Source organism: Somniosus microcephalus, chromosome 1, assembly GCF_052327205.1.
Source record: "Somniosus microcephalus isolate GS21.2 chromosome 1, FLI_Smic_1.0, whole genome shotgun sequence".
Taxonomy (NCBI): domain Eukaryota; kingdom Metazoa; phylum Chordata; class Chondrichthyes; order Squaliformes; family Somniosidae; genus Somniosus; species Somniosus microcephalus.
In genome coordinates, this window is record NC_140987.1 from 371,789,496 (window position 1) to 371,861,584 (window position 72,089).

Genomic DNA, 72,089 nt, shown 5'->3' on the forward strand with positions numbered 1-72,089 from the left:
CCTCACACTCACCCTCATCCTGATGCAATCATACCAACTAACACCACACAAAGAGGCCATTTGGCATTGGCACTTTGACATTGGCATCACACTCCCTCATAGTCACCCTCTACAGATGTAATCCACACATTCTTTACACTCATGCCATCACTCTCACTCAAACTTCTCTTCTTTCCCTCCTTGCAGGAGAAATGGGCGCACAACAACAGGGAGAGGGAGAAAACTGAAGGTGGCCCGCCATCCTTCACCACTTTGACAGCAACCGAGGAGGTCACCCTGGATGTGTCAGGAGTTGCAGAGCTGCTGGCATGGGAGACAGAGAGAGGGGGACATCTCAGCAACCTGGTGACAGAGTTACATCTCATACAGCCACATGGCATGCAGCAGTCACTCATATGGTGACTGATGTCAGCAGCCAGTAAAATGTCATCATGCGCATAATGGTATTGTTACACATTCTTAATATAACATTCCTAAATCATCTCTTTACTCTCCCACAGGTCCAGCAAGAGCCCACCCCACTGTCCAGCCGGAGGAGGAAGACGACTCCTCAGAGGAGCCTCCAGCCTCTGAGGGTGTACCATCACCAGACATAAGTGCACCCAGCACCAGCGCAGATACGCACACCTCGGTGGATGCCACATGAGATAGAGTAGTGTTGTCCCCTGGTGTCTCACAAGTCACAAGTTAGCGAGAGCAGACAGTGGAGGCAGGGACAGCAGTGGAGACTTTCTTGCCAGAGGGTGCAGGACGCTCCCAGCTCTGCTCAGCTGCATGCAGATGCTGAGCCTCGGGGATGATCCAGAAAGAGGGTGATCCTGGAGGTACAGGAAGAAGTGCAGGGGGCTCTGACAGGTTTTGCGACTGCGATATCTGCAAATGTGCAGAGAATGGAGGAGTCCATCTTCAACATGAACACCACCATGTCACAGGCGATGGCAGACACTAATAGGACGTCCTCTCTAGGAGGGATGTCAACATCGACATAGGTTCTCATGGCCCGACTGCTGTGCAGCAAGGTGCTCTCCAGTTCCTTGCTGGCAGGGAAGTGCAGGTGGCCCATGAGAGGGATGGTGGTGAGAGGGGACATGGAAGTGGGGGCTCCTCTGAAAGCACTCACACTTCTTCCCCATTGCCCCCCATTATCTTCAGAAGACCCAGTTTAACCAGTCAGAACCCCAGATGCCTCCTCGGATCGTGAAGGCCAAGTTTGCCCCTGCATAGTCGCAGGAGCAGTAGACTTTGACGGGACCATCAGAGGCTCCAAAACGCAGAGGACGTCCGCCAAAAGTGCCTACACAGTCTCAGCAGGTAAGTGAGCAGCCTGCCTCTACCTCTGCTGAAGCCACAGGAGTTGCACCTTGTAGAAGTACGCGTAAACAATAATGACACAGAAGTAGATGCACAAGAGTAAGCACATGGGTGTTTAAAGAAGGTTCCTTTAATGTTATAACACATATAAAACTATTTATTTTCACCACTTTCTGGTCATGCCCAATTTTGTATGGCACTTTGGAAGTGGCTAGTGAGTTGAAGTGAATGGTGATAAATAATATTACCTCCAACAATGGGGGTCAGTGTGACAGGAATGGCTTGGTTATTATAGGGATGCTTTATGGTGTTGTTGGGGGGTGGGGGAACCTGGCACAGCATGTGGCAGCCATATGGATGTAAATCTGGTCATGATGAGGCCATTCCTGGCCTCCTGGGCAGCAATGTGTTCCGCTGCTGCTGGCATCTGGACCTCAGGTTTCTCCTGCTCCTCCACATCTTCTAGTTGATGCTCCTCCTCCTCTGAAGAGGCTGTGCGCTCTGCGCCTTGCTCCTCATGCAGCGCTAATCCTCGCTGTGCTATTTTGTGCAGTGCGCAGCAGACACGGGTGATTCTGGAGACCCACAGGTGCGTACTGAAGGGCTCCTCCAGACCTGACAAGGCATCTGAAGCGCATTTTCAGCATGCCTATTGTTTGCTCTATGACACATCTGGTGGAAATGTGGCTTTCATTATATCTCTCCTGGGCCTCAGTACTTGGCCTCCTCAAGGGTGTCATGAGCCACGTCTTCAGTGGACAGCCCTTGCCTCCAAGCAGCCAGCTGGTAAGCCTGTTTGACAGTGTGAAGAGCTGTGGGAGTGTGAACTGGCCCAGCAAGAAAGAGTCATGACAGCTGCCAGGGATCTGGCGCACACATGCATGATGATCTTCCTATGGTTACAGATGTGCTGCACACTGAGGGAATGGAAGCCCTTGTGGTTCGCAAACACTACTGGGTGATGTGGAGGTGTCCTGATGGCCACATGTATGCAGCCAATGATGCCCTGTACCCATGGGAAGCCAGCCAGAGTGGCAAAGCTAAGCGCCTGCTCAGTAACACTGGCATCATCAGTGGCAAATTTCACATAATTGGCTGCCTTGTTAAACATGGCATAGGTGACCTGTGTGATGCATCTGTGGACGGCTGACTGCGAGATGCCACAAATGTCTGCTGCAGATCCCCAGAAGGAGCCTGAGGCGAAGAATTTGAGCATACTGGTGACTTTGACAGCCACTAGTAAGGACTGTCCTCTGGGCTGCAGGTTTTGTCCCAGCAATCTGCAAATGTGTTAAGTCTGTGTGTTATAGTGAGAATTACTACACAGACCACAAGAGTAAATTTTAACAGGTCTTTACTAGTCGAAGGTCAGGGCGGAACTGCCCAATAAATCATTACACAGCACTTATATACCGGTGTGGTCACCACCGGTATTACAGTATACAGCAGCCAAGATAAAGTAGTGCATCTCTTAAAATAGTTCTCTTAAAGGTGGAACGGTTACATACACTACAATTCCTCCCCTTTTAGATAATTAGCACATAACTTTTTAAGTAATCATTAATTAACATGTTTACAAGAACAATAATCTACACATTTGCTGCAGTTAATCAATTATAAGTCAGTCTCTCTGGAGGCTTCCTGACTCGGTCCGGATAACGCCTCGGTGGTGTAGTAGTTTCCGGTGGTGTAGTAGGTTCTTTTGGCAAGGTCGATTCGGCTTGAATGTCAGTGTCAGGTTCATCTGGTTCCCGTTGCTGGGGTGACTCATCTAATAGTCCTTCACTGGACTTAACAGCTTGAACTTTCGTAACTTCAGAACCAGCATTGTTGACTTCTAAAGGCTCGAGTACCTTGGAAAGTTTTTCTACTTCCAGACTGATTTGGCTCAGTTCGGAGAGACCACGTGCGTGACCTGGTAGGGGTGATAATGGTTCAGATGAGTCATCATCTTCTGCCTCCTCTCTATTGTCTTCTATTTCCTCCATCACTTCAGCTTTTGCCTCTGCCACCAATTCCCTGAGTGGCTTATTACTGCTGACACTGCTCACAAAAGGGTGCTCTTTCTTCTTAGCTTTCAACTGATCGATGAATTTGACATATTCCCTTTCTTGCTCAGCTTTGATTCATTTGGCCTCATCGCGCAGACGGTTTGTGTGTTCCTGTTCCATTTTCTCAATCAGCTGCTTCTGCTGTCTTCCCAGATTCTCCAACTCTGTGTCAAAGAACTTTTTCTTTGCATTCATCTCTTGCTCAAAACGGCGAATCATTTGTTCTAATTGCTGTTGTAGTTTGAAATTGAGTTGAGTTCGAGCCCGGTGTTCCTCAGAAATGTGCATGTCTGTAGACTGGACAGACTCAGAATTCTCTGTCAAACTATGTTGTTGTTGTTCAGTGGAATTCTGTTCTGATACTTTGTTCTCTTCTGAAGCATTTATGCACTCCTTCGTTTTTCCATCATTAGTCTGCAAGTCCATTTTAGACTTGTCTTTTGCACATGGGCTGGTCTTACCATCATCAGTTCCAGAGTCTGAGCTGATTGTCTTCACCGATTTCTCACTCTCTGCTTTGTCACTGTCACTGCTGCATATGCCCTCATCCAATATTCTGGACAATCGTTCAGGTTTAACATCTTTTTTTTCCGGAATCTACCGTTATTGCTTTTAGGGAGTGCCAGTCCATATTTATTTTCCTGATCCACTCCCGTCCCAGAAGTGGTGGACCTCCCTCAGGTAGTACATATATGTCCATTCCTTGGTGTTCTTTGCCCTGGTGTACCACCTTGACTTTTATCTTTCCGATGGGGTATACTCTTTGCCCCGTGTATGTCTGCAATATTATCTCCGTATCCCGTAGGGGAATATGTGTGAATAACCTTTTGTAATCTTGCTTATTCATGACCGTCAACGCCGATCCGGTGTCCAATTCCATCTTCACTTGGACTCCTGCTATCTGAAGTGTGACCCAGATAGTTTGTAGGTCAGCTTCCTTACTCACATTGTGAATTCTCAGACTACCCAGTTCCTTGCTGTTGGAGTCTGAATCCAAATTCTGTTCATCCGAACTCTTCTCAGCCACCTTATGTACCTTTCTGCACTTTTCCTGCGGTGACTTTTTGTTGCTGGTCTTCTTTCCTGACCGGCATACTTTAGCTATGTGACCAAGCTTGCCACATTTTCTACATTCCTGGTTTTTAAACCAGCATTGGTTCTGATCGTGTGTTGTCTTCCCACAACGATAACATTTTGTTGTACCCAAAGCCATTTGATCTACGCTGAGTACCGCTGCCTTCAGCTGCATTTCCGCAGTGCCTCTCGCTGCGGCTTCGTGCGATGCTGCAATAGTGACAGCCTTATCAAGTGTAAGATCATTCTCTTCAAGTAGCCGCTTTTGTGTTCCTTCTTTCGACAATCCACACACGAATTTGTCTCTCAGTGCCTCTGTCAGTCTTTCCCCAAACTGACAGTATTTCGCTAGCTTACGCAGTTCAATTAAATACTCCGCGTTGCTTTCCTCTTTCCGTTGCGTTCTCGCATAAAATTTAAATCGTTCCGCTAACATCAGCGGTGTGGGGTTCAAATGATTTCTCAGGACAGCCACAATATTAGCGAAAGTCTGATCCGCCGGTTTAGCTGGTGATAGAAGATGCTTCAATAGCCCGTATGTCTTCGCACCCATTGAGTTTAGTAAGGTTAGTGCTTTATCTTTATTTGATATTTTATTTGCCTTACGATAAATCTCTATGCGTTCTACATACGTGGCCCAATCTTCAACATCGGAATCGAAATCGTTGATGTTACCACGCTTAGGCATCCTCGCAATCTTCTTGAGAAACAAAAAGAAATTTTTCTTTTATTTTTTTTTTCAAAATGGCGGTTTCCCGCGCTTGTCTTCTTCCCCCGCCTACGAAAATGGCGGCTTCCCGCGTTTGCCTTTCTCCCCCGCTGGCTGTAATGGCGATTGCCGTATTGCTGCGTTCGCCCTCCCCAGCGGTTCTCAAATCGTGCCTCCCAGCCCCTCTTGCAGTCCGGTCCTTTCCCCCGACTGTGGCTGAGTTCTCCGCGTTTTTTTAAATTTTCTCCGCGCCTTACGCTGTCCCGGTCGCTGCGCCTCGCGGCCTCAGTAGCTACCCGGCCTTTTTCACCGGTCGCGGTCGAGCTCTCTCTCGACGCTGTTGCGTCTCCCAGCCCGCTTGCAGCCCGGTCTTTTACACCGGCTGCGTTTGCATTCACCGCGGCTCCCGTGCCTTACGCTTCCCCAGTCTCAGCGCCTCTGGCCCCGACTTCTGTCCGGCTCTTTTCCCCGGCCGTGGTCGAGTTCTCCGCCTTTATATCCTCCGTTTTTCCCTCCCCTACTTCACAGCCAACGTGGCCGACTTGCTGCTCGTCGCTGATCGGCTTACCCACCACCGTGATAGAAGGGATGATCACTGCCTGTTGCTGATGGAAGGCTTCGTGTCAGAATTCTTCCTTTGCTCTTCAGACCCGAGTCTTTTCTCAGCAGGATGATAAGGGCGGATGCCTCTTCTCGACGCCCGTTAAACTGCCTTGGATGTATCTCTGCCGCAGGGTAAGATCGTACTCGTCGCCACTGTTAAGTCTGTGTGTTATAATGAGAATTACTACACAGACCACAAAAGAGTAAATTCAACAGGTCTTTACTAGTCGAAGGTCAGGGCTGAACTGCCCAATAAATCATTACACAGCACTTATATACCGGTGTGGTCACCACCGGTATTACAGTATACAGCAGCCAAGATAAAGTAGTGCATCTCTTAAAATAGTTCTCTTAAAGGTGGAACGGTTACATACACTACAAAATGTCTGCGATGACCTAGCGTGATAGCCTGAGCCTTCTTTGGCACTACTGTTCAGTCATGTTGAAGAAGCTCATCCTCTGTCTGAACACCATGTATTGGGGGTATCGCCTCTGGCGCGGGGCAGCCCTGCGCTGATGCCCTCTGTACTGTGCAGCGACAGGTAATTGAAGAGAAGGTTGTTGGTGTTGCTGCTGCGGCTACTGGTGTTGGGACTCAGCTTGGTCCTATTCTGAGAACCAAGGTGAGACAGTATAAACAGCACCCAAGCTCATGTAATAGATGGCAGGTCAAGTAGAAATCAGAGAAGCAATCTGTCAATGGTGTGATAGTTAGTAGCAATGAGGTGAGAGTGGCTTTCAAAGTTGCAGAAAATACTTGCAAACTGTAGACACCTAAATCTGTGCTCAAAATGCACTCAGCAAGAGTCTTACCCTTCGGCAAGTAATGAGGTGTCATGTGGGAGTATTTATTGTGCTTTCAATGCTCTGCAGTAATGATCTCGATCAATGGCCACTGAGCTTCCACCTCAGTTTGATAGATGTGGTTCCCGAACTGCGTGATTCCTGTGGTCATTCAGTGAAATTCAAAAAGCCTGGTTAAATACCCTGTTAATGGTCTGACAACAAGGTTTTACCTCTGCTGTTTGGGTCTGTGCCACGCTGGCAAACGCGCCCGAGTTAAAGGCGCGAGGAGGCGGGATGATGGAGTGTTCCCACCGTGCTCCCTTTTTCTCCAACTTTCACTGCCAACCCGGCTCCAATCTCGCATGCAGGGCAGCAGGAAAATTCCGGCCAGAATATTTTAGTGGGTCACCCTCTATTAAATTTTCTTGTATTATACTCATTTATATATGGGATGTAAGTGCTGGGGAATTAAATACTTCACTTTTTTCACCTAGTGATAACATCCAGAACCCCTAAAGCAGGCACAAATGTTTCACTGAGTTTAACTGCTAATTTAACACCAGTTGGTGTGGAATGTTTCATTATCTTCAGAAGACCCAGCTTAACCAGAACTTTGTGATAGACTTAGACATATCAAGCTCAAACTTTCCTTGGGTGTCAGATCCTTAGCTCCTAGATGCTTCTCTAATTGTTGTGCTTTCTTTTAAGCTGAAGCCTAGTGTGAGGGCCAATCACAATAATTAAACTGAGCAAAGAGGATTAATCGAAATAACAACAGAAAATGCTGGAAAAACTCAGCAGGCCAGGCAACATCTGTGGAGAGAAAATAGAGTCAACATTTCAGAGCAAACCCTTTGTCAAGACTTGGTTTACAAATACTAGTTGTTTGTAAATGTTTATCTGATCCCTATTGGGAATCTGATGGGGGAAATAGCTACCCTAGGAAAGTAGTCATACCATGAACCACCTAAAGTCAAAAATCTTTAAATCTAATTGCTGAGGATATCCATAGTAACCGCAAGGATCAGGGATGTCTAACTGATTTTGGTTTTAAAGAATAAGCTATGATATACATGTTACCATCCTCGTGGTTGTTTGTTATAAATGTTATTGGAGGAGCGGTATATGCTTTCAAATCTGGATTATTAAATTACTGACTTTTTGGGCAACGAAAGAACTTTTGTTGCATATTATGGAAGATGAGAGCATCTAGGGAATATACTTCCAATGTGACTTTTAAAGATTTTTGTTTAAAGTCTAGGCCACAGATGTCTTCAAGTTCACTATTGATTCTACTCCACTAATGGGCATCAGGAGATGCTGCTCAAGCAGATAGAGCTCCAGGATGTTTGGGTTTCTTTCCTTCCAGAAATGGAACATCTTGGTTCAACAAAATGCATCACCTGGGATCCTGAATAAAAATTGATGCAACTCAGCCGATCAAGCCAAATGAAGACCGTCCTGGGAAGTCAGTCACAGCCTTCCACTTAGGGCTCAAGAAATAAATTATTTCAATTACCTGGACCCATGATTAACTGATCATTATTTTGTCATTTTTAAAAGTTGAATTTTATGTTAATCTCCAAGCTACTTTTCATTCTTTTGTCCTTGAAACAAAATGTTTCTTGGTCATTAGTGTTATAAAAAGAAAATTACCCCTCCCATTAATCTCCTTTAAGCACTGACACAGTGTTTTGTACTGTACTGCTGAACAATACCAAGTAAGGCAAAATTGTAACGTGTGTAAAAAAAACACTACAATCAACATAAAAATGAATGGCATCTGTTTGTGTGTGACACAGATGTCAGCAAATCTTTCTGAAATTGTGTTAATACTTAAATACATAATAAGCAATGTTCACAGATGTGAAGAGACACTCTTGCCTCTTGGCACCACTAATTTGTACATGTATTTGTGCTTTTTTATTTAAATAATGTTCATGTTTATCAATGTGAGGATTGTCAACACTGGCAAATTACACCATGGGCGAGATTCAGGATAAATCAGTTTGTGTGTCACATCAGCAATGTCCCCTAACCCCAACCTCAAAAATGCATTCCTTATTGCACAAGTGAAATATATTAATCCTCCGCAGGAGCCAAATATGTGGCTTTCTTTTAGTAACATCTGGCAAATCATGGACAGTATTATATTGTATATATACACTAACAAGGGACTAGGTTGACACTCGCAGATCAACTGTTGCATAAGCCAACTGCCCTATGTACCTTGGCAATGTTCTTAGCTATGAATTTCAGAGGACTGCCTACTATTTGCACACTGTTGTGTTTTCCATCTACCAGGTGTTCTAGCCTTAGGCTTATCTCATTGAAATTCCCGAATTACCGCCAATTGTAGAGAGGACTTTGGACTTCAGCTAGCTGAAATTGAGACATTTTAAATTTGGACTACTGAGGTTCCTATTCACTTCATCATAGCTTTAAGACTAAATTTGAACTTCAGTCTCTAGGTGAGAGGGTTTGGAACCATTGCACTAACGTTATTTTCTTCTTCGACTTGTACGGTTCATCATCAGTTTAATCTTGTTCACCTGGTTCCATACATTTCTTACATAGCACGACGAGTAAGGTGCAGTGAACAAGTCAGATATTATAGTAACATCAATTTTTGCTCAGTAACAAAAGTAATTACATTTCCATGGTGATCTGTTGGTCACAGTGAGTGCTTCCCTGGTACCAGCATGTATGCTATACCATCTTAGTAAATTTCTGACTGCTAATTCAGCTACATGTTTGTTTAATTTTTTACTTTCATTTTAATTAATTATTTGAAGGACTGAGTTAGTAATTCAAACAATAACATCTGGCCACCAGTGTTCTAAAAGAACAAAAATAAGTCACCATAATTCTTTTTGAAAGCTCAAAATATCCTATTATGGGTAATAGCTAGAATGGACATTTATTAAGTTTGACATTTTGGAGTTTCCGCTATGGGTGCAATCAACAATTTGGGTGCAAATTATGTTTGAAATTGTACTGGTTTTCTGAAATGAAGTTATGGTTACAGTTTCCGCTCAAACTCACTTGCATAATTAAAACCGGAAAATCTTCCATGAACCAGTGCAATCAGGCAGTGTTTTAGAATGTAAATGTTTATTTTTTTCCCCTTGCATTAAAAAAATTAATTGATGTATTTAACAACAACAACTTGCCTTTATATAGCACATTTAACGTAGTAAGATGTCCCAAGGTGCTTCACAGGAGCGATTATCAAACAAAATTTGACACCGAGCTGCATAAGGCGATATTAGGGCAGATGACCAAAAGCTTGGTTTTAAAGAGAGGAGGAAAGAGAGGTAGAAAGGCAGAGAGTTTTAGGGAGGGAATTCCAGAGCTTAGGTTCTCGGCAGCTGAAGGCACGGGCACCAACGGTGGAGTGACTAAAATCGGGGATGCGCAAGAAGCCAAAATTGAAGGAGAGCAGATATTTCAGAAGGTTGTAAGGCTGAAGGAGGTTACAGAGATAGGGAGGGACGAGGCCATGGAGGGATTTGAAAACAAGGATGAGAATCCTTGCACAGGGGTGATGGGTGAACGGGACTTGGTGCGAGTTTTGGATGAGCTTATGTTTATGCAGGGTGAAAGATGGGTGTCCGACCATGATTGCATTGGAATAATAAAGCGTGGATGAGGGTTTCAGCAGCAGATGAGCTGAAGCAGAGGCGGAGTTGAGCGATCTTACCGAGGTAGAAGTAGGCGGTCTTAGTGATGGCGTGGATACGTGGTCGAAAACCCATCTCCAGGTCAAGTACAAGACCGAGGTTGCAAACAGTCTGGTTCAGCCTCAGACAGTTGCCAGGGAGAAGTTAAAGTCGGTGGCTAGGGAATGGAGGGTTAACCTGGCGCAGTTTTATTAATATAGCTGAAAATGGGTTTATCACAAAAAATAAGCATTTTTAATAAGAGTGTCCAGTCGACCACCTGTGAGTAACCTGATTTGAAATCATGAAAACAACTTTAACAAAATATACTGAACCAATTACTAGTTTCATTGGTGTACACTAGTCAGCTTCCTCATAAATTAAATAGTTTTTAATGTTTTAAAACTTGCCTACTAGTGCCTTTGCGCCAAAAAAAACTCAACATAACTTGTGCTGAAAATTCCTCAATCCTTAACGCTTTAGCTGATTTCTGCTGAATTGCGCAAACTAGCGGAAACTTTAGGCCATTATTTTTAGGGGTATGGTGGCACTGTTGCGATCCAGGTAAGCGTGGTAGCCAATTTGTGCACAACAAGATCCCATAAACATCAAATGAGATGAATGACCAGGTAATCAGTTTTCAGCAGTGTTGTTTCAGAGATGAATTTTGGCCAGGAGACCAGGGTAACTCCCTGCTCCATCTTCAAACACAAAGTGCCATGAGTTCTTTCATATGCACCCTAACATCTCATTCAAAAGATCGCACCTCTGACAATGCAGCCTCCCTCAGTACTACATTAACATCTCACCTTAGTTTAATGTGCTCAGAAAGATAAGAGCAGATTGCCAGGAATTTGCTAAAACTCTATGAGGAATCTATTTTGTGGGTTTACCTGTGCTTTGCTTTTCACTCATGCTGTACACAAAGAAGGATTTCAGTTAAACAAAATTGAGATAATGGAGTCAACATTAACGCAGAGGTAGGATCTGAGTGGAAGAGCGGTGATGGCGGGCGTGAAACACGGAAGAATGTGGAACGCTCAGGAATGTCCGATTTCAACAGGAATGCCTCATTATCATTTTACTTTCAGCTTTTGCTTCTCCATGTGTATGAGCGGGCGTGATGCGCACCCGCATGATGCGATTGCACCTCGATTATTTAAAGGGGCAATGCAAAAAATTGAATTTGTCGGAGTTGGAGCATTGTAGAAAGAAAGAGAAAAAATTACAGATGGAGTCAGGATGGGCAAAGACTGCGCCCCAGTTCAATGAGGCATCACTTGGTGTACTACTGGGTGTAATGAGGGCTAGGAAGGAGATCTTATTCCCCAGCAAAGGCAAGACGAAACCTGCTGCTGTGACAAAGAAGGCGTGGCTAGAGGTGGCTGAAGAGGTCAGCAGCAGGAATGCAGTGCTCTGTACCTGAATCCAGTGCAGGAAGCGATTTAATGACCTAATCAGATTAGGACGATGAGCACAGTTGCAGATTCACCTGCATCCTGTAGTGCACCCTCCACCCCCCCTCACTCTGTCCTGACAAGTGTACTCCATCACACCATGTGTCACAGCCATTATAATTTCAGCAGAACCCATCATTCCCTTTCTATGCACTTCCTCACCTCCCCCTTCCTCCACCCACCACTGTAACTCACCCCAATCCTTATGCACTGTGATCCCACCTCAGTCAGCTCACTCGATTCTCTGCACACATCCTCAAATGCATGCCAGTGACACGCATGATGCATCTGCCTGATAGTCACCCTCACTGAATGCACTGCATCTATCAGATGCACACATGCCTTACAGACACTCATAGGTCTGTCGTGCCCCTTTGCAGGAGAAGAAAGCACAAAATACAAGGAAGAGTCAGAGGACTGGAGGTGGGACAACACAGATCGCCCAGTTGACATCTGCAGTGGATGAGGCCATGGAGATAAGGAGCATATCAAAGTCCCTGAGCATCGGAGATGGTGAGACTCAGACTTCACTGCTGCATGGTGACAGAATTAAATATCTTCGATCCACATCTCATACAAGACCAAGTCATGTTGACTTAATTTCAGCACCAAAGGAAATATGATCACCTTAATCATGCTGAAATTCAACATTTTTACATTCCCATGAATAAATCATATCCATCTCTTCCATCCTGCAGGGCCATCACGCGAAGAACAGCAGCTCGTGCCTTTTGCGAAAACGCTTCCTCAGAGGAGCTGATTCCTTCTGAGGGTGCACTGTCACAGGACACATACTTACCAGGCACCAGCGCAGATACGAGTACTTTGGTAGGTCCTTTTGGAGAGTTAGGTGGTATCTCACCAGCTGATCCTCCTCCTCTCCATTGGAATCCTCACCAACCCAGAGGGAACTGAGGAAGCAGCTGTGATCACTGAGCCTTTAATCACATCGGGACTCCTGACCTTTAACCATCCTGATGAAGTGTCGCTCAATCTCACCTCCATTTTACTGTCGAGTTTCCCGATGCAGGAGGCGTTAATTTCAAATTGCTGCCAAAATCTCCAGAAAGGACCTGCCTCTCCAGACCAGGTTAATTGAATGCCCCCATATCCGCCGCGGTTAAAACGGAAACAGGCACGTTCACGTCGGGGTTGGGGCCGGCTTTCATAAATTTGATGATTGTATCCCCCCCAACCCGTTCCCACCCCTCCGAGGGGGTGTTAAAATTTCCCCCAAATTCCTGTTCTTTCAAAATTGATAAGACATGGAAGCAAATGAGTTTTTCCAACCATCATTTTCTGTGCCATTGCATTAGTAAGCAATGAATACCTTGAGACACACATATTTTATATAGTGTAATAGTAATAAGACACCAGTCAATCTGATATCATGTGGTATTAGAATGATAGCTACAGAACAGAAATGGAAAGTGTAGGAGCTGGGTCTTTGAGTGGCTAAATGTGTTCATACCAGCTTCTCTGTGGTGACTGATAGCCTCTCAGAAGAATATTTCAATTATAGCAACTAAATAGTCTTCATAGATAAAGTTTTCCCAATGATACAAAGCCTAAATTATAAGACTTTATGCCTCTAAATCCATGACAATTATAGAAATAAGAATTTTGTACCAAATTATATTAAATCAATCTCTTTAATGAGGCCACTGAAAATGAGCAAACTTTCTAGAAATACCCATGTAATAAATAAGCCACATCAACTAAACTCTGCGCAATATTAATAAGTATATTGTGGTTCTAAAATGTATCAATGATAACTGTCTTCTGCGTAACATACAATTGGGTTGTATTTTGTGTAAGGAACATAATTATTTATCTGAGATCTTGTGGGAATTTTAACCCAATCTGCTGGAGGTAACAGGTGGGGGGGGGACCTTCAAAATGTTGCGTTCTGCCTTACCACCTGTTCCTGCTGGAATCCTGCTGGCCTCCATTTTAACTACTCATTGCAGTTTGGTGGCTAAGGCACCCACTGGAAGCAGGTGGGAGCCTCATAAATGTATGTTAATTGGAGCCCTATAACGTCAATGGGAACCCGATTGGATTTAAACTCGGGCCTGAGCAGGGACTTTCCCACCAGGCTGTAGCAGGTCAGCAGCTGTGAGGAGGAAATCCTCCAAGGAAAGTGTGGTATCTTGAGGTGGCCATAGATGGGGACGGACACAGGTTAACTCCGTAACATGGTTTAATCAACACTTGCACATAAAAGCTTCTGCCATGAGGCAGCAAAAACAAAGAGTACAACCAGTACAGACCAGACTTAACTCAGGGGACCAATTGCCACAGCACCACCTGGTGGATCAGGTTACTCATAACCTCCCAGGTTACTACACTCCTCCCCCCTTAAGATTGCCGTATGCAATTCTTAAACAATAACCCTTACTAGGTACTACGTTTTAATTAACCAGTATGCTCTAACCATGGTTAACCCCTGACTAATTTAACAGGTTTGTATAAGTCTTTCTGGTTGCTTGCGAATCCTTTGTGAACGTCTTAATTCCACTTGTGGTGGATTCTCAGATTCACTCGCACTTGAGATTGGAGTAGTCTCTGATGTTGGTTTTACTCTGTCCCGCTGTGGCCTGGCAGTACCATTGTCCACTGGCATCTTATAAGCCATGCTGGGTCCTGGAACAGCCTCCTCTACTGCCCTTTGTTCCATCTGAGGCAGTTCCCCCTGCTGCCGGCTGAAAAGCTGATCCACATGCCGACAAACCCCTCGACCATCCCCTAGTAACACGGAGTATGACACAGGTCCTATAATGACCTGGATTAGTCCTAGTGTATCCATTTAGGTCCATAGCCGAAGTTCCGGGTGTACACAGAGTACCCTATGGCGAAATGGTGAGCTTTAGTATGTTTGTCATGGTATGCTTTTTGGTTTGTTTGTTTTGTCTCAACCTTGCTTTTGAGATCTGGGTGTATCAGGTCTAACGTGCACCGCAACTTTCTCCCCATCATCAACTCAGCTGGAGAAAGCCCCGTGGTAGTTATACGATAACTAAACAAGGCTCTATTGAGCTTGGTCTCCAGGGTGTCACCCGAGCTCTTCCTCATGAGCTCCTTAAAAGTCTGCATGACTCGCTCGGCTAACCCATTTGAGGCTGAGTGATATGGAGCCGAGGTGACATGTGTGATTCCATTCCTTACCATGAATTCTTTGCTCCCTTCACTAACAAAACACTGTGCATTGTCGGATACAATCATTTCTGGAATACCATGCGTGCTGAAGCTATTTCTGAGACAATCCAGTGTGGCATCAGTCGTTGCAGAGCTCACTGGATAAACATCAATCCACTTTGAGTGAGCGTCTACCAGCACCAAAAACATTTTGCCCATAAAAGGTCCCGCATAGTCTATGTGAATTCTCCTCCAGGGTTTGCTGGGCCACTCCCAGGGATGGAGTGGTGCCCCGGCAGGTGCTTTCCTCTGTTCCTGACATATAGTGCATGACTTTACCTTTGACTCAATTTCAGCATCCAAGTTAGGCCACCACAGGTAGCTCCTAGCCAGTCCTTTCATTCTAGTCATTCCTGGGTGCGATTGATGCAAGTATTCCATCAAAGTAGAGCGTCCCCGCTCTGGGACTATGATGCGTGCTCCCCATAGCACACATCCATCTTGGACACTGAGCTTGTGCTGTCTCTGTCTGTACGGCGTGAACTCCGGTCCCTCACGGTGATCTGGCCAGCCTTTCAACACATACTCACGGACCCTTGACAGAACGGGGTCCTTGGCTGTCCAGCCCTGGATTTGCGCTGAAGTCATCAGGGGACTGATCTCCTGATCCAGCATCAGGACGTGCTCCTCAGGGGAAGTACTGCGAGGAGATTTTGAGAGGGGCAGGCGGCTGAGAGCATCAGCGTTCCCGTTTTCCTTGCCGGCTCTGTACATGATCACATATTCATAGGCTCTTAGTATTACTGCCCATCTCATTATTCTCTGTGATGCCATTTGAGGCACCGCTTTCATCTCATTCAGTAAGCTAATAAGAGGCTTGTGGTCAGTACTGATTACAAACTTCCTCCCATATATGTACTTATGGAATTTCTTTACTCCAAATATAATAGCTAACCCCTCTTTATCAAGCTGTGAATAGTTCTTTGCCGCAGCTGTGAGCGTGCGTGAAACAAACCCGATGGGCCTTTCCGCTCCATCTGACATGCGGTGGGCCAACACTGCCCCCATTCCATAGGGTGATGCGTCACAGGACATTATCAGCTCCTTCTTCTCATCGTAATGCACTAACACCCTGCTGGACTGAAGTAGCTCCTTTGACTGCTGAAACGCTTTCGCTTGCTCTGGCCCCCAACGCCATGGCTCCTCCTTTCTCAGCAGTTTGTGCAGGGGTGCCAGCAGCATCGATAAGTTTGGAAGAAACTGGTTATAATAATTCAGGAGCCCTAGATAGGCTTTCAGTTCAGTCACTGAGGTGGGTGCAGGTGCATCCTGCGCTGCCCGCACTTTCCCTGGTAATGGATGGAGGCCTGTGGCATCCACCCGATGTCCCAGGAATGTAACTTCCTTCTCCATGAAACTACACTTACTCCGCTTCAGGCGTAGCCCCACCTCTTCCAGCTGCTGTAGCACTTTGTCCAATGTTTTTACGTGATCCTGATCGTCACTTCCTGTTAGCAGAATATCATCTAAGTACACGGCCACCTTTGGAATGCCCTGCAGAATGCCCTCCATAGTCCGTTGGAATATTGCTGGGCTAGAACTGACACCAAATGGTAACCTGGCATACGTGAACAGCCCCTTGTGCGTGTTCACCGTGACAAACTTTTTTGATTCTTCATCTAGCAATATCTGCTGATACGCATGACTCTTGTCCAGTTTGCTAAATCTTTCTCCCCCAGCGAGCGATGTTAACATGTCCTCCATTCTCGGAATGGGGTACTGTTCCAGTGATGATACTCTGTTCACTGTTAACTTATAGTCACCACACACCCTTACATTACCGTCGGGCTTCAATACCGGGACTATTGGTGCCGCCCAGTCTGAAAATTTCACTGGTTCTATTACTTTATCCTTTAGCAGGCGATCTATTTCCGCCTCAACCTTGGTTTTCATTGCAAAAGGTACAGACCTTGGTTTAAAGAAATGAGGCGTGGCATCACTGGCTACATGAATCTTGGCTGTGGCTCCCCTTAAGGTGCCCAGTTCATCCTTGAACACTAACTCATGCTTCATCAGCACTTCTTGCAGTGCCTCTGTACTGTCCTCCATTTTATTCATTGCCTGCCAGTCCACACTCAACTCACTGATCCACCCTTGCCCTAACAGGTTTGGCCCTGACCCTGCTACCACTACCACCGTAATCTCTTTGGTGACTCCTTTGTGTTCCACTTGTACTTCGGCCACCCCCAAAATGTCCACCTTCTGTCCTGTGTAGGTTTTGAGACTAATGGGGCATGTACCTAGCTCTGGTACTTTTGCTTCCCCCCATAGCTTGGCGTACTCAGTCTGCGACATTATGGTTACACTACATCCGGTGTCAATCTCAAACTTTACTTGACCTCCGTTCACTATCAAATACTGAGTGAGAGGGGGCACATTGGGCCTTGAAGTGTCTATACTGTATATAGTGAAAACCTCCTCACTAGACTCACTAGACTCTTCCTCCTCTTGTATGTAATTTGCCCGCTTTGTGTACGTCTCCCTCCCCCCTTTAGCATGCTTTGCGCCTTTTAGCACTGCTTCTCTCACTCACTGCCCTTTTACAGACTTTCTTTAAGTGCCCTATTTTTCCACAATTGTGGCACTTTGCCTTTGCAAACCTGCAGTCCTTTGCATAATGGCTCGTCCCGCCACATCGGTAGCAATCCCCAACCCCGACTGGTGGACTTCTCGCACCAGCTTCCATCTTGAAAACAGCTCCTCCCACTGGTTTACTCCATTTCTCCTTGCTCATACTGTTTAAGCCCTTAATGTCCTTGTTAGCCGTCTCCATGGCTTGTGCTTTTTTAAGTGCCGTCTCAAATGTTAATCCTTCTTCTGACAGCAACCTTTGCTGTATACTGTCGTCGTTAACTCCGCATACTAGTCTGTCTCTTAACATGACTGTGAGCGTATTTCCAAAATTACAGTCCTGTGCGAGCTTCCGAAGCTCCTCCACATACTCAGTAACGCTTTCTTCCGGCCTCCTAATCCTCGAATTGAATTTCCATCTCTGTACTATTTCACTAGGTTTCGGATTGAAATGATTCTTTAGTAGACTCACCAACTCATCAAAAGATTTTTCTCCTGGCCGCTCCGGGCTCAGCAGATTCCTCATCCGTGTATAGGTTTGCGCTCCCACACAACTCAGCAAAATGGCCCTTTTCTTTTCAGCACTGTCCACCTCGTTTGACATAAAGAAATGGCTCAGTATTTCACAATACTCCTCCCAAGACTGCAACTTGCTGTCAAAAGGTGCCACGGAGCCTACTGTTCCTGCCATCCTTGGAGTCTGGTCACTTCAGCCAAAAAATCAAACTCCGTTTCGACTCCCGCGGCCTAGCCTTGTGCTTTTCCGACTAGTTTGCTAACCAACCCGAGCACCTCTTCCGAATACTCCATAACTATGACTGATCCACCAAAACTTTTCCGTCCTTTATTCTCGTCGCCATATGTGGTATCTTGAGGTGGCCATAGATGGAGACAGACACAGGTTTACTCCGTAACATGGTTTAATCAACACTTGCACATAAAAGCTTCTGCCATGAGGCAGCAAAAACAAAGAGTACAACCAGTACAGACCAGACTTAACTCAGGAGACCAATTGCCACAGCACCACCTGGTGGATCAGGTTACTCATAACCTCTCAGGTTACCACAGAAAGTCAAAAAATGTCCTTTGTGGAGGCAGGAGAAGCAAGAGTGCTCTTCCAGGCCGCACAAGCAAAATCATGGCCTTGTGGCGTTTCCACCGGGTGTCCCTTACACATTTAATGTATATAATTCACTTTAACCTAACTGTATGTACATTACTTTCCTGTTTGGGCTGTTGCCCCTTTAACTTACCTTCAGGGGCCGTTGCCCCTTTAAGACGCGCCCCAGCGCGCTGACGTCACGTCACGCATGTCGTGAGATATGCGTGACGGCCGCCGGCACAGCCCGGCCTACCGCGACTTCGCGGCAGACAGGAGCGATGCGGCCCTCCGCGACAAGCGCCGGCACAGCCTCCATCTTCTGCTCCCACGATTGCGACTTCGGCCTCAACGGCCAGTGCCGGTCCAGGTGAGCGCGCCGATGTATCGGCGCGAGTCAAGTGACCGCCCAAGCACGGGCCAACGCGTTAGCGTCAGGACGCGGTCACGTGACAACCGAAGCGCGGGAAAACGCGACTGAGCGTGATGATGTCATCACGCTCTCCCGAGGACCAGGGACTCAGTCCTCATGGAGTCGCCGTCGGGGAAAGACCTACATCGCAGTGCTCCTGTATCAAGCTAGCTTACCTACTGTATTTCGTCAGTTTCCGTAAATAAACAACTTACTTATTGTTCGTCTGAAGTCGAACTCAATTATTTAGTAGGCATTCGTCCTCAGAGGTCAACATGAATACCTACAATTGGTGACCATGAAACCGTGAACTTTTTTCACGGAAGAAGAGCAGCCAACAACTCCTACAATGACGTGAGTACGGGAGCTCATCAACCCCTACACTACAATTGGTGACCCCGTATCCGTGAACGTTTTTCATGGAAGAATCGCGCAACCGGAACCTCGTCTTCACAGAAGACGACCGACGAACAACCGACTCCGTGGACGGTTTTCACGGAGGAAGCACGCAGCCTGAACCTGGCGACCCCGTCTTTGCGAACGTATTTGCAAAGGAAGCGCAGTCCGGAGGTGATCCCGTTTTCCACGAACTAAAACACAGCCGGACCTGGATTTTTGTGAACGTTTTGCACAAAAGAAGCACGCCATGGCAGCACCAGCCGTTTCATTGTCGCTGCCGCAATTCAGGGAGAAACAACCGCCCTCGTGTTTTCTAAAGGTAGAAGCCCAGTTCACCAGGAACATCGACGCGGAGCAGACCACACATTTGCTCACTGTCCCCGTAGTCGACTCTTCTACCGCCACGCGGGTCGTCCGCCTCTACGTCCAATGCAACCGCAAGTATAAATCTCTCCAAGCGCGGGGTACAGCACGTTTGGGCCCATAAGATCGAAGCGTGCCCGGCGGGGATACCACGAGGACTCACCCCCGCGAACCACGAGGACGCACTCCTCGCGAATCACGAGGACACATCCCTCGTGAAAAACGACGACTCGTTCCCCGTCGACGACGCACTAGCCCGTCGGCCTGCTGGTTGTGTTACCTACCATACTTGTCGGCGAGTAAGAGAAGCGTGCCGCCTTTTAGGCAGTAGTTCCACTAAGTCAACAACAACAACAAGCAGCGTTGCCGCTTTCCCGGCAGTTTCCTCCCCACCGACACCAGCGACGACCCGGTCCGTCCCACCCTTTCTCTGGTCCAGCAGCACAAGGGTCCAGAAGCGATCCCCCTCCATAGAGCATGTGCTAGAAACAGGTTTTATGCTACAGAAGGTCGAAAGCCTGCACTCTGATTTTAACAAGTACTGGATTCCGCGCGTATAATTTGCGAACCAGACGGCTCAAGCTCGGACAGAGGGGCGAATCCGGGATGCTGGGGCTCTAAGACTACAACCTTCAGGTCCTTTCTCTCGTTGGGCGACATGTTCCAGAATTCTCCACCCATGGAGATGGACAAACGGCTCAACCGAAGAAACCGATTCCTCTGCTAAATAACTGCTCTCCTGAAGATTGAGGGGGTTTATTGCCACGATGAAATGGAATTTTACCTGGGCACGAGATGTGCCTACATCTACAAAGCAAAGAACAACACTGTCACTCCTGGTGGTAAACCACACAAGACTCGTGCTCATTGAAACAGTGGCATGGTCCGTGCCAAGTTCAGCAGTAACCTGCCCGCCAGGGCTATTGGGCACAGGATTCATGCGAAGCTGTACCCATCAAGGATTTGCAGCACAGCTGTACATCGATTGACAATAAATAGCAAATGTTTCCCAGTCCACCTGGTTAACTTCCGGCTCCGTTAGCACTGCAAGGCACGGAGTTGAATGTAATTCGGAGATGAGACATCACCAACGACTTCCATCCGCCCTACTATATGAAATGACACTTCGTGGAAGCCTCTCAGTGATTTAATGAAACGAATGTGACCGTGTTCTTCGGAAGACTCACATGGAACAATAATGGCCCAAGCGAACAACTACGTAGCAGTCTCGCTCAGTGAAACCTTCAGGTTGGCTTGTTTGGGGAATATTGGAGTGCATCCACAGCTCAGTCTCCTTACACCAGCACTACAGCCAACGAGATTCACAAACCATCCTTTTTAGGATCTGCCTTTGACATGCGTGTGATTGATAGCCCAATCCTCAACGGACAAGTAGAGCAAGTGTCAGAACCGGAGCTCAAGATGCACACCCCCTTGCTCAATCATTTCCTCAATGCCGCTATCTCACCAGCTATTTAGCTCGAATGCTTTGGCAGGGGCAATCGAGGGGTAAAAATGTTGCGTCACCGTTTGGATTGTAGCTCTTCCAATTGCCTGCCTAATACGGACCTTGATTTGGTCACTCTCATCAGTGAAGAGGACTTAAAAAACTGAGGCTCAAAACAGGCCCAGTGAACCTTTTAGTCCTACTATCATCCTAAAAGCTCTTCACAGTTTCGCAGCATCAGAATTTCAAAACATAAGGGACAATCCTTGTTATTTACAGTCAAGCACCCAAAGAAACGGGTAAACAACAACTAGAACATTCTTTGATGAGTTACAACTCCCTGTTTCTGCACTCTCTGTTGTGTTACTGTTGTAACACTACGGCACACAGCGTTCCGTGCGTTCCAGTCTCCTGCAGATTTCGTCAGATTGGGGCCTTCGTGTTTTTCTTTTTTCGCTAACGTCGACAAGGCCATAATCCACGCCTGCCCGGCTGGCAGGCCACCACGAGTTGGCCAACATGTTTTGACATCGCCCGCATGACCATCCGCCGCCCATCGTTGTTACGGCACACCAGTGCGACCGTCTGCCTCTACGACATGGCCTGCTGTTTCGCCCAGGCGCCCGTTTGAACCACGGGCTGCAGAGGTCGCACGGCTCCACGGTCCTTCACTGGACGGATACGTTTTATTCGCCTCGACGCGCGTAAGGATCCGTTTATGACCAGCATCTTCAGGCCTCGCCCGCCAAGTCGAGACAGCACGCCCGCCGAGGCCACCAGCTCGGCAGACCATCTCATCTTTGGACTTTCGTTAAAGCGATTTCTGGGGGGGCGCATGTGGCGTTTCCACTGGGTGACCCTTACACATTTAATGTATATAATTCACTTTAACCTAACTGTATGTACATTACTTACCTGTTTGGGCTGTTGCCCCTTTAACTTACCTTCGGGGGCTGTTGCCCCTTTAAGAAGCGCCCCAGCATGCTGACGTCACGTCATGACGTGACGTATGCGTGACGGCCGCCGGCACAGCCCGGCCTACCGCGACTTCGGCCGCACCGGCCGGCAGACAGGAGTGACGCGACCCTCCGCGACAAGCGTCGGCGCGGCCTCCAGCTTCTGCTCCCGCGATCGCGACTTTGGCCTCAACGGCCAGCACTGGCCCAAGTGAGTGCGCCGATGTATCGGTGCGAGTCACGTGACCACCCAAGCGCGGGCCAAAGCGTTAGCATCAGGACGCGCAGGAAAACGCGACTGAGCGTGATGACGTCATCACGCTCTCCCGAGGACCAGGGACTCAGTCCTTGTGGAGTCCCCGTCGGGGAAAGACCGACATCGCGGTGCTCCTGTATCAAGCTAGCTTACCTACTGTATTTCGTCAGTTGCCGTAAGTAAACAACTTACTTATTGTTCGTCTGAAGTTGAACTCAATTATTTCGTAGGCATTCGTCCTCAGAGGTCAACACGAATACCTACAGCCTCCCTTTTTTTTTAATCCACACTTTCGTCTGGGCTTTTTTCTTCCCTCCCACATGGCAGCTGTCTTTCATTCTGCCAGGGCCATTCACACTTCATCTAGAGCCATCCTTTATTCCTTGAATATCTCTTAATGTCTCTCAATGTCTCTTAATCTCTCCTGCTTTCTATCCTATCACTGACCTTCCCTGTTGTTCTTTCATCCCCTCCCCCTTTTCCCAGCCCCCACTTGCTTTAAAATCTATCCCTCTTCCTGCTTTTTTTCCAGTTCTGATGAAATTTCTTCGACCTGAAACGTTAACTCCGTTTCTCTCTCCATGGATGCTGCCCTGGCCTGCTGAGCTTTTCCAGCATTTTCTGTTGCTATTTCATGGCCTCCCTTGTATGGGAATCCACCCAACCCACCACCACCACCACCACCACCCCCACCCCTCTGCTTCCCCAGCCCGCTCCTGTGAGTCCTCCTGAAAACCCTTCCCCCATAACTATTTTCTTGCTGGTGACCTCTGTTGTGTATGTACCTTTAAGAGAAGAACTGATTTTATACTGCAGTACCGGCAGTGACCACCTCTGTATAAAAGGCCCTAGCAGGCTTCTGTACTTCAGTCTGACGTTACCCTCTGTTCAGCTGCAAGCACGAGCAGAGGGAGCAGCCAGACTTTGGAGAGTGGATTAAAGTGGTGGTCCCCTGACCAGGAAGAGGAGGAGAACGTTGGACCACCACCACCAACATTACATCAACTGAGGTGCCTGGAGAGAGAGGACAGAGGAGGAGAAGGAGAAAGGAGGCCTACATCAACATCAACCAGGGGAGAGGCCTTTCTATCACTGCCTCCACAATTTGGCCTCCACTTCAGGAGAGGGAGAGAGGGGAGAGAAACCAACTGCTTGAAAGGAGGGAAGAAAACTTCATCCGGAACATCTACAGGTGGGTGTTATTTGGGGCACTCTCCCAAGACTTTGTATTTTAGGTGGGGGGAGAAAAGAAGAAGCAAGGCCGGATCATCAAGGGGTGTAGTGTGTGTGTGTGTGTGCTCTTGTTAAAAGCTAGGCCACACACACCACTAATTAGCATCCCTTCTATTGCCTGCCCTGGGAGAGCTTGGAGCTGCCCAAGGTGAAGTCCTTAATTTAATTTAATTGCATCGTTAAGACCTGTTGCAGGACTAAGCCTGGGCTTCTCCAGCTTTTCCAGGTGAAGACGTCTTCTCCCCCTGCCAGAAGACCACCATCACCAAAGACTTTTTCCATCGGAGAGTGCAACCCTGCCTACACCCACCCACCATCCTGAGTGGCAACACTGCCCTTTGCGGCCTCCCTCCTTCCCACCCCCCCCACCTCTCTCTCTCTCTCTCTCTCTTTGTCTCTCTCTGCCTGTCTTTCTAAGGCACCTTAGTTTCATCTATTTTATTAATTGCCAATTGAGCAGAGGGGCGAGGGCTCCTCTCCCAATTTAAATCAATAAGGAGAGAGGTGTGTCCTCATTTTAATCAGTTCCCTCTGCTCAATAGAGGACAAAAAAATATATATATACACCGAGGCCATTAACACCTTCAGGCCTGTGACTTGGGGTGAGTGTAGCCCTTAAAAAAAGCACCCCAGAATGGCGACTGCATCTTCGCCGGTGGCGGGGCCAGCCGGGACCTATGCGAGAGTGGTAGCCACAGCCACAGCTGCTCCCGCTGTTCCTGCTGCCCCGTCACCTTTTCGATTAATAACAAAAAAGCTTGGGGTGAAGAGCTACACTCACCCCACTATGACCATCGAGGCCTGCGTCAAGGCCATGGCTGGGGTTGTCGGCCCCTCAGCCATCGTCGCGGCCTTGAAAATGTATGGGAAGGCTGTGTTCTTCCTGGGGTCGGAGCGGGCGGTGTCCCTGGCTGTCGCCAAGGGGCTCACCGTGGGCGGGACCTTCCTGCCGGTGGATCCTCTCGAGGCCACCGCGCAGAGGATCATTATTTCCAACGTCCCGCCCTATGTTCCTGGTGAGCTCCTCCTTCCCCACTTGCGACAACTTGGGGAGGTGAGGTCGGGGATCACGCCCATCCCGCTCGGCTTCCGGGAGGCCAGCCTTCGCCACGTCTTCTCCTTCCGGCGCCAGCTGTTTATCCAGCTGGCGCGGGAGGAGGACACTGAAGGGGCATTCGTCGTCCTCCACGAGGGGACCGCCTACCGCGCCTTTTGGACGTCGGACAGTGTGAGGTGCCATGCCTGCAGGGAGGTGGGGCACATCAGGAGGAACTGCCCTGCCTCCAAGGCCGCCGGATCATCTCGTGCGGCCGAGGCTGGCGCCGCCGCCGCCGCCCTTCCCCCCGGATCTGCCCGCGCGTCAAGTACGTCTGATGCGCGGTTGACGTCGGGGGCCGATGCCACCAAGGCCTCCGGCGGGGGGGAGGGAGCGTGTCCGGCCGGAAAGAAGGCGCGGGGAAAAAAGAAGCACCTTAGGGCAGGTCCCCCCGTGGATGGTGAGCCCTTGCCCCTTGAGCCCCTTACACCCGCGCTCCTCGCGGAGTTGATCAGGGCAGATGTGAGCGGGAGGGGCCCCGTGCCTGAGCCTGTGGCCGCAACCGCTGCAGCGGTAATGCCAATACCTGCGGCCGGGCTCGGGCCCGAGGAACCCGACAAACCTGCTCCGCCGGAGGGAGTCGAGGAGGAGGCCTTTGCAGACATGGAGGTCTCCCTTGCTCCCTCCGTGCTAAAAAGAAGGCGCGACCCCCTGGATGAGGAGGAGGACCGGGAGGAGGAAGGTCCCTCCGAGCAGGGGGAGTCGTCGCCCGCCGCGGGTACTGCGCCCCCCCGCTCCCCCCCAGCGCTGTCGTCATCACCAGCGATCGGCAGGGGTCGCCTGTCCCTCGGGAGGCTGAGGCAGATGTGTCTGTCCAGCACGTGCCTCCCGGGGATGGGGATGAGACCCTGCCCGTGGGGGGGGTTGCGGAACAACCCGCGGCAGTAATTGAAGTTGACCTTTAATCGGTGTCGTTACCCCTCGCCGGGTCGGGCAGCCTGGGGGCTGGGTCGGGCGAGCTCGAGGATAATGAGCTCGCCCAATGCGACCCGGACGTCTCCCAGGGGATGCTCATCCTGGTAGAGCTTTTAATTCAAAACCCCCCGTCCGCTGGGTCGGAGGTTGGTGGCGGGGAGGAGGATGGCCCCCTGGCTGCGTCTCTGGTGCTGGACGTACTGGAGGAGCTGGAAATTGTTCTCTCCCCGGTTTCTCCGGTCGTTCCGGCGTCTGAGGCGGAGGGGAGCTCTGAACCGCCGCCGTCGTCTGGCCCGGCACCCCTAGAGGAGCCCAGGGAGAAATCCTCTGCCGCCGATCCTGGGGGTGGGATCCGGGCGGAGGCGGGGCTGGCTGGCGCGGCCGAGTCGTTCGCTTCGCACTGCGCGGCGGACGGGTCGGCCGCTGGTGACGACCCCCTGGAGGAGGATGGGGACTCGGTGATGGGCACAGAGGACGATTCGGACTCCAGCGCCGACGTGGCGATGGATGACCTCGTGCCCCTTGCCGAGTCTCCCCTCATTTCCGTAAGGGAACTCCGGGATTTTATGGCCACGTGCCTGGGTCAGCGCAATAAGGTCCGGCTGGCCCTCGACAGGTGGTCGGAGCTGGCGCTGCTCATCGATTCCGTCCGCGCCGCCGTTAAGATCTTGGGCGCGGACGAGGGTGTGAACCCGCTCGAGCTGCGTCGGCTCACAACGTTTCTCACTGGGCTGCTGAGGAAGTGGCGGCGGACCAGCGGCTGCGCTTCCTTGCCGCGTTAGGTGTAGGTAGAGGTTGCACTATGCTTCTGACGTGAAGATAACCATAGCCAGCCTCAACATCAACGGCAGCAGGGAGGCGCGCCGCAGATTCAATAACTTCTCGGTCCTTCGGGACGGGAAGTATGCGGTGTGCTTCCTGCAAGAAACCCACACCGTTCCGGGAGACGAAGCCACGTGGCTCCTGGAGTGGCAAGGAGGGGTCAGCATGAGTCACCTCTCCAACAATTCCAGCGGGGTGGCTATCTTGCTGGCCCCGCATTTTCAGCCGGAGATCTTGGGGGTCAAGGAGCACATGCCGGGCCGCTTGCTCCATGTCACTGTTCGCCTGGGGGGCGTGCCGCTCCATCTAGTAAACGTGTACGCCCCTCAGACCAGTGCGCAGCAAGTGCGCTTCTTCGAAGAAGTGTCCGCTCTCTTGGGCTCCATCGACGTGGGCGAGTGCGTCATCCTCGGGGGGGATTTTAACTGCACCCTCGAGGCGAGGGACCGTTCGGGTCCCCCGCGAAGCCCGGCGGCGATGGAGAAGTTGAGGGACCTGGTTGGGTCCTTCGACTTGGTGGACGTCTGGCGAAATCTCCACCCCGACTCCAGCGCCTTCACTAGCGTGAGGTCTGGGGGAGGAAGGTCCAGAATCGACCGCCTCTACATTTCCCGGGCGTTCGTCTCCTGCGTTCCGGCAGCTTCCATGCGGCCGGTGCCGTGCACGGACCACCACCTGGTGTGGGCGGAGCTCGCTCCGCTGCGCGCGCGGAGGGGGTCCGTGTACTGGCATTTTAAAACCGGCTGCTGGAGGACGCGCGGTTCCGGGATTCGTTTTGTCGATTCTGGGCCGACTGGAGAAGGAAGCAGGGGGGCTTCCCCTCCTTGAGGCTATGGTGGGATGTGGGCAAGGCTCACATCCGTCTCTTCTGTCAGGAGTACGCGAAGGGGTCGACCAAGAGGCGGGAGGCCCGGGTCGGGCGGTTGGAGAAGGAGGTGCTCGACCTGGAGTCCCGTCTCGGTCAGGTCGTCGAGGACCCGGCCCTGCGGAAGGTGTACGAAGAGAAGAAGGGCGCGCTGAAGGACCTGCAGCTCGTCGGGTCCCGAGGCGCGTACGTGAGGTCGCGGATCCAGCTCCTGCGGGACCTGGACCGCGGCTCCCCCTTCTACTCGCTGGAAAAAAGACGGGGGGTCCGTAAGCAGCTCTTGGGGCTGCTGGCCGACGACGGATCTCTGGTCTCGGATCCGGAGGGAATCAGCGCGGAGACCCGCGCCTATTACGGGGCTCTGTTCTCTCCGGATCCGTCCAGCGAGGATGCGCGCAGAGTTTTGTGGGAGGACCTGACGAAGGTTGGCCCGGAGGGCGCCGAAAAATTGGACGCTCCGCTAAGTCTGGCGGAGCTGACCGGCGCCCTCCACCAGCTCTCTAGGGGAAAGTCCCCGGGGCTGGACGGGCTGACCGTGGAGTTCCACAGGGCGTTCTGGGACGTCTTGGGGGGCGACTACGCGCGGGTCCTGGGGGAAAGTTTGGCGACCGGGGAGATGCCCCTCTCTTGGCGCAGGGCGGTCATTGTCCTGCTGCCTAAGAAGGGCGATCTCCGCCTCCTTAAGAACTGGCGCCCGGTCTCCCTCCTCAGCACGGACTATAAAATCTTTGCCAGGGCCATGTCTGCTCGCCTTGGCACCGTGCTGGCCCACATGATCCACCCCGACCAGTCCTACACGGTCCCGGGCCGGACCATCCACGATAACATCCATCTGGTCCGGGACCTGGTCCACCACTCCCAGAGGGCTGGTCTGTCGGTCGCCTTCCTTTCCCTGGATCAGGAGAAGGCGTTCGACAGGGTGGATCACGAGTATCTCTTCGGGACTCTGCGCGCATTCGGGTTCGGGACGCATTTCGTCGCCCGGATCCGACTTCTGTACGCCGCCGCGGAGTGTCTGATTAAAGTTAACGGGTCCTTGACGGCACCCCTTCGCTTCGGGAGGGGGGTGCGTCAGGGATGCCCCATGTCCGGTCAGTTATATGCCATTTGCGTGGAGCCTTTCCTGCGCCTCTTGCGGAAGAGGTTGACGGGACTGGCTCTGCAAGGGCCGGGCGTGGAGGTGGTCCTCTCGGCTTACGCCGATGACGTGCTCCTCACGGTCACGGATCCCGCTGACTTGCGGAGGATGCGGGAATGCCAGCAGATTTACTCGGACGCATCCTCCGCCAAGATCAACTGGGAGAAATGTTCCGGACTCCTGGTGGGTCAGTGGCGGGTGGACTCCCTGCCGGAGGAGTTCAGGCCTTTCGCCTGGAGCACCACGCACCTCCTCTATTTGGGAGTCTACCTTAGCCCTGCCGAGGACGCTTGGCCGGCGAACTGGCAAGAGCTGGAGGCCAAAGTCACCGCTCGCCTAGGACGCTGGACAGGACTGCTCCGAGTGTTGTCCTACAGGGGTCGAGCGCTGGTCATAAACCAGCTGGTGGCCGCCATGTTGTGGTACCAGTTGGTCACTTTGATCCCTCCCCCTGCGTTTGTCGCCAAGATTCAGAAGAAGCTCATCGACTTCTTCTGGGGCAAAAGGAAGCACTGGGTCTCTGCCGCGGTTCTGTGTCTCCCGCTTAGGGAGGGCGGTCAGGCGCTGGTGTGCCTTCGCACCCAGGCTGCGACTTTCCGTCTTCAGACGCTGCAGAGATACCTGTACGTCGAGAATCCTCCGAGATGGTGTGCGCTGGCGACGTTTTTCTTCCGCCAGCTGCATGGCCTCAATTACGACACGCAGCTCCTGTTTGCGAAACTGGGCAGCAGGCGTGCCGGCCTGCGGGAGCTGCCTGTCTTCTACCAGGAATGACTATGGGTTTGGAACTACGTCGCTTCCAGGCGGAGCTCTCCCCCGTCAGGAGCGGCGGCTCTCCATCGGGAGCCGCTGCTCAGGAATCCGCACCTCCACGAACACGGGTTCGGGCGGCTGGCGGAGGGTAGGGCTGTGGCTGGCAAGGTGACCAGAGTCGGGGACCTGCTCGATGGCGGAGGAGCGGGCTGGATGGCGCCAGAGGAGCTGGCGCGGCGCCTGTCCTGGGCCAACGTCCAGCTCGCGGTCGAAACCATCGAATCGGTAAAAGCGGCACTGGGCCCCGACTCCACTAGGTGTATCGAGGCGGCTCAAGCACGTGGGGCGATCCCGTCCGAGCTTACCCCCGTTCGGACGGAATTCCTCATCGGCGCCCGGCCCCGAAACTCCCCTCGGGAACCGGCGCCTCACAACTTGAGCCATCTCGAGGAAATACCCTCCGTGCCTTTTCATTCCGCGTGGAGGGGTTTCCTGTACGGGCTGCTCCTGCACACTCTCCACTTTGCCATCTTCGTCTACCGTCCGGACACGCCTTGGCGTGGCGTTTTGCCGACCGGCGGTAGCGGAGGTCCCCAATGGAGGGCTCTCTATGCGGGAGTCCTCCCTTGTTCCATCGGGGACTTGGCCTGGAGGGTGTTGCATGGAGCGGTCCCGTGCAAAAAGGTTTTAAGTAGATTCACGGACTCCCAGGCCGCCTGCATTTTTTGCGGCCTGGAGGAGTCCGTGTTTCACGTTTATATGGATTGTGAGAGGTTGCAGCCCCTCTTTCACTACTTGAAGGGGCTGCTCCTCGATTTTTGGTTGCACTTCAGTCCCACGCTCTTGATCTACGGTCACCCGGTGCGGAGGGGAGCGGACAGGTTGGAGGACCTCCTTGTGGGCCTACTCCTGGGCCTGGCTAAAAGAGCCATCAATTGGTCCAGGCAGCGGGCGGTCGAGGGGGTCGTCCAGCCGGATTGCCTGCATCTCTTCCGCGGCCATGTTCGCGCCCGGGTGGCCCTGGAGATGGAGCACGCGGTGTCCGCCGGTGCGCTTGAGTATTTCCGCGACCGGTGGGCGCCGCGGGGACTGGAGTGCATCATCAACACGGAAAACCAAATTTTAATTTGATTTGTTAAGCTTTAGTTGAACTTTTGTTTATTTACTGTCGAATTGGGTTTTCTTTGGGTCCAAATAAAAGAGTACCCTCTGTTCAGTAAAATACCTGTTTAATTGTTCTCCCGAAGTCCGTGTATTATTGAGGCGCGGACTTTACAGTGGCGACGAGCAAGTTCGAACTCACCTGCAGTACTGCATCACCTCACGGGGACCGTTCCCTGCGAAGATGTTTCTTGGAGGTCGAAGTCAGAGCCACGGGCGTCGACCGCGGGCAACCGCCCAAGGATCCATCGGTGTTCGGAGAATTGTGGGAGAGGCTGTGGAGAGCTGAGCTTGGCTCCCCAGTCAAGGTGTTCCAGCAAATCGTGCTGGTAGCAGGTAGTGTGCTGACTCTTCCGGACTACGGTGGGCTCGAGCTCGATAGAGCGGTTCTGCAAAAGGGGCGAGAGGGTGGAGCGCACAGGGTGCGGTCGGTGCTCAAGAACCGGGCAGCGGAGAGAAAATAAACGAGGGGAAGGAAAAGTGAGATGCGCCAAAGCCGCGGGTCACCGCCATTACCCTGTAGAACGCTGGGAGCAGCGTGGCAGCAAGGGGAAGAAGGAAAAGCGCGGGAGGCACCATTTTATTCCATTGGGGAAGAAGAAAAAGCAAAAGCGCGGGAGGCGCCATTTTAAATCACCCAAGATGCCGAAAAGTGGCAGTATCACTGCTTTCGACAACGAGGTAGAAGACTGGACCACGTATGTGGAAAGAATTGAAGTGTACTGCAAGGCAAATGAGGTGGCCGATGGAAAGAAGGCGTCGGTATTATTAAATTTGATGGGCGCGAGAACGTACGGCCTATTGCGGAATTTAATTACCCCAGCTGAACCAATGGAGAAAAGTTTTGAGGAGATTGTTAATATCTTACAGGAACACCTAAACCCTACACCGCTGCTGATAGCAGAAAGATTCAAGTTCCATAAAAGAAACCAGCACAAAGATGAGAGCAATGCTGACTATCTTACGGAACTACGCAAGTTATCGAAGCACTGCCAGTTCGGAGCAGGACTGGCAGACACTTTACGGGATAAGTTTGTCTGCGGGCTCCAGAGTGAAGGAACCCAGAAACGACTTCTTTCGGAAAAGGACCTGACGCTAGAACAGGCTTTCAGCGTGGCAGTATCCTACGAAGCAGCAGCACGGGGAGCTGCGGAAATACAACAGAAACCACAAGAATACAGCGCTAACGAAATGGCGTATGGAGCAGAAAAGTGCTATCGCTGCGGCAGAACAACCCATGATCAGAAGGACTGCTGGTTTAAGGACAAAGTATGCAGGCAATGCGGGAAAATGGGACATATAGCAAGAGTCTGCAGGTCGGGAAAGAAAACCAACACTACAAGAACTACTAAGGAAAAGTACAAGAAAGTAAAAAAAATGACAGACAGTAGTTCGGAAGATCAGGAGAGTGATAATGACTCCGGGAGCAGGAGATTAAGTTGTTTGAAGTTACACAACGTGATCGCAAAGGAGGATCACCGAACCATTTGGGTCACCCTCATGATAGCAGGGTCCCAAGTAAAGATGGAATTGGATACAGGATCAGCCCTAATTGTCATGAATCGACGAGACTATGAGCGGCTATTCTCACACATACCCTTAAAGGACACGTCCATTGTATTGAAGAAATACACGGGGCAAAAAGTCTACCCCAGATGAAAAATAAGGGTGCCAGTTAAATATAACGGCAAGGAAACACAGAAACTGTATCTATATATACTACAAGATGGAGGACCACCATTATTGGGACATGAATGGATCCGAAAAATACAATTGAATTGGCATTCCATTCAGGCGCTAACTGTGACTGACAAAAGGAATGATGATGTCGCACCTGGACGTCTGTCACAAATTCTAACTGACGCGAACGAGGTGTTCCAACAAGGACTTGGGACTCTAAAAGGAGTAAAGGCAAAGATAAAAATCAAAGATAACGCAAACCCAAAATTTTTTAAGGCCAGACCGGTGTCATATGTGATCCACCCAGCCATCGAAGCAGAACTGGAGAGTCTGGAGCATTCGGGTGTGCTGTCCAAGGTGGATTGGAGCGAGTGGACCACACCCATCGTTCCTATAATGAAGAAATCATTGAGCAGCACGCCTGGGGAGCCGAAGAAGGTTTGCATCTGTGGGACTTCAAGGTAACTGTGAACCCAGTCCTGCACACAGAACAATATCCACTTCCACGGATAGAAGATATTTTCACCTCACTATCTGGAGGGAAATGCTTTACAAAGATTGATCTGGCCCAAGCGTATCTACAAATGGAGGTGGAAGAAGCATCTAGGAAATACCTCACGATAAACACTCACAAAGGCCTTTACCAGTACAATCGACTGGTATTCGGGGTAGCATCAGCCCCGGCTATTTGGCAGAGGGCAATGGAACAAGTCCTGCAAGGGACCCCAGGGACCCAGTGTTATTTGGATGACATCCTGGTGACGGGCGAAAATGACAGTGAACACCTTGCCAACCTGGAGCAGGTGCTCACTAGATTGCAGGAATATGGGCTACGAGCCAACCGCCCCAAATGCGAGTTCTTCAAGAGACAAATCTCGTATTGTGGCCACATGATTGATGAGGAAGGGTTGAATAAGTCGCCAGACAAGATTGAGGCTGTAGTCAAGGCTCCAGCACCGGAAAATATATCGCAACTGAGGTCATTTCTCGGGCTGGTGAACTACTACCGTAAGTTCTTGCTGAATTTATCTACAATTCTGCACCCACTGAACGCCCTGCTGCAAACTGGAGTAACATGGAAATGGAATGATGAGTGTAAGCGTGCCTTTCAGAAATGTAAATGCCTAATCACTTCAAAAGAAGTATTGGCCCACTACAACCCAACACTACCGATTCGGTTGGCATGTGATGCGTCTCCCTACGGCATTGGAGCGGTGCTGTCACACAAATTCCTTGACGGTTCAAAGAGGCCAATAGCCTTTGCGTCGCTTGGCTGAGGTTAACGAGCGCGTAATTACGCCCAGATTGACAGGGAGGCCCTCCGCCTGGTGTGGGGGGTGAAGAAGTTCAATCACTATCTGCACAGGCAGAAATTCACCCTACTGACTGATCATCAGCCCCTGGTCTCCATTTTTAACCCAAAGAAGGGCGTTCCGGTGATGACGGCGCAACGGCTGCAAAGATGGTCACTTTTTCTAGGGGCACATCAGTACGACATAGAATACAAGGGTACAAACCAGCATGGAAACGCTGATGGGCTGTCGCGCCTACCGTTGCCTAGGGTAGAGGAAGCACCTGCAGTGGACCCTGTTGAGATATTCCGTGCGACCATAGTCGAATGTCTGCCTGTTACAAACTCAAGTATAGAGAAGGAAACCCGAAATGACCCGACACACTCTCGGGTCTATGATTTGACGGTGAAGGGATGGCCAGCACATGGCGACTCACTGTTGCCAGCATTCTCGCCAAGGAGAGAACAGCTGTCAGTGTGCCGGGGGACCTTGATGTGTGGATCCCGAGTGGTAATTCCACCCAAGTTGAGAGATAGAGTGCTCAATGAGCTTCAAGAAGGTCATCGGGGAGGAGTAAAAATGAAAAGCCTAGCCAGGGCTTATGTGTGGTGTCCGGGAATCGATAAACAAATCGAGGACCTGACCAAGAGCTGCTTAGGATGCCAGAAAGTCCAAAATGCACCACCACAGGCCCCTCTACACCCATGGGAGTGGCCCTCATCTCCATGGCAACGGGTACACATTGATTTTGCTGGTCCATTTATGGACTCAATGTTTCTAATTGCCATGGACGCCCATTCGAAATGGCCAGAGGTCATCAAAATGTCCTCCACCACCACGGAGAAAACTATTGCAGTCCTACGGACCATCTTCGCCAGGAATGGCTTGCCAGAACAGATTTGCTCCGACAATGGGGCACAGTTTGTGTCCGAGGATTTCCGGAGGTTTCTGAGGAATAATGGGGTGAAACATTACCCATCGCCCCATATCATCCAGCCACAAATGGATTGGCTGAAAGGTTTGTTCAGACCTTTAAAAAGGCAATAAAGGCGATGTATAACGACGACATACCACTACAACACAAGGTAGATAATTTCTTGTTTGCTTACCGGAATGCGACACATGCAGTCACCAACCAAGCTCCAGCCATAATGTTCTTCAACCGAAGGCTAAGATGTCGCCTGGATTTGCTCAAACCAAACATAAGACGAGATGTTGAGGATAAGCAATTCCAGCACATTTTCGAGAAGCCAAGCAGGAGCTTCAAGATAGGACAACCAGTCTTGGCCCACTACTACCGAACAGAAAAATGGCAGCCAGGAACGATATGCACACAGCAGGGACCACTAATGTACACAGTGGACGTTGAAGAGAGCATCGTGAGACGCCATTCTGACCCGATTCCAGAGTCACTGGAACAAGCCAAACCTATACCACGAGCATGTGCACCTGGTAATGAGCCCGAAGTACAGATTGTGTCTACCTCAGGAGCAGTGGCATTGGAAGCTGACGAACCAACCAATGACAATGAGCCAGAATTGACTCCATCGCAAGAACAGGATACTCGAGAAAGGTGCTATCCAGTCAGGATTAGGAAGCCTCCTCAAAGACTGAACTTATAAATGATTATTTCAGTTGATGTATATAGTACCGAGAAAATTGTAATTGTAATTAATTATTATTTAGTTGTTAAATGAATGTTATGTACTGTTTATCTAAAAGGGGAGGAATTGTTGTGTATGTACCTTTAAGAGAAGAACTGATTTTATACTACAGTACCGGCAGTGACCACCTCTGTATAAAAGGCCCTAGCAGGCTTCTGTACTTCAATCTGACGTTACCCTCTGTTCAGTAAAATACCTGTTTAATTGTTCTCCCGAAGTCCGTGTATTATTGAGGCGCGGACTTTACAACCTCCGGCCGTCAGAATGTCTACTCACACCTCTGGCTAGCTGTTGCTTTCTGTCCTTTTCAGGCATGCAGTTGATGGGTGACATGCAGATGAGGAAAGGGATTTAAAATACCCCAGGGTCTCATATCTGGGCCTTTGAGTGCACCAATGAAATAACTTGAATGCTTGGGGCATTAGAAGTAGAATTGGTTGGAGAATGGGGGTTTCTCTGTAGTATAGGCTAAGCTGCTGGGAGACACAAAACAGAGGAGCTACAGCAACCATACTGGTGGGAGAATTTAATTACAGAATGACAGTTTTCCAAAGGTAGCTTCCATTCTGTGGTCGGCAAATGCGTTTCCACTTGTTTTGCGTCTCTGCTCATGTCTAATTTCAACCCCTGCAATTGCTAAACATGAATACTCAAACTTTATTTTACCCTAGGGTTGAGAGTGCGGTTTCAGTTGCTACAGTTCATTTTCTATATTTTTAAAAAATATTCTTTACAAGCCTTTTAGAAATCTGGTGAGTTTTCTTAAAATGATTAATTCTGAAGGCATGAATTGCACTCCAGTGGTTTCAGTTATTAGAAACCGCTTGATGATGTCAATCTGGCAGTCTAATATATGGCCAAAGACAAACTACTTCATGTGTCCATTAGCCATGTTACAGAATGCAACATCATCTGTTGAATCCGAACAGGCTCTGTGCTAGTGGGAATGACTGCAATTTTGGAATCAATGGCCTAGATTTCCACCTTGGTAAATTGGGGCATATCTCAGGGGTGCAGGGAGGACTTCCACTTGCCACAGAGTTGCAACTCTAACCCTGGCAGATTTTCCAGCCCAGGGGCCTATACATAGAAACATAGAAGATAGGAGCAGAAGTAGGCCATTCAGCCCCTCGAGCCTGCTCCACCATTTAATGAGATCATGGCTGATCATCCAAATTCAGTACCGTGTCCCTGCTTTCTCCTCATATCCCTTGATCACTTTAGTCTTAAGAAATATATCTAACTCCTTCTTGAATATATTTAATGAATTGGCCTCAACTGCCTTCTGTGGTAGAGAATTCCACAGGTTCATCACTCTCTGGGTGAAGAAATTCCTCCTCACCTCAGTCCTAAATGGCTTACCCCTTATCCTTAGACTGTGACCCCTGGTTCTGGACTCCCCCGCCATCGGGAACATCCTTTCTGCATCTGGTCTGTCTAGTCCTGATAGAATTTTATAAGTTTCAATGAGATCCCCTCTCATTCTTCTAAACTCTAGCGAATATAAGCCTAATCGACCCAATCTCTCTTCGTATGTCATTCCTGCCATCCCAAGTATCAGTCTGGTGAATCTTCACTGCATTCCCTCCATGGCAAGAACATCCTTCCTCAGATAAGGTGACCAAAACGGCACACAATACTGAAAGTGTGGTCTCACCAAGGCCATGTACAACTGCAGTAAGACATCCTTGTGCCTGTACTCGAAATCTCTCGCTATGAAGGCCAACATACCATTTGCCTTCTTAAGCGCCTGCTGCACCTGCATGCTTACCTTCAGTGACTGGTGCACAAGGACACCCAGGTCTCGTTGCTCTTCCCCTTCTCCCAACGTACTGCCATTCAGATAATAATCTGCCTTCCTGTTTTTGCCACCAAAGTGGATAACCTCGCATTTATCCACATTATACTGCATCTGCTATGCATCTGCCCAAACACCCAACCTGTCCAAATCATACTGGAGTTTCTCTGCATCCTCCTCACAGCACACATGGCCACCCAGCTTTGTGTCGTCTGTAAACTTGGAGATATTACATCTAGTTCCCTCATCTAGATCATTAATATATATTGTAAATAGCTGGTGTCCTAGCACTGATCCCTGCGGTACCCCACTAGTCACTGCCTGACACTCGGAAAAAGACTAATTTATTCCAACCCTTTGCTTCCTGTCTGCCAACCAGTTCTCTATCCAAGCCAGTACCTTAACCCCAATCCCGTGTGCTTTAACTTTGCACGCTAATCTCTTATGTGGGACCTTATCGAAAGCCTTCTGAAAGTCCAAATACACCATTCCACTGGTTCTCCCTTATCTATTCTACCAGGGACGTCCTCAAAAATTCCAGTAGATTAGTCAAGCATAATTTACCTTTTGTAAATCCATGTTTACTTTGTCCAATCCTGTCACTGTTTTCCAAGTGCTCTGCTAATACATCTTTTATATTGGACTCTAGCATTTTCCCCACTACCGATGTCAGGCTTACTGGTCTATAATTCCCCGTTTTCTCTCAACCACCTTTTTTTAAATAGTGGGCTTACATTAGCTATCCTCCATTCCATAGGAACTGTTCCAGAGTCTGTAGAATTTTGGAAGATGACCAGCAATGCATCTATTATTTCTAGGGCCACTTCCTTAAGTACCCTTGGATGTAGATTATCAGGCCCTTGTGAATTATCGGCCTTCAATCCATCAATTTCCCTAACACAATTTCCCTACAAATACTGATTTCATTCAGTTCCTCCCTCTCACTAGATCCTATGTTCCTTGACATCTCTGGGAGTTTATTTGTGTCCTCCTTTGTGAAGACAGAACCAAAGTATGTATTTAATGGGTTTGCCTTTTCTTTGTTCTCCATTATAAATTCCCCTGATTCCCCCAGCTTTTGATAAGGTCCCGCATAAGAGATTAGCATGTAAAGTTAAGGCACATGGGATTGGGGGCAAGGTATTGACTTGGATAGAGAACTGGTTGGCAGACAGAAAGCAAAGAGTTGGAATAAATGGGTCTTTTTCCGAGTGGCATGCAGTGACTAGTGGGGTATCGCAGGGCTCGGTCCTTGGACACCAGCTATTCAAAATATATATTAATGATCTAGACAAGGGAACTAGATGTAATATCGCCAAATTTGCAGATGACACAAAGCTGGGTGGGCGTGTGTGCTGTGAGGAGGATGCTGAGAAACTCCAGGATGACTTGGACAGGTTGGGTGATTGGGCAAATGCATGGCAGATGCAATATAACGTGGATAAATGTGAGGTTATCCACTTTGGTGGCAAAAACAGGAAGGCAGATTATTATCTGAATGGCAAAAGATTGGGAGAAGGAGAAGTGCAATGAGACCTGGGTGTCCTTGTGCACCAGTTGCTGAAGGTAAGCATGCAGGTGCAGCAGGCGGTTAAGAAGGCAAATGGTATGTTGGCCTTTGTAGCGAGAGGGTTTGAGTACAGGAACAAGGATGTCTTGCTGCAGTTGTACAGGGCCTTGGTGAGACCACATCTTGAGTATTGTGTGCAGTTTTGGTTGCCTTATCTGAGGAAGGATGTACTTGCCATGGAAGGAGTTCAGCGAAGATTCACCAGGCTGTTACCTGGGATGGCAGGAATGACGTATGAGAGATTGGGATGATTGGGCTTGTTCTCGCTGGAATTTAGAAGAATGAGAGGGGATCTCATTGAAACTTATAAAATTCTGACAGGACTGGACAGACTAGATGCAAGAAGGATGTTCCCGATGGTCGGGGAGTCCAGAACCAGGGGTCACAGTCTAAGGATAAGGGGTAGGCCATTTAGGACAGAAATGAGGAGGAATTTCTTCACCCAGAGAGTGGTGAACCTGTGGAATTCTCTACCACAGAAGGCAATAGAACCAATTCATTAAATATGTTCAAGAAGGAGTTGGATATATTTCTTAAGGCTAAAGGGATCCAGGGGTATGGAGAGAAAGCAGGGACCGGGTACTGAAATTGGATGATCAGCCATGATCGCATTGAATGGCAGAGCAGGCTTGAAGGGCCAAATGGCCTACTCCTGCTCCTATCTTCTATGTTTCTATGTCTATGTTTCTATGTTTATTGCAAGGGACCTACGCTGTAAACGGTTTTGATCCTAGCCCAATTGTTAGACGGACGTTTCGAATCGCCCCCGCCTTATGAAAGTTCTATATCCGGGAATTATTATTCAGAGTGTAAATGGAATAAATCACGGACAGGAATGCTTCAGTGAAAAATCATACTTATATATATTTGGTCTAACATACACTGGCTAAAACATGCACTACTAAACAAAATCACTGTCTCTGTGGAGAATAAGATCCAGGTTACAAATAACATGCATACAGTACACAACTGGGGACTATAACATGCAGTAATTCCCTTGTTGCTATGGTGGACTCTAACTCAACCCCTACCAATGAATTACCCAGTCGCATAAGCCCCTTCGGCTCGCTGAACCAAACAAAGCTTCCACCCAGAATAGCCAAAAACTTCACTTCTGAGAAAAACCCTGAGCCATTACACCTCACCCAGCTTGCCTGGGATATCTGGTTACTGGCTTGGGACACTCGAGACCATGTTTACCACGACACACAGTCGGACTCGATCGCTCCTCTCAGCTGTGGGAAGTCACTACCTGGAGGCCGTTCCCTCTGAGGGATATGCAGTTCTCAGTCTCAGTGGCTTCTTCCTCTGGTACTTCTTCTTGTTAGATCGATCTTGTGTGCAGTTTTGGCTGCCTTATCTGAGGATGGATGTTCTTGCCATGGAGGGAGTGCAGCGAAGATTCACCAGATTGATGCCTGGAATGACGTATGAAGAGAGATTGGGTCGATTAGGCTTATATTCGCTAGAGTTTAGAAGAATGAGAGGGGATCTCATTGAAACTTATAAAATTCTAACAGGACTAGACAGACTAGATGCAGGAAGACTGTTCCCGATGGTCGGGGAGTCCAGAACCAGGAGTCACAGTCTAAAGATAAGGGGTAAGCCATTTAGGACTGAGATGAGGAGGACTTTCTTCACCCACAGAGTGGTGAATCTGTGGAATTCTCTACCACAGAAGACAGTTGAGGCCAATTCATTAAATATATTGAAGAAGGAGTTAGATATAATTCTTAAGGCTAAGCGGATCAAGATATATGGGGAGAAAGCAGGGACAGGATACTGAATTTGGATGATCAGCCATGATCACATTGAATGGCAGAGCAGGCTCCAGGGGCCGAATGGCCTACTCCTGCTCTTTCTTCTATGTTTCTATGATCTTGGTGGAGCGAGATTAAGAGAGGGAGAGAATGGTGGAAAAGAATCTATCATTATAGGAGTCTTGCTACCCCTATCTTTCCCACCAATCTTTAAAATCCTTTTGTTTCTAAGCACTCCGGTGCTTTAGTCAGTGGTGGGCCATCATCAGACCCATGAGTATTCCGTGATTGGACTAATGGCCCGAAGTCTGGGACATCTCTCGGTCTTTGTGTTGGGAAAAGCTGGCTCCTCTTTGGCTGGCTGGGCAAGTGGGTTCATTGTTCTGCTTCTCTTCTGAGATGGAGGTGAGAAGTGCTTTTGCATATTAGAGTGGCTTTCTAATAGGATCAAGTTAACGCGTGCCTCAGGGCCCTCAGCCCCTTCGTCAATGGCCCCCCCTTGCTTTTTCCAGGAATGTCGGGCGAACCCATACATTCTGGATGACTGACAGTTCTTTGGTCACAGCCAACTGCCATGCGTTCTCTGGAGTTTTAACAACCAGTTTTTCACGTATCTGCACAGGGCGATCCCATCGCAGGTAAAATACCCTCAGAAAAATCCCATAAAGTCCACAAAATATTCTCGACTGAGTCCATTCTTCAAAGAGAGACTTAGCGATCTCTCTAGTCGCCCATTTGATGCTTTTCTTTCCACAAAGCATCACTCGACGAGAGAGCAAAAGCCAAAGTCTCCCACAAGTGAAGCTGTTTCCCTGATTTTACGTTTTAAACTCCAGAACTGTACCCCTTACTGTGTGTCATAGTTCCCTTCTACCGAGTCAAAACATCAGCGAAACGGCTTAACACATTCAAACGGCTGGGTTCCAATTCCCACCGACAAACTTCAAGTCAAAATACAGAACATTAATAAGATCCACAGGACGTTACCAAAAAGTCACCGCGCACATCACACAGTACAGTATTGACAGGCTGTAACACATTACAAAAAGGGATGAATCTCTATACTCAGACCGATGTCCCATCATGGTGGCTAGACAATCCCCTTGATCTCCTCCCCCACTTCTACTGTCTTTTGCTCTAAAGTTTAAAAATGTTTCTGGGAGAGCTCAATGGTCTTTATTAACTCAGTGAGGTGTTCTGGCAGAAATGGAATTGGGTACCCGAAATGTTCCACATAGTCCTGGAGACGATGGGAGTAATTCGCTCTTGTGCCACTTGAAACTTAGCCTTGGGTTTGAAGCAAAAACTGCTCTTGCTCACCGGACACCACATGCCCTGGCTGTACCGGTAGTGGAGCGCACTTGTGGTGACACAGTATGTCGCACTCCCTACGTATGTTACCTGTGGAGGTACGTGATTTGGCGCCATCACTTCCATGGTGCAATTAATAGGTTCCGTGCCTGCAGAAGCAAACCCACATTCTGGTCGTGCAAAAGCATTCAAGTGCTGGGGACACAGTATTACGTGTGCACCCCGGCTCTGGCATCCGAAGAGGTCAGTGCCCGTCATAGCATGCTCCCACTTTATGACATACGGCGGGACTGCTTTAAAATGAACATGTACTCCTTCACGAATGACCCCGATATTCTCAACCCTGTATACCGGTGCCGGCCAGGATGACCCACCCATTACCGGCATCCTCACTACAATTCCCATCACTGTATGGTTGGACCGCCCACAATCTACAGGGACAGGGTAGGCTTCAGAGGCTAAACAAAGCTGGCATGGGCTCAATGAGTTGCGATACGGGTGCAGCGCGGCGAGATGCTTGTTGCTTAACCATGAAGGGACGCAACCTTGCCTCAGGTCCTCCAGGTTACTGCGGCCCTCACCCAGCAACCATGCTCCATACAACACACACATCTCATTCCAAGCAGCCTGCTCCGAGGCGTTCCTGTCCTCCCGTATCAAATCATTAACAGTTTTTGCATGCCTCCAGCTCCGCAATAACCTCCTTTAAATGAACGGTCATTACCTCGTCCTCATGAAGCTCTGAACCCACCACTATATTCTCTTCCCATTAGAATCTTAAGCAGTTGGTTCTTTAACACAGTGATCTGCATCTGGAGTTGTGCATCATCCATACTATTAACAATATCCGTTCCTGTACTGAACACTGTGGCTTCATCATTCCAGGTCCCTCTTCTCTGCCTCCCGGACCCCACACTATCCCCAACATTCAGATTATAAAGCTATTCTTTCTCTACATTTCCACAGTCCAGTTCATTAAATTCCTGAAACATCGCTTTTCACAGAGCTTCATAAAGCTTCTCCGTCTTCCTTGGACACCACACAGGCAGATGGACTTCAGTCAGGTTCGGGATCACGGATGCCACAATGTAGTGCACATTCTGAAACAACACTTTGTCAGTAGGGATTAACACCAACCCATTCCCTGGACCCTTGGTGGTGGTGGGACACCCATCTACAGTTGTCTGTACCATCGGGGCTCTGATCGGGGGCTTCCTGGTGTATGAGATGAGCTCTGTGGCATTGATGGTGTTCGGGGGTTTTGGGATCACACAGGAGTCCACACTCCGACCCCAACCGATCCCACCCCTGGCGTCCTGCCATCGCCTGCTAAATACGATCGATACACCCGCTGGGCAGATCTATTCCGACCCCCATATACACACATAAATCCCTTCCTCGGATTCGCACCACTTATCCCAACACACATTCACTCCTCCCTGAGAACCCGTGATCATCCGGTATGTGTCATTACTTAGTCTTTCCCAGTCAGCTGTCTGGTCCCCTGTATCCGCGCTCAGTTTCCTGAGCCACCACCACCTTCCCAGTGGAATGTGTCCCCTACAGCTAAGGCACACCCGTTTACCCTCTGTTACCCTAATCCGGGAGGTGGTAACCCCTATTCTCAGGCATGGGATGGACGCTTCACCATAGGTGAACTTGTCATGGCTGGAATACCGGGTGGCATTCGACCCCAGCCATCCAGGGCATCTTCCCTCATGGAGATAGACACTCGCCCCATCCTTCGAGCCACCTCCCGTGGTCACGGTCAGTCCGTCTCTGCGAGTGCAGCCAAAGACAACCGATTCCTTGGTGTCGCCCCTGTGACTCGTGCTGGCTTCAATCATGACGATCAGGACTACCATGGCTGATTTCATCTTGCTCTTAGGCATTCCCTGAAAACACACAGAATGCAACGTTGTCCTTGGGTGATGCCTCACCTTTCCAGACGCAGCTACACACACGATTACATTTGGTATCCACAGCATACATGTAAATCCAAAATATACAGACAAGCTAAGGCAACAGACAGGAGAGAAAGAAGTTATGTATAGCGCCACCTGTCTCCGGGTGGCCACACTCGGTCCCCTCGACCCTGAGCCTCTTACGACTCTGGCTTCCTTCGTTCACCGGTGTGTAAGGAGGCGTCCACGGCTACCTCGGCCGTGGGATCTTGGCACTCCTTCTCACTCCTGCCCCCACAGGTGGAACGACTGGTCCCTCTGTGGGCTCCTCACAGTCCCAGATTAGGGGCTGGAGACCCACACCTGTAGCGCAGCTCACCACTCCCTGTTGTTTCCTCCTCTTATCAGCTCTTTCCCCAGGGTTGAAAAGCTTGCACTGATTGATATGGAACCACTTACTGTGCGTTGGGGCATTTTGACTGCATATACCATCGGACTTGCCCTATCCACGATACTTTATGGTCCCATGTACAGCGGTTCAAAAGTCCCTACCCTGGCGAAGTTTCTAACCTTTACTTGATCTCCGACCTTCCACTTGTGGTGCCTCTGAGGCTCAAGCAATAAACGATTTCTACGATGTTACTTCCCCCTGTTACTGGCAGCCTGCCAATGGATCTGTCTTAGATGCTCAAGCAAATTCTTAACAAACCTGTCCCGGTTCACCTCTCTCAACTGACCTTGCATGAGAACCGGGGCCAGTACATGGCTGAGCATTCTCATGACCCTGCCACTCACGAGCTCATGAGGGGAATACCCTGTGCTTGTAGACGGGTTGGCTCAGACCCCCATCAGAACTAACGGCAAGACCTCCGCCCATTTTCTAGGCGAGTCTCCTGCCTCCTTCCGTAACCTTTCCTTGATGGTCCTATTCATCCGCTCCACAATCCTCGATGACTGCAGGTTGTGTGAGACATGCCATTTACCCTCTACACCTAGCATCTTCAGAGTTGCCTGCATGACTGCCCCTGTGAAGTGACTCCCCTGAATCAGAATCCACATAATGTGGTAGCCCCCACCTAGAGAACACTTCTCTCACTAGAATCATTGCAGTCCCCAAAGCTGTGGCTGTTCAGCATGGGAAGGCTTCTACCCATTTAGAGAAAACATCCACCAGGACCAGGCAGTACTTGTATCCCCCTGTATGGTGGGCAGCGGTCCAATATAATCGACCTGTATTGACTGCCATGGTCCCTCCACTCTCCTAATGTGTCTCATGGATACCTTCCTTTTCTGGGGGTCAGGGTTGTTTGCATCACACACCAAGCAATACGCGCAGAAGTCGCAGACGTCCTCCCTCAGTTGCGGCCACCACCCATTGCAAGGTGGTCTCCGGCCCGGGGTGCCCCGCTCCTGGACCCTCGTGGGCCAACTGAAGGAATTCTCTCCGGTGCTGCTGCGGAACCACCCACTGTTCCCCTCTGAAAACCATCCCTTCCTTTACTGTAATACCAGCCACTCCGTATGGACCCTCTACCTTATCTCCCTTAGCCAGCATCTCCAGATCAGTCTTTAGGGCAGGATCCCGTGCTTGGACCATCTTTAGGTCCGGGGCCAATGCTACCCCTGCACTCCCTTGTGTCCCAACTCTGTCTCTGATCGCTGCTACCAGACTCGACCGATATGGATCCCAAAACACGCCTGTTCGAGTACCCTCTTTGGCCAGTACGTCGGCCTGCTGATTGCCCTCTGCAAGGGGTTCTGTCTTAGAATGGGCCTTGAATTTGTGGATATAGAAATCCCCCTGGGTTCCTATCGATGTTATGATCTGTTGCAACAATGGGTTGGTTGCTAGGGGTTTCCCGTCTGCAGATGTGAACGTGTGACGAGACCAAATGGCTAAATATTCTGTACACGAATTGCAAGTGAACATGCTGTCCGAGCAAATTGTGTAGGGAGTGGGGAACTCTTCAGGGTGGGTAACCACATACACCACCGCCGACAGTTCAGCGTGCTGGGCGCTCATGGTGCTCGGGAGTTTAATGGCCTTTGCAATGCCTGCCTTTGGGTCAAAAATCCCGCATCCAGTGAGTCGCTCCCTGGCCACCACTGTACTGGACCCATCTACATAGATCTCACGGCCCGTGGGATGGATCCCAGCCCAAAACCCTATGTCTACGTCCCATACCCCTTCAACAGAACATTTGTGGGCCACCCCTGGGTCGATCAAATTTGGGCTCACAGAGGTCTTTCACACTCAAAATCGTCTGAGAGAGCAATGCGTGCACTGCTCACCGTGACATCCTTTATCCTCCCATCCAGAAGCATCTGAGTGGGCGTATGATGGGTTAAGAGAGTTACCGGGGACGCCCCCGTGAAGATTTGTGATCTTCTCGGCCCAATGTATGGCAAGCAGGTGCCTCTCACAATTGGAGTACCCCCTCTCTACATCTGCAAGGATTCTTGATGAGTATACCACAGGCCTCAGCTTGCCATGCAGCTCCTGGAGCAACATTGCGCTCAAACTGTCCCCTGTGGCAGCTACCTCCAAAAATAACTCCTTTCCCCCATCAATCGCTCTTAAAGCCGATGCGGTCTGCCGATCTCTCTTCAGAGGACTAAAAGCTGCCATGCAGTCCTCATCCCACTCCCAGCCCACTCCCTTGTGGAGGTGCCGGAGTAGAGGGGCTGCTGTAGTGGCATAGTTCTCTATGAAATCCCTGCAGTAACCCTGTGAATCCCAGGAAGGATCTTACCCCCGTTATCATGGTCAGGGCAGGTAGCTCCTGTACCACCATCCTCCTCGCCTCATCGATGGCCCTCTATCCAGCACGTACGGTCACCAGAGGAATTTTATTTCCTGCTGGCCGATCTGTGCTTTCTTGGGATTAACCTTGAACCCAGCTTCCTTTAACAGACTCAGCAGCTCAGCCAGCAGGGGGCCATGCTCCTCCCCCTCGTTGGAGAACAAAAGCAAGTCGTCCACGTACTGCACAAGCTGCTGCGGGCTGCTGAACCCTTTTAAACAGTTGGCCATACATTGGTGGAAAATAGAAGGACTGTTATGAAACCCTTGGGGAAGGCAGGTCCATGTGTACTGCTGTCCCTTGAAAGTGAATGCAAACTTATACTGGTCCTCCCTTTAGAGAGGAATAGACCAGAGTCTGTTCGAAATGTCCAGCACCGTGAATGTTTTCGCGGATGCTGGGATACTCCCGATCAGGTCGGCTATGGCTGCGATGGTGGGGGCACAGGCTGGGATGTTCTTGTTAAGAACCCGATAGTCCACAGTGGCTCTCCACAAATTGTCCGGTTTCCTAACCGGCCAAATCGGAGAGTTCACATGGGTTGCTATGTGTCTCAGCACACCCTGCTCAGCCAGTGATCCCAATTCCGTCTCTAAATCCACCTCTGCCTCTCTGGGGAAGTTGAACTGTTTCTGTGGTCGGGTCATGGGGTCTCCTTCTACTCTGACCTCCACCCCTATTACCCTCCCACCTTCGTGCTTGTGTGTAGCGAATGCCGCGAAGTTGGCTCGCACATCCACTATGTACTCCGCCGGGGTAGAAGTGACCAAAAGTTCAAGGTCATAACAACCCTTGGCCTTCATCGTACTCACGGTTCCCTTTCCTTGCTTCCCTGGTATAACTATCACCTCCTTCTCCTTTCCCGTGCATACTGCCCCCCAAAGACAGTGATTCCAGAAATCCACCAATATCTTGTGGGCCAGTATGAAGTCTGTCCCCAAAATACCTATTCCCTCCCGCTCCCACTGCATCAGGACACATTTCCACTCCGTATGGAGTGTACCCAGATCGATGGCTAGCGGGATGGAGAAAGACCCAGCCTGTTTGTTCTCGGTGAACCCTACTAAGTTATATGGGACCCCGCTCGATAGAGGTGATGTGGTTGGGTTATCCGCAAAGACAATGGTGCATGAAGCTCCAGTGTCCAGCAGATAGGTCCCTTGCAACTTCTCCACCCCCATCTTCACGCACGGTCTCTTCCAAGCATCATAACTTAGTGAGCACAGATAAGCGGGCTGAGAAGCCCCTAGTCATGGGTCGGGATTGTTTGGGGTGGATGGGAGTACGCTGCCCGCTGCTGCGTCCACCCTACCCTGCCTTGCCGGAAAGACAGCGCGGAGAGCAGCCACTAATACCGCGAATGGATAAGTGCTGCTTCCTGCCACAGCTGCATCTTTCTGCACTGGCGCTGGAGGATCCCCTTTCCCGCTCCTTTTGTCAGAGACTGAGCAGTCTTTCCTCCAGTGCCCTTTATGCCCGCACCCACAACAACCCTGCTTCTTCTCTGAGCTACCCCCTTCCTGGCACCTCTCTCTTCTAACGTTGCCTCCACTAGGCTTTAACTCGTGTACTCTGCCCTTTGGTTTGTCATCCTCACACCTACCATTCTTAAAAGAGAGTGTTAACTGCCGGATCACACTCTCTTCTGTGGTCTGGGGATCCCTGGAATCGAACCACCCCTCTGCTTTGGCCTTGATCCTGGGCAGGCTGTTCGCCACCAATGTCCTCAGCCAATGAGCCCTAGGCTCACCCTGCAGCTGCGCCCGGTCCGGCACCCCCACACAGGCACTCCGGTAGACGGGCCAAAGCCTGTCCGCGAAAGCCTGCAGTGCCTCCCCAGCTGACTGCAGTGTCCTTTCCACTCGGGAGAAGGGACTTCCATCATTGAGGCCCATAGCCTCTAGGATGTCATCCTTTATCCCCTCTAATGTACCCTGCCCCCTCTTGCTACCCGCTGAGAGCGACTGGTACAACCTACTGATACGATAGCAAAATACTGCAGGTGCTGGAAATCCGAAATAACAACAGAAAATTCTGGAAAAACTCAGCAGGCCAGGCAACATCCCCGCCTTCGATCTATTTTATTCCCTTTCCAGTTTTGAAAAAGGGTTCACCCGAAACGTCGACTTTTAATTTCTCTCCACGGATGTTGCCTGGCCTGCTGAGTTTTTCCAGCATTTTCTGTTGTTATTTTGGTACAACCTACTATCCAGGGAAAATAAAAGTATTTTAGCTGTCTCAGCTTCGTTACAATTATTGATCCCCCCCACCTGCTCCACATTCGTAAAATGGACAGATGGGTCCCCTTTGCTGGTCAGTTTGTTCAGATTAGACACCATTGCCTGTAGCTGGGGGCTCGTATACGGGACCACGAAGTCACTCTGCAGTGATCCTTGCGCTTGAGCATCTACGGGCGCACCATATTTCCATTGCCGGACAGGGCACATGGGTACTGGTCCCAGCACTTCGGGCAGTGATCGAGCGTCCTCCTCTGCCTCGCAGTCCTCCTTATCTCCCTCCTCTTCCTCATCTACCCGGGCCATTGCCAGAGCTACCAAACAGACCATCCATTTGGCCTTAGAGAGAGCATCACTCAAATTCCGGATCTGCTCCTGGCAAGGACCATGATTACCCGTATCAAACCCTCCAGCACTGGCGACTCTGTATGTCACCTGAATATACTTCAACTGCTCTCCCAGCACCTTTATCTCACTCGACAAGCAAGCGTTCTCCTCCCTAACAACCCTCTTGATCCCATTTGCCTCAGTTACCTGGCATTGCAGGAACTCCTTATGGTTATGGAAGGTTTCCTCCTGGCTTATTCTTCCCTGCTTCTCATCCCTTAGCTCCGTGCATAACCTGCTCCCTACTACAGCCCTTGCGTCTGACTGTGCCTCGGACTCTCTGAGCTCTGCCACTAACTTAGCAACCTTCTTATCTAGCAGTTGGACTTGTCTTTGTAGACAGACAAGCCATATTGCCTTTTCAATGCTGTGCCTATGCTCCTTGCCCTCCGTCCATTCTGCCACTGCGTCCACCGGATGCTCAGCATGCAACATGCCTAGCACCCACTTCTTAGTGACGTTAACATTCTTAAACACATATGAAGAAATCCTTTCCTCCATTTGGGATCTTTTGCCAGAAGCACTGTCCATGACTGATTTACACTTCTTTAACCCAGGTCCTGCCGTGGTCGCCAAGAGATGTAAGCGGTTTTGATCCTAACCCAATTGCTAGACGGACGGTTCGAATCGCCCCCGCCTTACGAAAGTTCTATACCCGGGAAATATTATTCAGAGTGTAAATGGAATAAGTCACGGACAGGAATGCTTCGGTGAAAAATCATACTTATATTTATTTGGTCTAACATACACTGGCTAAAACATGCACTACTAAACAAAATCACTGTCTCTGTGGAGAATAAGATCTAGGTTACAAACAACATGCATACAGTACACAACTGGGGACTATAACATGCAGTAATTCCCTTGTTGCTATGGTGGACTATAACTCAACCCCTACCAATGTATTACCCAGTCGCATAAGCCCCTTCGCCTTGCTGAACCAAACAAAGCTTCCACCCTGGATTAGCCCAAAAACTTCACTTCTGAGAAAAAACCTGAGCCCTTACACCTCACCCAGCTTGCCTGGGATATCTGGTTACCGGCTTGGGACACTCGAGACCATGCTTACCACCACACACAGTCGGTCTCGATCGCTCCTCTCAGCTGTGAGAAGTCACTACCTGGAAGTCGTTCCCTGTGAGGGTTATGCGGTTCTCAGTCTCAGTGGCTTCTTCCTCTGGTACTTCTTCATGTTAGATCAATCTTGGAGGAGCGAGAGCGAGAGATAGAGAGAATGGTGGAAAAGGATCTATCTTTATAGGAGTCTTGCTACCCCTATCTTTCCCACCAATCTTTAAATTCCTTTTGTTTCTAAGCACTCCGATGCTTAATCAGTGATGGGTCATCATCAGACCCATGAGTATTCCGTGATTGGACTAATGGCCCTAAGTCTGGGACATATCTTCGGTCTTTGTGTTGGGGAAAAAACGGCTCCTGTTCGGCTGGCTAGACTAGTGGGTTCATTGTTCTGCTTCTCTTCTGAGATGGAGGTGAGAAGTGCTTTTGCATATTAGAGCAGTTTTCTACTAGGTTCAATTAATGGGTGCCTCAGGGTCCTCAGCCCCTTTGTCAATGGACCCCCTTCCTTTTTCCAGGACTGTCGGGCGAACCCATACATTCTGGATGACTGACAGTTCTTTGGTCACAGCCAACTGCCATGCATTCTCTGGAGTTTTAACATCCAGTTTTTCACATGTCTGCACAGGGCGATCCCATCACAGATAAAATACCCTCAGAAAAATCCCATAAAGTCCACAAAATATTCTCGACTGAGTCCATTCTTCAAACAGAGACTTTGCAATATTTTCAACGCTTGACTCCACCGATCTTTTTCTCTTCACTTATCTATAGAAGCTTTTATAGTCAGTTTTTATGTTCCCCGCAAGCTTCCTCTCATACGCTATTTTCCCCCTCTTAATTAATCCCTTTGTCCTCCTTTGCTGTATCCTAAACTGCTCCCAATCCTCAGGTTTGCTGCTTTTTCTGGCCAATTTATATGTCCTCTCCTTGGATCTTATGCTATCCCTAATTTCCCTTGTTAGCCATGTTTGAGCCACCTTTTTTGTTTTATTTTTATGCCAGACAGGGATGAACAAATTCTGTATTTCATCCATGCAATCTTTAAATGTTTGCCATTGCCTATCCACCATCAATCCTTTAAGTAACGTTCCCCAATCTATCCTAGCCAACTTGCGCCTCATACCATCATAGTTTCCTTTATTTAAATTCAGGACCCCAGTCTCTGAGTCAACTACTTCACTCTCCATCTTAATGAAGAATTCTATCATATTATGATCACTCTGACCCAAGGGGCCTCGCACAACAAGATTGCTAATTAATCCTTTCTCGTTATATAATACCCAGTCTAAGATGGCCTGATCTCTATTTGGTTCCTTGACATATTGGTCCAGGAAACCACCCCATATACACTCTAGGAATTCCTCCTCCACATTATTGTTACTAATTTGATTAGCCCAATCTATATGTAGATTAAAGTCACCCATGATAACTGCTGTGCTCTTATTGCACATGCCTCTAATTTCCCATTTAATGCCATCCCCAACCTCAGCATTACTGTTTGGGGGTCTGTATACAAATCCCACTAATGTTTTATGCCCCTTGGTATTTCTCAGCTCTACCCATACAGATTCCACATCATCAGAGCTAATATCCTTCCTTACTATTGTGTTAATCTCCTCTTTAACCAGCAATGCTACCCCATCTCCTTTTCCTTTCATGCCTATCCTTCCTGAATATTGAATACCCCTGGATGCTGAATTCCCAGCCTTGGTCACCCTGGAGCCATGTCTCCGTAATCCCAATTATATCATATCCATTTACATCTATTTGCGCAGCTAATTCATCCACCTTATTAAGAATGCTCCTCGCATTAAGACACAAAGCCTTCAGGCTTGTTTTTTTAACACTCTATGTCCTTTTTAAATTATTATTTACTGTGGCCCTGTTTGATTTAACCCTAACCCTAACCCTTGATTTCTCTGCCTTCCACTTTTGCTATTTTCCTTCCTGTCTTTTGCTTCTATCCTTGCTTCCCTTTCCTCTGTCTCCCTGCACAGATTCCCAACCCCCTGCCATTTTAGTTTAAACCCTCCCCAACAGCACTAGCAAACACTCCCCCTAGGACATCGGTCCTGGACCTGCCCAGGTGCAAACCGTCCAGTTTGTCCTGGTTCCACCTCCCCCCAGAACCGATTCCAATGTCCCAGGAATTTGAATCCCTCCCCCTTGCACCATTCCTCTAGCCACGTATTCATCTGAACGTATTAGAGGCAGCCCCCCAACCACCATCAGAATGTCCAAACAAATGGGAGTGGGGTTTTGCCACAGTGTAGGGGTACAGAAATTTTGGACTCACCTTTTGGGCCTGTGTACTTATTGAACAAGCCCTACCATCCAAATAAACAATTGGCCTCCCGTCCACTATCCTTACAAAGCTGGATACCTGGACCTATCAGGCACCTCTTATGTCCAGCAAATAACAGAATATGCCCTGAAGGTTGTATGTTCCTAATTTTTGACCATGAAGCTGTCAGATTTTTGCAAAAACCTAACAGGTTCACTAATATCCTTTAGAGAAGGAAACCTGCCATCCTTACTTGGTCTGGCCTACATGAGACTCTAGACGCACGCCGGCGTGGTTGACTTAACTGCCCTCTGAAGTGGCCTAGCAAGCCACTTAGTTGTATCAAACCATTACAAAGAATATCTTCAATACATGGACGGCAGCAGTTCAAGAAAGCAGCCCATCACCACCTTCTGAGGGCAACTAGGGATGGGCTATAAATGACAGCTTTACCAGCGATGCTCAAATCCTGAGAATGAATTTTTTTTTAATTGTACTTCCTTCCCATGCACGTGTAATGTCCACCAGTAAGCCCAGGGAGCAGGTAAGGAGGGGCACAGCAAGGTGAGGGTATGGCAAAGCATGTCTTTGAGCAGTTTACTGTTCCTGCCCATCCAATATCCACCGAAAAAGCAGCAGGGGTGGGCAGTAAATCCAAACTAATGTGTCCACAATTTCACATGATTATACACAGCATAAAGTACAATACTGGTTTGATAATGTGCCAGCTCTAGGCTATAATTGGACCAAGGATGTATCCACACTTAATTCCAAATCAGTTCTACCACCACACAGAGTGCAGATTTAATTATGATTCATTATGAATTGATTTAATTTGGACTAATTATACTTAATCTTTAATTCCACATCAAAAGCATTGCGTAATTGTAGCAATTGATATATTGGTATTTCTTAAATGTTTACAATGGGCATGCATTTTATTACTAACAACTGTATGAGTAGTATTTATATAATGGAAAAATTGATTCAGACCAAACTGTAACCTTATCAGTAGTGAAGATACAAAAACATACATTTAGATATTGCAGAATGTTTGTAATATTCAAGTTACTTTAAGAGAACCTTGATGAATAAAATAGCAGTCCTATATCATAAGATAGCTAATATTTAATTTACTGAAGGTTTCCAAAAAATTAAAGCTGCATTCCTCTATTCTTGTGTGAAAATTGCAGGTATTTCATAGCGAGACTTCTTTTTTTTTAAATCAGGTAATCTAAGAGCTTACCCAATCTGTCTCATGTTTAAAATATATTGCCCTATTATCCATTGATAATAGCTTCAAATTCAGATTTAGCCCTTTTAACATATTTCAAGTATTTCTACTTGACTCTTGAAAATAATGAGATTCTCAGTTGAGTAATCTGGGAGATCCCCTGATCTGTCCCAATTTCAAAATATATTGCCCTTGTCTTCCACTGATAATGGTTTCCAATTCAAATTTAGCCTTTAAATTATTTCAAGTTTCTGTACTTGACCCTTGGGAATAATGATATTCCAAGTCCTTTGTGAATTGTCTAATCCCTTTTTTCCTCTTTTAATTATGAGCCCCAGCTTGAAAGTAGCTGACTCCTCCATGCTGTCTTCTCCACCTCCCTGAACACAGGGGCTTTAGTATTAATCAACAACCTTGTACCTCATCTTTGTTTTGTAATAGTTTTTCATTAAAGTGGCACTATGAAGGATTAGGGACTGGTTTGAGAATGTCCCTTTCAATGCACATTGGAGTACAGTTTAAAACATTACAGTCATAAAGGACTGGCAACTAACAAGTAAGAGAATCTTAGGTAATTATAATACGAATGTGAATAAAAAGTAAAATCACTTACTCCTGGTTTTTCATTATGCCTGGCTCATCTCACTCATAAAACTTTGGATAGCAACCAGGATAGAACCTTTGCTGGTCATCACAATACAAAAAAGATATTTCAACTTTTGAAAGTTTACAGAAACAAGCAACCAGAATGATTGAGGGGATGGTGGGATGGGATTATGAGGAGCGATGATATTAATTGGGCAAGCTCTCATTGAAAAAACAGAAGGCTGAGAAGTGATATAATTGCTGTTTTTAGGATTCTAAAGGAACTAGATAATGTAGACCATGACAAGCTATTCCAACTTCTCCAGAACAGTAGAATGAGAGGACATGCACTGCACTTGAAGGGGGGGTTAATAGCGAGGCCATGATTGCCAAAGTTTTCCACCACTGGGGTTTTCCTCATGTCACGTCTGGGTCTGTTGTAGACTAATTGAAAAAGATTGATTGCTACGATTAGTCAACAACTCCATTATGTTGCATCATAGAAACATAGAAACATAGAAGATAGGAGCAGGAGTAGGCCATTCGGCCCTTCGAGCCTGCTCCGCCATTCAATGAGATCATGGCTGATCATCCAAATTCAGTACCCTGTCCCTGCCTTCTCCTCATATCCCTTGATCCCTTTAGCCTTAAGAAATATATCCAACTATTTCTTGAATATATTTAATGAACTGGCCTCCACCGCCCTCTGTGGCAGAGAATTCCACAGGTTCACCACTCTGTGGGCGAAGAAATTCCTCCTCATTTCAGTCCTAAATGGCTTACCCCTTATCCTTAGACTATGACCCCTGGTTCTGGACTCCCCGGCCATCAGAAACATCCTTCCTGCATCTAGTCTGTCCAGGCCTGCTAGGATGGTAGAAGGTGAACTAGATGGTCCTTGTTATTTTTCCTCTTGCAATTCTTACGATTCCTAGTGGCAGTAGAATCTCTATCACTTTCTAAACTCAGGGGTACATCATTCCTTCGAACAAAACATGGTGGAAGAACAGAAAGCCCGCAGGGAGAGAACAAGATATATTTTATGAATTGGTACTCCCAGCATAAAGCTTCGCGCAATGGGGGCACCTATTGGGAATATGGACAGAGAGGTCAGCGACATGCACAACTTTCCATTCAGTAAAATCCAACCTGTAGTACCTCACCACATGTTCCAGAAACATCTCAGCATTTCGCATTTAACTAATTACCTTAAAAGACAGTGGGGATCATTTTCATCTTCACAGCCTGGGCATTAATCTGGCAGAGTGGACTGTTTACCTGTTGTAGAGCTCGCCACAGTTTTCATACTTTCAGTGAGAGAGTCACTGCCTTTAATTTTTTAAATTACAATATTTTGTTTTACCTCACCCTAGCAATAGCATATAGCCAGCAACAACATACTGGGCTGGATTTTACCAGCCCTGAGGAGGCGGGTTTGGAGGCGGGACAGCTGGGAAAGTCAAATAGAATGGTAGTCGGGTCCCCGATTTGTGCAGGGACCCGATTCCTAGCAGCGGGAAGAGAATTATAGCTACTTAACTGCCTGTTAATAGGCAGTTAAGAGGTTTTTTCCAATTTTTAGACTTCAGCTGTGGGCTTCCCAATGTGGGGGAACCCCACCAGGGTAAGTGAGACATGCTGTGGGTCTGTTGTTATGTTGGTGTATAGATTACAGCTGCAGAATTGGTGTGAAGGATGCAATGGTACACTGGTATCAGAGGTAAGGAAATGTTGGGAAAGTCATTTTTAATGTGTTTAGATTTTTCTGTAGGTGACAAGCTTTGAAGTGTTTGTGTGGCCTCACCTCAATGGGAGAAGTGACAGATCACTCTGTACCCTCACCTGCAGCTGCCATCTGTTTCATTCTAAGGAGAAAGCCACTGGAGAGCCTGGGTTCAAGGGCTCACCTGTGTACAGTGATTGTCAGTGTTTGACAACACCTCAATGCTGTCAAACACTGTCAAATCATCTGTCAAAAATTTATGGTTCATGTGCCTTTAAGAAAAACGGCACATGAAGCGTCATTGACTGACGTCACCTGACACTGGCTTTCCCTTAATTGGCTAGCAAACCCGCAGACTTAACAAGGCCAATCAGGGCAAAATAGCGTCTGTGCATCGGACGTCACTGGGGGCGGGACTAGAACCTGGAAGGCAGCAGTCCTGCCCCCAACGCGTCTCGGTGAGTAAAATCCAGCCCGTGGTATCAGATAAATCTTTCTAACTTCAAGCCCATCTTTTTCATTAAATATCTTGGGCTAGATTTTCAGTATATACAGTTTTGGGGCGCTAACCTTAGCGCCCGCCCGAAGTTAGCGCCCGCCCCAAAGTAGCGCCCCGTTGCCGGAAATTCAGTGGCTTCGCCCTAAGAGGTTGGTGGAGCGCTAAAAGAGGCGTTCCACTACTATCTTTAGGCGCTAAGCCGGCGGTGCAGAGCGCAACATCCGAGCTCAGGCGCAGCGCACGGCAGACACTCTGGTGCCAGTGAGCTCTTAAAGGGGAAGGGTGCATGTGTTTTTTTCAAAGAAGGAGGAGGAGGAGGAGGAGGAGGAGGAGGAGGAGGCCGGAAACATAAATACACCGTTCACAACAACACACTGGATCCTTCCACACAACACATGCAGACTGCCTTTTATAGTGCAGGAGGAGTGCCCTTTAATTTGCGCTCCCCAGGGTGTGTTGCGTTCCATTTTACAAACGCTCTGGACGCCAGCCGCACAATGGGGTGGTCCGACTGAAGTTTGGGTTCGGGGCGGCCAAAGGGCGTTGCACGAGGATGTGACGTCATTTTCTGCGCGCGCATCCGGGCGGCCGCTAAACTTTGCGCCGGCGCTAACGGGCAACTTAATTTGGGGCGGGGCACAAACTGCGCTGCGCCCGGGCGCTACACGCATAGCGCCCGAAAATCACTTCTCTTAAGGCGCTAACTGCTGGCGCAAGCAACTGAAAATCTAGCCCCTTGAACCTTGTGAATTTTTTCAGTGGGCACCCACAACTATGATAGTTTTTAAGTGGCCACTCCAACTTGTTCATGGTTCCACAAATTATTATCCCAGTGGATCCAAATGTCCTCAAATCGCAGTGGGATAAACCTCCACACTTCCTCTAAACATTACCAGCTCCTCTTGAAGCTCCTACAACAAGCAAGTACATAAATTCCCCCTTCAGCCAACTGAGACACCAGAATTACGATTTTCCACATCTTATCTGTAAAGCTACCTAGTCCCTCCATCTAGGACTCATTTTGTGTATGACCATGTTCTTCTCTCTATCGCTGTATCTTCCACATTCCCAAGCCAAATTTCTTCCACAGTAACCTAGAAAGAAAAAAAAAGCCTTGTGCTTATATAGCTTTTCACATCCTCAGGACATTCCAAAGTGCTTCACAGCAGTGAAGTTGTTTTGATGTGTAATCATTATTATATAGACAAATATGTACTAAGCAAGGTTCCACTAACAGCAATGAAATGAATGACAAGTTCATCTATTTTGATGGTGGTGGCTGAGGGATAATACTGTATAGGACACCAGGAACTCTTCTGGTCTTCTTCAAATAGTGCCACAGAATCTTTTATGTCCATTTGAACAGGCAGATAGGACCTCACTTTAACGTCCCATCCAAAAAATGGCACCTACAACAAGGTGGCACTCGCTCAATACTGCACTGAAACATCAGCCTCAGTTTTCTGCTCAAATCCAGGAATGGGAATTCAACCCCTAGCCTTCTGACTGAGACAAGAGCTACCACTGAGCCAATCTGATATTTAGTAAATATAATTCTCTATGTAATATTAATCTTTAGATATGCTCAGTCTGTAGCAGTCGGTGCAGACTCCATGGATTTTTAGATTATGAACATATACCCTTATAAAAAAACTGGACAGGCTGCTTGGGGGGAAGCAGTGGAAAACCACGTAAGCTGAAGGTGGCTGATGTAACCAGGTTGCATTCGTATGGTAACGAACTGTCCTTGGGAACAATGGCTCGAGAGGCCCACTCCCAAGTCATGAATAACGAGGCTGGCGACTCATTGTTTCTGGAGAAGGTGAGTTTGTTAAATTATCGGCTGGGAGATTGAAATGAGATCTAAACCATCCAAACCTGGGAGGAAGCCTGGAAACCATTTCCCTGAGGCCATGTGTCCATTAAAACCACAGACAATGGTCTGTGTATTGGGGGGTATATCAGAGAGCAGTTTGGATAGCTCTCTCTCTCTCTCCTGCCCTCCACACAATGGAACATCAAGAGGAGCTGAGCCTTGCTCTTCCAACCGAGATGGACTTCGACTGAGACTGGGATTCGCATGCCGCAAGGCCGGTACGGAACCAGGTAGCCAAGACGGACGGGAGGAAGCTACAAGCAAGATGAAGGACAATCTAGGTGAGCATAGTCAAGCCTACACACCCACAAGATCACTTAGCTGTGTGAGGGGGTGCCTGTATGTTCCTACCAAACCAGAGGGGGTTTAGTGTTGGAAAGGTCCTGTGATAGTTTAGTTCACGGGAGGGTGTTTTTAGGCCATGGTAAGTCAGCACAGCAGGGGCTTGTTGAACAAGTCAGGGTTGTACTGTTTTAAACTGTACTGTTGTGTTCACACTGCTCGTACTGTGTGCGAGTGGAGTGGTTTTGTCAACCTTAATAAACACTGTACGGGTGAGCCCGAAAATGCTGTCCATGTTCCAATCTGTCCTCAGTAATCCCTATCGTCCAGAACTTGTAGTAAGGGGGTTTGCGTGCTCGCTACGGGCAGGGCGAAACCACTTACAATAATTGGCGATTACAGCAGGGCCCATAGGAAATTGGCCACCGCAAAAACCGGTTACAAGTCTAAGGCTTAAACCATTTTCACTAGCTAAACTGGGCAGAAATGAGACAGGCACACCTAAAAACATCTGAATTCCATCAATTCTCGTGATAAGTAAAATTCTTGATCAATGTATCCAATTTTGGGTGTCCTACTTCAGAAAGGATATCAAGGTCATGGAAAGGATACAGAAGGTGATTTACTCAAATTAAACCAGGGACGAGAGTTTTTAGATATGAGGAAAGTCTAGAGAAACTGAGCTCATTTCGTTGGAACAAAGAAAGAAATCTAATATAGGTGATCAAAATTATGAGAAGCTTTTCTAAAGTAAATCAGGAAAACCGTATCCAAAGATCAGTAACTAGAGAGAATAAATTTTAAATAATCAGCAATGAATGAAGGAAAAAGTTAGGAGAATTATTTTTATGCAGAGGGTTGTTAGGACATGGAATGCACTACCAAAAACAGTAGTGGAAGCAGAATCCATAATAGCTTTTAAAAGAGAAGTGGATAAATATTTGAAAAAGAAAAATTAAAAGAATATGGGGAAAGAGCGGGTGAATGGAACCAACTTGATAGCTCTTTCAGACAGCCAGTGCAGGTGCGATAGGCTGACCGGCCTCCTGTGCAGTAAGTTTCTGTGGGAATGAATTTCCATGGGGGTTCTCCCACTCATTCACCGTAACTTCAGCGGAATGGCCACGGAATCACCGGAAAAGCAACAGAAACATCGTTGATGCCAATTTTGCGGCTCATCCACAAAAGTTACAGCGGACTAACGGGAGAACACCCATGGGGTTCACCCCCTATGATTCTAAACTCATAGCTTAGCACAGTAAATGAAAACATTATTCCTTCCAAGCCTTTTTAAAAACTTCTTGATATTCCCTCCTTGTGCAGAAAGGCTATACCACTTTCACCTGAGAAGAAATAATGATTCATTCCTCGTACAGAAGCTCAGCCATCTTCCTCCCAGCTAAGAAATTATGGCCTTTTCCCAGCTTAATCCCCTTTGGAGTCCTAAGCAGATTTTTCAATCAGGTTACAAAAGTTACCTTGCTTTGTTTTCTCAATGTTCTCGGTCAACACAGTGAATTGTTCCTCGTCCTTTATTTCCCATAACTGTCCATTTTAATTTATTCCTCCTGAGGTGAACCTTCCAGAAACTTCACACATTGCTCCAATCATCCTTGACATTAGACTGACTTTGTTGAAGCATGCTTTTGTGAATGCTTCATTAATCCTTTTTCAATGCAAGTGTCAAACAGCATGCATTAAGGTTCTGATGTATTTTCTACATAATTGCAGGTGACCAATATCGTCCACGGTCAATAGACGAGTCTTCTCTGACAATGAGGTCTCCACTGCACTGGCCTCTTTCATTTCTCTCCTCTCTTTTATCTCATATCATAATTGGGTCATTTCTTTGCAAGTTGAATCAGGGAAGGTAATTCCAAATGTATGAAAATGTCTTTTCCGCATGGGAATGAGAGAATTCAGACAACTTGCAGTCAAGCATTTGAGTGCATGTACTTATTACTACTACCTGTCTTAATCCGAGTGGCAAAATAGTTCAACTGGCAGTGGCTATTACTAGCAGGTGAAAATGATTCAGACATCAGGGTTACATTAACCTCCAATAGGAAAATCTAGGCCAAAAGATTTTTCAAATTGTAGTCCTAAATTTTTTCTGAGAAAACACTTCTGCAATTGAGGTAAAACAAAGGAACTGTTCTAAAAGAAAATTTAAAAGGATGCTATTAAAATATTCTTTAAAAAAATGAAAATTTGCATGAAGGTAGGACACATAAAAAAGTCTGCATGGGTTTTGAAGCTGTTTGATTGCAGACCATTTCGAACACAAACAGAATCTCTTTATGTCTGTTTAAAATTCAACTCTTCTCCACTTTAATGTAGGCATTATATTTTCCATTAATGTTTAATTCAGCACATCTAGTTTAATGTCTATGAGTCGTGAGCAAAGTTATTGCAGGAGGATGTGAATGCTTCCATACACAATCTCTAGAGGGCAGCCCAACCATGCAAAGTAGAACTGAAGCGGTTAAATGGAAAATTAGTTTCATTAAAGCATATGCAATTACTGTACAGATAATGGAAATTGCTGATTTTCCAAGGGATGAAGAAAAATCTTGCCACAGTACTCCTCTGTATGCCCAAAACAGCGCATGATTTGAGCAATTTATGTTCATAACACACACTATTTAGATAATTAGATTATAGTGGAGAAACTAGAACTGGATCATAAAATTTTGATTTATGGGTTTATTTATCTCAACTTCATTGCAAAGCTTACTCAGATGCTCAGTTCAATCAATTTATAGGCCAGACCAATTAGAAAATAAACACTGATGCTGGCTGTCCACAGATTTATTGAGGCTATTTCCAAATCGGATCCAGGATTTAAAGAAAGGGGAGTGTAGACTTACTCAAGAGGAGAAGGCAAGCCAATGTGAATGAATACTTCTGTTATCTAGGATTTTGAGGATGTGAAGGTGGTGGTAGGGGCTTAGGCAAGGTCTGATGGCTACTTCACTGCCATATATCCTCTAAATGGTTCCTTCAATCCCTCACCCCGCTCATGATATCTTCTCCTGGATCTCTTCCAATGCCACTCTTGAGCCAGCTGCTAGGGGGAAATGGGTGACAGCAGCTTGGTGGCTCTGATCTTCAACTGGTGGTGATACATTCAGTTTCAACCTTTCCACATCAGGATGTTTGAGGTGAGGAACTGAGCAGAGTAGGGCATTGAATCTGTGGCTCACCACTTATGTCACCATGTATTTAAGTGCCAATACACTGCCCCATCTATTTAAAACTAGTTTTATCAGCCTTCAACTCATGCACAGGAAAATATATCGCTGTTTAACTCTTGGCTCCCATTGCACAGTATTCATGTATACAGTATGGAAAATAAAATTCTGCTTTAAAATCGAACCTGCTCTGATTTCACTTATAGATGAATGTCAGATGTATGCAAGGGTCACTATACTTATACTTCATATAATTATAAACTTAATTCTCTTCTCTGTACTAACAGCAGTGAATGAGGATATTTTGAACTATATTATAAATTACATTTTTACATTTGAGTTTATTATGTTACACCATAGAGACAAAGTAAATCTAGACAAAATGTCACACTCTGTTTTTAAGCACAAAGGGGTAGAAATTGCTAGCATTAACAGGTCACAAGGATCAATCCTCGCGCCTGAACGGCCTGATATTGTGCATCGGACTCCTTTAAATTACAAGAACGAGCTGCAGACACCAACTGGGCATCACCAGGCAGCTCATTGGCAAAGTGGCCTGGAATATTGGGCCACTGTGACGCCAGCAGCAGCCCTCATGCATGTTTTTAAAGGGGAAGGGAAGGCAATCAGGATGGGGAAACCAGGGGTAGGTGGCGGCACCGAACAGAGGGTTGACGGCAGAGATGGGGCTGCTGGTGGTGCCGATTAGGGGGGTTCGAGATAATGATCGGGGTGGGGGGTGGATGTGGCGATTCCGGGGGTGGGGGGGGGTGAGGAGGTGGTGTGCGGTGGGGAGAGCGGAGGTCGGCAGCGGCCCGTGATTTGTATGTGGAACTGGGCAGAGCATTCCTCCTTCTCCTCACTCCACATTCAGATATTTAAAAGACTTACCTTATCGGTGGCAGCCTGCAGCGGTTCCTTTAAGGACTGCTGGTTAGGCCGTGTGTAGACCTGGTTTTCCTGAACGCAGCCAGCCCAATGCCGACAGCGATCAGGGCAACAAATTCTTGCACACGGAATTCAGCCAGGCGTTAGGCCCCTTCGTTGCATATGCAAAGGGCTTCATGCCTGTTTCAGATGCAAACATGAAAGCCTATTTTTGTGCCTATAGTAATGGGCGCGGCACCATCAAATTTCTAGGTCAACAATTTGAGCCTAGATCAAAACATAATGGCCTAGAAATTCGATAAAGCCCAAAAACGGGCGGTGCCACCAAGGGACGAGATTTGCTCGCACCCGTAAAAGATCGCAGGCGGCACCGTTATTTTGGTGCTGCCTGCTGATTGGAATGTTTGGAGCGCAAGGCCGCGCAACGCACGTGCTGCTTCAGACTGTGTGCTCAGCAGGAGGCCCAATGTAGCGTGGCTGTAGCATCCTTGGAGCGAGGCTGCCTTTTCTTAAAGCAAGGCTGTCATTTTAGAAAGCAGTTTCAAGCCCTTAAAGGGGAACTGCAATCTGAAAAAAAATAAAATCAGTTAAAAATAGGCAGTCTCTAGCTCTTAGAGCTCAACTGCCTTCTGAAAAAAAAAATCATTCCAAACTCGTCAGTCTTCAGCTCTGAAAGCTGAACTGCCTCTGCACGTAATACATGGTAAAAGTGCTTCAGCACGAAGACAAATGGCTCAGCAGGTAAGGGAAAGGGCACCCAGGGTCTCACATGCAGTGTTCCAGCTTTGTGCAGGGAGTCAAAGGTGGAAGAGAGGTCCTCGACCCACAGGGGCCAGGAGACCCTCCAGAAAGAAGGATGTGGGACCAGTTCACCGAGGCCGTCACTGCCAACAGTGTCACCCCTAGGACCTGGCTCCAGTGTCCAAAGAAGTTTCCTGACCTGAGACCAGTGGTCAAGGCCAGCGAATGCATCTTCAAAAGCTGTTTCCTGCCAACTGCATCACCAGCTCCACATACTGCTAAATGCACGCCCTACCAACCCCCATCACTCACCTACAAACAATCTCTAGTAAACACGAGGCACACCTCACATTCCTAGCTTCACCTCACCCCCTTGGAGGAGACGGTGCTGGCCATTCTTGGCAGGGGCATGTCTGTGCTTTGGCCAGCAGTGGGGCTGAAAGAATACAAGATGCTGGTATCCTCATATGTTATCCTCCTTCTCACAACCCACTTTCCCTTCTTCCCACAATCTCTTCTGATGTACAAGCTGTGCATGGTGTAAGCATGCAGCTCTTGCCTTCCCGCCCTCTCCTCAATTCAACCCTACCCTTGTGCCTTCCTCATTTCAAACACCCAAGAACTGCAGCCTGCCCAGCCAGTGGTTGACCAAGAAGAGGAAGAGGAGGGTGAAGAAGAAGAAGAAACACCGTACACTCCCAGCCACCAGCTCCTAGGTGTCATCCTGCAAGGTCATCTTCAGTGTCCCCCACTGAAATTCGGCAGCCTTCCACCAGCAATGCTGTAGCAACTACATGAGATCAGTAGGATAGGCAAAGGCACATGCAAGACAGTCACTAAGGGAATGCACAAGGGTGATTAGTTGAATTCTTGATGTCATATTGAATGCATAAATGGATAAAGTTGGATTGGAAAGTTTGCTTTATAGTGTTTTTTATTTCAGCATTGTGGCAAAAAGGACGCTGTTGTAGTGTATGTACCTTTAAGAAAGAACTACTTTTACAGCTCCTGTATACTGTAGTACCGGCATTGACCACACCTGTATATATGCCTTGAGCATGCCTCTGTACTGTTAGTCTTTAGACTACCCTCCTCCAGTAAACATCTGTTGATTGTTAATTTACAGCCTCCGTCTAGTTATTGGAAAACATCATACTTTAAGAATCACGGATTCAACAGTGGCGACGAGGTCGATTCGAATCTACCTGCAACTCTGCATTTCCCTTCAAGGATTCGCTCTGGGAGGGCGGTGGAAGAAAGTCGAGGCCAGAAGCACGGGCGTCGACCACGAGCAACCGCCCAGTCATCCGGCAGAGAATGAACATCGCAGGGGAGGCTGTTGAGAGCTGGGCTTGGTTCTCCAGCCACGATGATCCAGCAACAGACTGGCAACAGGTACAGCGCAGACCCTTCCCGGACAGCGGCGGCTGGAGCCGACCGACGGCACAGAAAAGGCCAAGCAGCATCGACGGGGTAAGAGAGAGGGTGAAGCGCACAGGGCGCAGCTGGGGGTTGAAGACCGAGCAGCATTGACGGAAAACAAAAAGAGAGAGAGGGTAAAGCACAGCCGGGGTTCAGGACCGAGCGGCAGTTACGAGAAAGGCGCACAGGAGAATGCGCAGAGCGCAGCCAGGGCTCAAGGGCTAACAGCGTCCGCAGGGAAAGAAAGGAAGTGCGGGAGATGCCATTGAGCCGCGGAGAAGAAGGGAGAGCGCGGGAGACGCCATTTTAGAAGCTGCAGCGGAGAAGAAGGGCGAGCACGGGAAGAAAGGAAAGCACGGGAGAAGCCGGTTTGTGCCAGCGGAGAAGAAGGGAGAGCGCGGGAGACGCCATTTTAGACAGTTTAACCACACCCAGGGATGCCGAAGAGTGGCAGTGTCACTGCGTTCGACAATGAAGTCGAAGATTGGGCGACATATGTGGAATGCATTGAGGTGTACTGCAAGGCGAATGAAGTGCCAGATGCTAGGAAAGCACTGGTTTTGTTGAATTCCATGGGTGCAAAAACTTATGGCTTACTGCAAAACATAATAACCCTAGAGAAGCCAGTGGATGAGAATTTTGAAAGCATAGTGGAAATCCGACAGGACCACTTAAACCCCACACCGCTGCTGATAGCAGAAAGATTTAAGTTCCACAAAAGGAACCAGCATAAAGACAAAAGTAATGCTGAGTATTTAACGGAACTGCGCAAGCTATCGAAACACTGCCAGTTTGGAATGGGACTAGCAGATACGTTAAGGGACAAATTTGTGTGTGGGCTTCAAAGTGAAGGAAGCCAGAAATGGCTTCAATCAGAAAAGGATCTTACGCTGGACAAGGCTTTCAGCATGGCAGTATCACACGAAACAGCTGCACGGGGTACTGCAGAGATACAACGGAGACCGCAAGAATATGGCACCAATGAAATGTCATATGGAGCAGGGAAGTGTTATCGCTGCGGCAGAACAACACACGACCAGAAGGATTGTTGGTTCAAGGACCAAGTGTGCAGACAGTGTGGAAAAGCAGGACACATAGCAAGAGTCTGCAGGTCAGGGAAGAAAACCAGCAGCAAGAAATCTCCACAGCAGAAGTACAAAAAGGTACATAAGTTGATGGACAGTAGTTCAGATGAACAGAAAAGTGATACAGACTCCGGAAGCAAGGAGCTGGGTTGTCTGAAACTACATAAGGTAATCAAAATGGAGGATCACCAGACTATCTGGGTCACGCTCAAGATAGACGGAGTCCAAGTGAAAATGGAATTGGACACAGGATCAGCCCTAACAGTCATGAACCAAAGGGACTACAAACGGCTATTCTCACATATACCCTTGAAAGCTACAGAGATTGTCTTGAAGACGTACACGGGGCAAAAAGTCTACCCCAAAAGAAAAATAAGGGTGAACGTGAAATACAAAGGTCAGGAAATACCCAAAATGGACCTATATGTATTGCCAGATGGAGGACCACCACTAATAGGACGTGAATGGATCCGGAAGATACAATTAGATTGGCATTCCATACAGGTACTGAAGGTTGAGGCCAAAAAGGATGATGACATCACACCTGGACGACTGTCAAAAATGCTAACTGATGCACAAGAAGTGTTCCAGGAGGGACTTGGAACACTAAAAGGCATAACAGCGACGATTAAAATAGAGGAAAATGCAAGCCCAAAGTATTTTAAGGCCAGACCGGTGCCTTATGCGATCCGACCAGCCATTGAAGCAGAGCTGGAAGGGTTGGAACATTCAGGAGTACTGTCCAAAGTGGACTGGAGCGAGTAGGCTACACCCATCGTTCCTGTAATGAAGAGGTCGTTGAGTAATACGCCTGGAGAACCAAAGAAGGTCCGCATCTGTGGGGATTTTAAGGTGACAGTGAACCCAATCCTTCACACGGTACAATATCCACCTCCACGGATTGAGGATATTTTCGCCTCGCTATCTGGAGGTAAACGCTTCACCAAGATTGATCTGGCTCAGGCGTACCTGCAAATGGAGGTAGACGAAGCCACGAAACAATACCTCACGATCAACACCCATAAAGGTCTCTACCAATACAACCGGCTGGTGTTCGGGGTAGCATCGGCTCCGGCTATTTGGCAAAGGGCAATGGATCAAGTCCTGCAAGGGATTCCAGGGACCCAGTGTTATTTGGACGACATCCTGGTCACGGGCGAAAATGACAGTGATCACCTCGCCAACCTGGAGAAGGTGCTCACTAGATTAAAGGAATATGGGCTACGAGCTAATCGCCACAAGTGCGAGTTTTTCCAGCAGGAGATCTCGTATTGTGGCCACGTTATTGATGAAGAGGGGTTACATAAGTCCCCTGAAAAGATTGAGGCAGTAGTCAAGGCTCCAGCACCGGAAAATGTGACACAACTGAGGTCGTTCCTCGGGCTGGTGAACTACTACCATAAGTTCTTACCAAATTTGTCTACAGTATTACACCCACTGAACACCCTACTGCAAACGGGGGTACCATGGAAGTGGAATGACGAATGTAAACGAGCTTTCCAGAAGTGCAAAGAATTGATCACGTCAAAAGAGGTGTTGCCCCATTTCAACCCAGCACTACAAATTCGGTTGGCGTGTGATGCATCACCCTATTGTATTGGAGCGGTGCTGTCGCACAAATTCCCAGACAGGTTGGAGAGGCCAGTAGCCTTTGCGTCTTGGTCACTAACCTCAGCCGAGCGCAACTATGCCCAGATTGACAGGGAGGCCCTCTGCCTAGTATGTGGAGTAAAAAAATTCAACCACTATCTGCATGGGCAGAAGTTCACCTTGCTGACTGACCACCAACCACTTGTCTCCATCTTTAATCCAAAGAAGGGCGTCCCGGTGATGACTGCAGAACGGCTATAAAGATGGTCCATTTTTCTAGGCGCGAACCAATTTGAAATAGAGTATAAGGGCATGAAACAGCATGGAAACGCTGATGGGCTATCACGCCTGCTACTGCCTACTGTGGAGGAAGCACCAGCAGTGGACCCTCTCGAAATATTTTATTCGTCGATAATTGAATGATTGCCAGTATCTAACGCGGATATAGAGAAGGAGACCCACAATGATCCGACACTGTCTCGGGTATATGATTTGACGGTGAAGGGATGGCCAACACATGGCGACTCACTGTTGCCAGCATTCTCATCCAGAAGAGAACAGCTGTCAGTATGCCAGGGGACAGTGATGTGTGGATCCCGAGTGTAAATTCCACCCAAGTTAAGGGAGAGAGTGCTCAATGAGCTTCACGAAGGCCATCTGGGAGGGGTGAAAATGTAAAGCCTTGCTAGGGCTTATGTGTGGTGGCCGGGGATCGATCAACAAATGGAGGACCTAACAAAGAGCTGGTCAGGATGCCAAAAGGTCCAAAATGCACCACCACATGCCCCTCTACACCCATGGGAGTGGCCCTCCTCTCCATGGCAATGGGTGCATATTGATTTTGCTGGTCCATTCATGGACTCAATGTTCTTAATAGCAGTGGATGCGCACTCGGAATGGCCTGAGGTGATCAAAATGTCCTCCACCACTACAGAGAAAACGATTGCAGTCCTACGGACCATATTTGCCAGGAACGGCTTGCCAGAGCAGATTTGCTCTGATAATGGACCACAGTTTGTGTCCGAAGAGTTTCGGAAATTTATGAGAAGGAATGGGGTAAGGCATTACACATCCGCCCCGTATCATCCAGCCACAAATGGATTGGCTGAGAGGTTCGTACAAACCTTTAAAAAGGCGATAAGGACCATGTGCGATGATGAAATTCCACTACAGCATAAGGTGCACAATTTCCTGTTAGCCTACAGAAATGCGACACATGCAGTTATCAACCAGACCCTGGCCATGATGTTCTTTAACCGAAGGTTGAGGTCTCGTCTGGATTTGCTCAGACCAAATGTTGAGGATAAGCAATTCCAGCACATCAATGAGAAGCCGACAAGGAGCTTCAATGTAGGACAACCAGTCTTGGCCCGCGACTACCGAACAGAGAAATGGCAACCCGGAACGATATGCACACGGCAGGGGCCATTAATGTACAGTGGATGTCGGGGAGAACATTGTGAGATGCCATGTCGACCAGATCCTAATGTCACAGGAATGAGTCAACCCCATGTCCCGCGTACCTGGGTATGAACCCGACATACCAGTAGCATCTACCCCAGAAACAGTAGCAGCGGAAACTGATGAACTAACCGACGAAAGGGGGCCAGAATCGCCTCCGCACCAAGAACAAGAACCTCAGGAAAGGCGCTATCCAGAAAGAATCAGGAAGCCGCCCCAAAGACTGAATCTATAAATGGACTATTTCAGTTTAATGTGCATGTTAAAGTGTTAACTGTTATTTGAATGTTATGGGTACTGTTAATCCAATAGGGGAGGAATTGTAGTGTATGTACCTTTAAGAGAGAACTACTTTTACAGCTCCTGTATACTGTCGTACCGGCAGTGACCACACCTGTATATATGCCTTGAGCATGCCTCTGTACTGTACCCTCCTCCAGTAAACACCTGTTGATTGTTAATTTACAGCCTCCGTCTTGCTATTGGAAAACATCATACTTTAAGAATCACGGATTCAACAGCTGTGATGGTCAGTAACAGAGGGAAGATAAGGTGTGGGACAAACGTTGAAAGGGGAGTTGGGGTTGTGTTCACTGGTACCACAGGCAAATGATTCAATCCCGGATATCCCAGCCAGAAAGGGGATGTCTGGGTTGCAACCTTCCTTCCGCCTCCTGCTCTTCTGCATCTTCCTCTTCCGCTTCCTCCTCTTCTGTGTCTTCCTCTTCAGCTTCTTCCTCCACACTCTGCGAGCAGCTTGTCCCATTTGCTGCCCTTGCTTCCTCTCCATGTGCCCCCTAGGGCTGTGAGCAAGTGGTCTTCTCAGAGGCAAAATACTGTGGATGCTGGAAATCTGAAATAAAAACAGAAAATTCTGGAAATACTCAGCCGGTCAGCCAGTATCTCAACCTGAAATGTTAACTCTGTCTCTCTACAGATGCTGCCTGACCTGCTGAGTATTTCCAGCATTTTCTGTCTTCTCAGAGGCCTTCCTTTACCACCCAATGCCTTGCAAGCATGCAACAGCACTCCGTGCACATTTTAACAACTTTTCAAATGTATTGCACCAAGCCACTACTTCAATAAAATATAAAAAACACTCCAAAATCTGATATCGAAACTTATCTGAAAGATGCGTGTATCCCTTTAAGAAGCGCTGACAGCATCTCTGCCGCACTGGTACATGCACGTTCTTCCATGCGAGATTAGGAGAGGGCTTTATGACTTGCAGCGATGTCCAAAATCACAGTTTTCCATCAATTCAGGAGTTGCATGCCGATTGACGTCACAAACTGCTCATTTGAATTTGAGAGGCCAGTGCTGGCAATGGCTGCGCTATGGAGCTCACCAAAATCGTGGCCACCATGTCCCATGCCAGAAGTGGGCGGAAGCGAGGCAATCGCCACTTTTTGCAGAAATACGGCGCTAATGGTTGGCAGTAAGGTAGGGACTTTCTAGGCGTAAGAATTTATTTCTTTGGAAGTCTTGTCAGTACAAATTATGGTTTATCTACAATTGACCCATTTATTGCTCAAAATGTTATGAAGAATGCAAAAACCTGCTTTGTGCAAGTAAACATGCAGACAGACGACTCGTCTGGTGTGACACAGCATTTCCCAACTTATGTGATGTTATCTTACATTTCAATACATAACTTGGAAGAAATCATTATTTGTACACCTGACACTATAATGATAAAATTAACCACCCCCAAATCTTCTTTTCCTTCCATTAATCAATGGGTTGTCTTTGGAATATACCAGAACTTATCCATGTGAAGCTGCCTAATTTACAAAATAATTGAGGCTGTGAACGTTCCCTTTGCTTACTAGCATTAAAAAAGCTAGTTATTTACAACAACTTCAGTGATGTCTTTAGTTTCAGGAGACCAAGGATATTATTTGATTTTTCTTTTTTCTTACAATATTGGATAAAAGTTGATATTTTGAGGGGCTGATCTCTTATGTTTTGCCCTCTTGCTTGGCTTGCAGCTTTTTCTATGTGAAATGCAGTGCTTTTATTATGCCTTCCCCATTATTTTTCTGTTGTGTCACACCAGACTAGTTGTCTGTCTGCATGTTTACTTGCACAAAGCAGGTTTTTGTTGCTATGTGTTCACATGTTAAGATTCATGTCTGCCTCTAAACTATGAGAACAAATCTGTTGCATCAAAACATTGAATGAATTATGCTCGGATTGGAGGGCAATACAGCCCATTCGCTCAAAGATAAAGGTCCATCAAGTAATAGCAGCTTTCACCCCATTTCTCAGATTCTGTTCTTTGGGGGAAAGAGAGTAGCAGGACTGACTGTACTGAATGCTATTGGAATACCTATAGTCGGACTGCAGAAACAACCTGGCAAAACTCAGACACTGCTTTACTCAAGCGCAAGCCAGGGTTTTTAAATTATTTTTGATCATTAATTTAAGAAAATTTAAGAAAAACACTAATGAATTTCACACTAATCAGCATCAGTTAGGTAATTTAATTTAAGAGTTTACATCTATATATATAAAGTGGTTTGCCTGTCTGTTTGTCTGTCTGTTTGTCTGTTTGTCTGTCTGTCTGTCTGTCTGTCTGTCTGTCCGCTATACACTCAAAAGTTATAGGGGGAGAAATTGGGTGAGTAGCACCACCTGTTAGCGCCTAAAGAGGCAGTCAGTGGCTGTAGCGCCACTGGCTGCGTCTCCCACGATATTCAGTAGGGGCGCTAATGGTGGCGTTAGGCTTTTGCGCTGCGCCGCCACCGATGACATCATCGGTGTGCGCAGCGCCCCATTCGTGATATTTGGTAGCGAACGCCGCAGTTGCGCCGCTCGCTACCCGCGCCCGGTTCACGGGGCCTTACTGTGCCGGCAGCGGCGCAAGTTAAGGTGGAGGTGCGGGGCGGCCGCTTTTTTGGCGGCCGCCTGCCAGCATCTCCGTCCCCGGCCTCCTAACCACCCCCCGGCGGCATTGCCAGCTGTTTCCCGAGAGCCCGGCACTTCTCCTTGGTGCCGGGCTCATTTGCCGGCACTCGCGAGCGGGGATCACGCTGTTGCAGGCACCTCCCCCTTAACAGTGGGAGGAAGGCCTGCAGTACCGCAGCGTGCCGTGCCGCAGCGTGTGGCGCGGCAGCACGTTGCGCTGCAATAATCAGTTTCAGCATCCTAAGAGGGACGTGGAGCACCTTAAGCCTCGCCCTGTGTCCCTTGAGCGGCACTGAAACTGAATTTATGGCGATCGGAATTACTCCAATCGCTGCGCTAAATCCTGCGCTCAGGCGACTTTTGCGCCACTTTGGCGCCCCAACCCAATTTCTAGGCCTTATAGCGTACCTACACGCATGTTATATCAAAAGAAAGCTTATCATTAGGGGAGTCCAATAGGTGTATTTACTTTTTCGTCAGACAAAAATTGT